The sequence below is a fragment of the Juglans regia genome, chromosome 7 (genome assembly GCF_001411555.2).
Source record: "Juglans regia cultivar Chandler chromosome 7, Walnut 2.0, whole genome shotgun sequence".
NCBI classification, from domain to species: Eukaryota; Viridiplantae; Streptophyta; class Magnoliopsida; order Fagales; family Juglandaceae; genus Juglans; species Juglans regia.
The window spans coordinates 36,707,695-36,779,783 of record NC_049907.1 but is presented as its reverse complement, the minus strand read 5'-3'; the positions used below and the strand labels follow the sequence as shown (position 1 = coordinate 36,779,783).

Sequence of the window (72,089 nt, the reverse complement as noted above, 5' to 3'; positions counted from 1 at the left end):
GAATATTTCTGTTCTTTGTGATGTTTAATTGCTTCTTTTGTTAATAGTTGTAACGATTCATAATCATTATTTAAACTAGTAATTTTTCTGCTGTTTTAATTGTATAATTTGTAAGAAATGATAATTTAGAAGAAAAAGTAGAATGTTTGTATATTTAGTTGTTTGGAACATTAGGAATTGTCCAGTCTTATAAATTTATTTCTATATTTATTATACTGTAATCTTCTTTGTTAATGTTATTAGGTTCTATGAGGATATTAGTAGTGAATTCATTAGATTTGAATAAAGAATTCATTGAGACATATTTTTAAACAAAAATTTCCTATATTCAAAGAGAAATATGTAAACTAAGAACTTGAGGGAACACCATCTTTCATCATTTGATAACCGTTTGTTTTAATATTTAATGTTAAAACATGTAAAATATTAGCATCGAATAATGAAAAAGAATAATTGGGATAACAATTAAAATAAATTGATCATTCGAATATGCTTGATTCTACCATTTCAAGTAATGAATCATGAAATTTATAGTGTCTTCCGTCTCTTAAATAGAGTAATACTGAGGTATTTAATCCACTTCTAGTGAGTGGTTTTATAGCTACTTGTACTAGTCCAATATGAATGAAAGAATATTTCTGTTCTTTGTGATGTTTAATTGCTTCTTTTGTTAATAGTTGTAACGATTCATAATCATTATTTAAACTAGTAATTTTTCTACTGTTTTAATTGTATAATTTGTAAGAAATGATAATTTAGAAGAAAAAGTAGAATGTTTGTATATTTAGTTGTTTGGAACATTAGGAATTGTCCAGTCTTGTAGATTTATTTCTATATTTATTATACTGTAATCTTTTTTGTTGATGTTATTAGGTTCTATGAGGATACTAGTAGTGGATTCATTAGATTTGAATAAATAATTCATTGAGACATATTTTTAAACAAAGATTTCCTATATCCAAAGAGAAATATGTAAACTAAGAACTTGAGGGAACGCCATCTTTCATCATTTGATAACCTTTTGTTTTAATATTTAATGTTAAAGCATGTAAAATATTAGCATCATATAATGAAATGGAATAATTGAGATAACAATTAAAATAAACTGGTCTTTCGAACATGCTTGGTTTTATCATTCCAAATAATTAATCATGAAAATTATAGTGTCTTTCATCTCTTAAATAGAGTAATACTGAGGTGTTTAATCCACTTCTAGTAAATGGTTTTATGGCTACTTGTACTAGTCCAATATGTATGAAAGAATATTTATCTTCTTTGTGATGTTTAATTGCTTCTTTTGTTAATAGTTGTAATGATTCATAATCATTATTTAAACTAATGGTTTTTTTTACTGTTTTAATTGTATAATTTGTAAGAAATGATAATTTAGAAGAAAAAGTAGAATGTTTGTATATTTGGTTTTTTGGCTCACCCTACCATCTAGTACATCTGATAGATTCCCAAGACCTGTTTGAACTGGAATTAGCAAATTATGACCTTTAGATTATGTGATTCCAAAATATTACTACTTTCTCAATAAGTCAGCATGACAGATGGAAGTTGTCAGCAATATTATCTCTCTAGAAGATTATTATTCATATCAGATTATTGTCCAGAAAAATAACAAATGACTTTATACATACTAGTTTACGTGTCTTGTACTGTGTTAGTTTGTTTTTAGTGACCGTTGATATTGTTATTATAATATATAGTATAGTATAGTTAGTTTAGTAGTTATATTATGAGTATATAATAAAAATACTATATTAATACTAATATTATATAATACTATATATATTATCATAGTATATGACCCTCAGAATATGTGATTCTAGAATATTATTGCCTTCTCAATTATTCAACATGACAGATGAAAATTGTCAGAAGTGTTACCTTGAATATTATTGATTTATCAAATTATTCAACATGACAGATGGAAGCTGTCAGAAGTATTATCTCTTCAAAAAATAAAGACGAATAATTTCGTTCATTATCAGATTATTGTGTATTGTTCAAGGTCAAGACAAAAGTTACTATTCAAGGTCAAGATTATTGTCGTTCAAGATTGTTGTCTACGTCTTATAAAAAAAAAAGATTATTGTCTACTAGAAGACAAACAACTTTGTATATACTATTGAACTCCATTTATTATTAGTTGACGTAGGAAGATAAAATGTCAGGCATGTATTATTGATAGTTACTGTTTTAATATCTATAAAAAAGAGTCTGTAAACAAAGGAAAACATTAAAAAACTTTCATTTGAAGCCAATCCTTCTCTTCTCTCGTCCTTCTCACTTCCTAAAAGCTATCTTTTGTAAACCTTCATTCATGTATTTTGCTTTCAATCATTCTGAGAATTAATCTCCTTATAAATGTTATATTTTTATGAAGTTAATTTTATCATATATCTTTTCTATCTTTTACATTTATTTATGCATATAATCAATTATATTGTCTGTCTATATTATATCATACATATGACTGCTTATACCGCCTATTACTATATTATAAATTAAATAATTAATATATATCTAATATATATATATATATATATTACCTGGGATACGTGATTGGTATAAGAGTCATTGGCTATTGATATTAGTAATTATTTATATTATTGTTGTTATGATATTTATTGTTTCTATGGAATAATATTTTGCTCATAGTGTTGGTTATCGAGATTTATATGAATTAAGATGTATAGATTATAATGCAAGACTTGAATTAAAAGTAATGATGGATAATATAAAAGATCTTAAGAGAAAACAATAAGTAATGAAATAATAATTTACATTAATGATGACTAAATATCATGTATTTTAGAGTATACAAGCGGCAATAGAGGAATGGAAAAATCATTGCGAATTCTTAAGAAAAGAGATTAAAAGTACAAGATACCATCTGAGTATCCTTGCTTCATAAAAAAAAAAAAAAAATCATTGATATAGATTTTTAACAAAGATAACCTATAGAAAAAGAAAATGAAGTATATTGAGAGGCTTGTGTTGGTAAGCCACGAAAATCCGTTGGTCAGCCCATTTATGCTGGAGAGCTTTAAGGGTGGTCCCGGTGGTGTTATCTCTAGATCTTAATCTACTTATTTCTTTTTGAATATAGAAAATCTTTGCCTTAAAAACCTGTCAAAATGAATTCTTTATTTAAATCTGATGAATCCACCACTAGTATTCCCATAGAATCCGATAACATCAAACAATAAAATTCTAGTATAATAGATATATGACTCACTCAAAAATGAGCAGCACACATGCTATCTCAAGTGAATGAGAGTATCGTGTAATAATTAGGAATAAATTCTTAAATTGTCTCCTCAAGGAAAGTGCTTAAAAATCAAACTCGTGTAAAGAAAGGTATATTAATTTGTACTCCTTCTAAGTATTCATAATATTTTTCTTGAATATAATCTCTCTCTATTTTTTTAAAAGTTGAGACAAATACTAATCTTTATTGATTATTTTCTTATTTCATATAATCTTGTTTGAGATATTCTTTATTAATTTTAAACTCTTCTTTAGTCAGGTAAATATTTGGACATAATCTCTAACTTGTGAATATGTTGGAGAAAATATTTTTTTTACTTGTTCGGGATTATGAGAGGTGGATGTTATACAGGATAATTAACAATATATATTGGTATATTAATAATATTTTCAGGAATAACTCCCCGGATCTGAGTGTCTAGATTCTAGGATCTGGTATCAAAAGTTTGAAATCTATTCCGAGAAATTGAAGTAAATACAAATCTGAGTGTATAATAACTAGAAGGTGTTGGAGAAGAATACTGTGAGTGTGATAAAGTATATATAGTGAAATATATATATATATATAGGATAATTTAGTAATATATAGTATAGTATAGCTTAGTTTAGTATATATATTATGAGTATATATTATAAACACTATATTAATAATAATATAGTATAATACCATAATATATATTATCATAGTATATTTTATAATACATACACTATCAATATATTATAATATATACACTATCATATATCATGATACATATATATACTATATATGATATATATCAATGATATTATAGTATAGTGATAAAGTGATATAACATGTACTATATAGTACTATAATATATATAGTACTATATTATAGTGATATATGATATATTATAATATGGTATACATTATATGATATATGATATTATAATACCATATCATATAGTATATTATCATATAGTATATACTAATACTATATATTATAGTATTTATATATGAAATCACTATATGATATTATAATTAGCATATACTAATACCATATATTATAGTATTTATATATGAAATCACTATATGATATATCATACAAATAATATCATATAGTGATATATACTATATGATATATTAAATATAAAAAATCAATTAATTTACTAAATTTGAAATAAACACAATTCAAATGGTATATACTATTGCTCAAACGGTAAGATAGTCTAAAAACCGTTCTTATAAGGTATTAGGGGAGGCTTTTAAACTCCATCTTCGTCGCTGTCATCACCACCATTGTTGAAGACTCAGTCATTTCAAGAGGTACAATCCTTACATTCAAATAATGGTTGATTTATATAGGTTTGATTAGATTATTTGTAAAAAAATAGGAAAACTTGATTTTTTTTGTTGATGGCCACGATAGGTGGTCGGGAATCCACTTTAGGCTATTAAATGAGTGTTGTGTATTTGTTATTTGTGGAAAAACGAAAGTAATCGATGGATTCCTTTTGTTTTCATGGCGACTGAGTTGACTCAGTCATGGTTGAGTTCGATCGAATGAGTTTGTATGCGATCGAATGGTAGGAACTCAAACGTCGAACGGTTGATCGGTTCACCATGCGTTTGAATTTAATTTAATTTTAGCGTTCGAACATATATGTTTTACATTCGAACGATACTGTAAAAACTATAACGTTCGAACGGTTAGAGATTCGATCGAACGGTATAATAGAAAACAATTTCTCATTATTTTATAATTTTGTGAATATTCATGTATTATATTGTATAACTAATGTTGCATATATATTTTATTTTTTAAATTTCAGGTTGATAATGTTTTATAGGGGACGTAGTAACGTAAGCATGATAGACGATGGCAACCTTCCATCGAAACAGTTTGAGAGAGGACTATTTTATTAGAGCGTCAGATGAAGATTTCTAACTTTCTGACTCTTATATGAGAGGGTCATTCCTTGACATCAGTCTTCATTAATCATGGTTGCCGGTTGGACATCAATCCTCAACTAGAATAACGAAGCATGGGACCTCGTTTCTTATATTGACATCATCTCCGAGTTCTATAAAGATCCCAGTGGTGCTAGACTAGATAACGAAGGGGCGTACACGATCTCGATTCGACTACCTTCGGTTATATTTTCAGCAGACAGACTCACTGATTTTATTGGCATTCCACGATTGCACACTACATATCCGAATGTGGTGTCTAGAGAGTCAGCTTCAAGTGATGAGGAGACGGCTGAGGATGAGCCATGAGGGATCTTATACAAATGAACTCGATGGTCTTTCTGATCATGAGATGAGGCAATTGGTTGTTGGTCTAGATGCTCTTCCCTATGATGGGACGAAGAGCATCAAATAGGCAGATTTATCTGGTTTCTTTAAGATCATGAACTTGATCATTGTCAACAACATTGATCCTCGGCAGTACAAGACAAAGGTTGGTCTGGATCGGACAAAATTTATTATATGTGTCGCTCGTGCGGCTCCTAACGACCTATTGGATTATATATTCGATAGGATTCGATTAGAGGCTCAGTGTATTACGACATATATATATTGTCATTCGAAATCCTGATCACACAATTTCTGCTACATGTCAAGGTCCTGCCAAATATTGCTGACCATGCTCGGGAGCCAATGAGACTGATCAACTCCTCCACCCTATCACGAAACATGAGACACTTGAGACTTCATCTCCGTGGTCCTATTCTAGACCCAGTAAACACTTAGAGAGATGCACACCCAGGAGATCGTGGAGTATCAGCCGGTGAGACATCCACGCAGGCCAAGACATCACACACAACTACTCGTGAGGAGATGGTAGATATAGTGCGTGCAAATATCATCGAACAGGCATCAGCGATGATTGATGCAGTGCTTTCGGAGATCCATACTACCATGTCTTACTTATGTACATATATTAATGATAACATATCTGACTTACGTATAGAGATTAATGCTCACACACCTTTAAGTTACGTACATAGATTGATTTCATGTCTACGACTCAGGTCACGATCAGTACTTGACTGACACAGCTAGAGACATGCCTAGCTGCAGTTGAGGATGTGTGTAGAGAGTTGATTATTCCTATTATTTATTTGCTAATTTTTATATAAATTAAATATTTATCCATAATTAAGTAAGGTATTTTGTTTCCATCAATAATTGTAAAAATTATGTAACCATTCGAACGGAATAAATCACGTTCGAATATTTCTCCATTCCCTCTAGATATTTATGCAATAAATATCCGTTCGAACTCTTTATTTTACATTCGAACATTGATTAACAAATTCGTTCCAACGGTAAGTCAATGTTCCTCTAAATTTATTGACTTAATTCGCCAATTTTCCATTTGATCATATATAATATTTGTTCGAACATTGATTAACTTTGACGTTCGAACATTGTTGTATGTTGTTCGAACGATAATTCAATATCCTAACGCACTAAATTCTCGTTCGACCATATATAATATCCATTCAAATGTTTATTTTATTTTATTCGAATATTTTTTGTCGATGTACGAACAATTATTTTATTAGGGATGAAATTTTTCGTCCCTACATATACATTTTGAACGGTAAACACCTTTCGCTATTTTTTAGGAATGAAATTTGAATTTCGTTCATATATCTCATTTTTGGGATGATTTTCATTTCATCCCAAACAAAAATCGACTCAAAAATGATTTTTTTTGCAGTGTGATATCGTGTCAAAGGACTCGATTTCGACTAACAGCTAGTGTGAGAACATATACACTTATAAATTAAACATTATACAATAATAAAGAAAATTATCTTAACTTCAAAAATTGTACTGAGATAATTATTATCACAACTTTATTTTGAATGGAGAGCATTTTAATAAAATAATAATATTTTTAAAATAATTTTAAAATTTATTTTATAAGAAAATATATATTTGTATGTTAAGACTAGGTGAAGAAACAAATGTCTTAATATCTTTTTGCAAATGTCTTAATATCTTTTTCCTTTGAGATAAATGCGTTAATATCTGAAGCAGCCTGTTTCAAAATTAAGTTGTAAATTAGAAGATCGAAGAAATGTGACAATATACCGAAGTATTCATTTACTATCTATTTTTTGTGATTCACTGTAGAACTCTACAATAAATGTATAAACTTGCCCGTTTACTCGGCCACTCCAGTCGTCTTCTATGAAGAAATATATATATATATATATATATATATATATATATAGACATATACACTAGTTGATGGTGCAATGTGCAAGGCACGTTTTCCTAGTTATGTGAAAAAATCTTGAAAATAACATTTATATATAGTAAATAAAATGTGGTTGAAAATAAGATAATGTAGAGTAGCATAAAAAGTTGGTATAAAGAAATTTTCCTCCCTCTGTCTAAGCAGGCCTAAGAAGGGCAACTAAGGTCTTGTTTGGATTCAAAAAATGTCTCATCTTATTATTATAATTTTTCTAAATTCTCATACAAAATATAATAAATAATTTAATTTTTTCAAATCTTAATTCAAGTTTTTCAAATTCCAAAACAATAATAATATTAAAAAATAATATTCTAACAATATTTTTTTCAACTTTCATCTTTCATCTGAAACCATCTCATCTCATCTCATCTCTAAATCCAAACTAGCCAGGAACAAACCAAAGGCCTAGCCCAGAACAAGTAGAATTTTTGACCTGGCCCATGGGTAGGCTCCTCTGGACGCTACTTGCATGAGGAAATGTGTTACAGGGGATGAGACTAGCAGACCTGAAGACCCTATAAATAGTGTCCAGCTATTGTGTGCTTGTCCGCATAATGGGCGAAAAATATGGGGACCTTCGATCCTCTGACAGGAGAGGTATCAAAGGATCACAAAGGACGCTAGCACGATGAGGCAAATCGGAAAACTGTGCCGCATTAATGACACTATTACTAGAGCTACACGTCACATTAATGACGTCGTCGCAGAACCACACCATATTAAAGGACTCTGACAAAAGGAATTGTACGAAGACACATACTCTATAGGGGCAGACACGATCTGTCCCCTAAACTCTTGATATAAATAGCAAGTCTCAGGTACGAGAAACTCTATCTGATCCATAGACTCTTTCACTTATTTACAAACTTTCAAGAGAATTTACTGAGTTTGGCATCGGAAACTCCCCGGCCCCAAGGCCACCCTCTCTTAACTGTCTTTTTCTCTATTTTCATAGGCCCAAGTCCTGAAAATCTGAGTTGCTGGAACCTTGCCGAAATGCGTGCAAAACATGACGTTAATACTTTGTATAAAACTCTAAAATTGGTTCAATTATATAACAATGGGTTAATGAATAAGGTGGGTGAAGAGTAGCATTCAAAAATATGTTTTTATTTCTTGGCAAAAGTCTTTAATTCAAAAGAATGAAAATGTGACACCCAAATGCTAAAAACTAACTATGTCTACCTTTGGAACGTAGATAATGGAATAATAATCTTATCTTCTAGAATAAAAATTAAATTCTATCATTTGAAATCCTAAAATTCTATGCGCTGAAAGTAATCCATTCTAGCAAATCCAAAAAAATATGCCAAAATCAGTGGCCATTACATTTAATAGCCAATGATTCATAAAAAGTGTCACATCTTGTCTAGCATCATTCCTAAAATGCATGGGTTGGGCGAGGCTTCGTGCCGCAAATGCGGGGTCTGGTGGCCTCGCCCACATCTGAGGCCTCTAACGGAGGCGGGGGACGGAGGGAGCCCAGCCCCGCTCCAAGTTTCTCCCACCTTGCATATATTATGTATAATAAAATTAAATTAAATTAAAAAAAAGCTTAGGCATAAAACGACGTCGTTTTATTTATGTTTTATGTCTAGGAGTTTTTATAAAACAACTTAATAACATATGACCAAACGACGTTGTTTTGGTATGGATGACGTGGTGATAGGGCTGTAAATGAACCAGTTTATTCGATAGCTCACTCGGTACTCACTCAGTTAAACTCGAATCGAACTTGGCTAGTGAAAAAAAAAAACTCTTTCGTGAAAGCAGATACCCGCTTGATTTGTAAATGATACATACCCGACAAAACTCGACTCGACTCGGCTAAGGCTCGTTAAGGCCCACTCGTTTATGCTCGAGTCGACTCGTTAACTCGACTCGATTAAAACTCATTCATATATTGATAAATATATATATACACCTATGTATACATACATATATATATATGTATTAGCTAATAATATAAGCATATCACTTTTATAATTAAATATATAATATATAATCTAATTAGTTATGTCTATATAATGAATATGTTTCATATGTATATTTTATAATTTGTATAATAATTAGTCGATAAAATTTGATAATTTCATATACTAGTATGTGAGAATCATATATGAAATAGATATATGCTATCATATTAAGTGTATGTATTAATAATATATGTAGATATATAATATATTGTTATTTTGGATAAATATCAACTAGTTAGATATTAATTATTTATAATTTTTTTAAAATTTTATAATTCAATAGAGGTTCTACTTGTTAGTTGTATAAATTTAATATTAGATTTTTTATTTTTTTAATTTAATTTATTAATTATTAAATCTTATTCCAAAAATAAAAAAATAAACAATTCGAACTCGAACTCGTTTGTGAGACGAGTTTGAGTTGAGAGTTAAACTTATCGAATTGAGCTTGAACAAAAGTAAATAAGAGAAACATTCATGGACAGATACGGAAAGCAAAAATTTCCTAAAGTCTACTATTCATAAGCGGATGGACGCTTGTATAATAGTAGTAGATATAACTATAAAAAATAATTGTGTCTGTAGTATTACTATTATTCATCTACACATATTTTGAAAGAAATTACCAATGTGATTGTATTAAGTTTCGCAAAGTGTGAAGCGTGTTGACCCCAAAAGAGCGCCTTCGTGGTTATGATATTTTTTTACTTATTTATTTTTCTACTAAAAATCATCACGCCTTTCACATGCCTAGAAATTCTCGAAGTTTCTAATTAGGTCGGTGCTTATGCATGTTTTCACGTGCTTCCAACACGAATTTACTTGAATGCCCTCAATCAATGTGATAAAATTATAATTGTGTTGCTTCCAATGTATCCTTGCAAAGGAAGAAAGTACAAACGTCAGATTTCTTTATCTAGACGAAAATACGAATTTAATTCTTATTATTGAGGCTGCTAACCGCCCTTATTAGCGCTGGTATTTGTCCTCCCTCGCTTTCGCGTCCATTAAGGCTTCGTTTGGTTACTAAACATCTCTCAACTCATCTCAACTCATCATTACAATTTTTTCAAATCTCAACATAAAATATAATAAATAATTTAACTTTTTCAAATCTCAAAATAATAATAATATTAAAAAATAATATTCTAACAATATTTTATCAACTCAACTCAACTCAACTCAACTCACTTCAACATCCAAACGCAACCTTAATCTTTGATACGCTTCACTCCACTCTCGTTGATCGGGTGAACGGATTTCCCACCCTATAATTTTTATAGAAAAATGCTATTGTGTGTCTCAAATTCTCCCGCTCACTTTGTTATATTCATGATTTATTACAAAAAAAAAAAAATTAAATCACAAACATAACATAAATTGAAGAAATATAAGATTTCAGTCTTTCATTCTTTATATTTTTATAAACCATTTTATTTTAAATAAAACACGAGATACTATACCATGTCAATGAAATAAAATGAGCGATATAACTAAAGTCACATAACAGCAATTTCATTTATACATCCGTCCAAAAGTAACATTAAAGTACAAAAAACTCAAAAACCTTCAACTTTTTTAAAAAAAACTAACATGTTGTTAAAAACTCAATCATTAATTTAAAAGTCTTAAGATTGTTTAATACTAATTTGGTTAAATTTTTAATTCTCAAGATTATAACATTCTACCACGCTTTCGAATTCAACGTCTACAGTGGCCCACTCTATCGACACTGACCCAGTGATAACCCTTTCTTTTTTGACAGTTTCACTCATCTATCAATATTCAATGACTTAACACTATACACATAAAAAATATTAATATATTTTAATCCAGCCTATAAGTCGCCTCTTCTGTGACTTAAACTCGTGACGTGGTACTTACTTTGATATTAATTGTTAAAGATCCCAACTATTAGTCTAAAAGATTTAAAACTGCTAGATATTAATTTAGTTAAAACTTTAACCTTTAGGATCATAGTACATGCAAAGACCTTTGTTCATATGCTTGAGATTCTAATTCTAATAAAATCAAAAGAAAAATGAATTAAAACCAATAAAAAAAATAAAAAAACCTAACAGATTGCGTAGATGAACCTAAAAAATAGATCAATCACTTTCGCTGAAAAGAAGAAGAATGAGATTAGGTTTTGTTAAATCGAGACCGAGAATGAAAAAGAAAAAGAAAAAGAAAAGAATGATAAAGATGAAGAAAAAGTCGGAACGGCACGGCACGTAGCTGAGTGATTAGTCGGTGGACACGGTAATATTTTCTCTTTTTAATCTTTTATGCATGAGAAAATTCTAATTGACTAAGAACAATGTGTTTGGTCAATCGGTATAAAGCAATTAATTTTGAATTAATAAATCAATTAAAAAAAGAGTACATATTCGAATATTTAGTTTATATTTCCTTAAATAACACCACTTTCAAAGAAAATCATACCAAAACTAAGGTTGGTAAAACTTAAATTGATCTTCATTTTTTTAATTGCAATAGAAAACACGGTTACTTCTAACTGTCATCTTATTAACCTAACTTGAGACCTGAAACTTGTTAAAAGTACATCTTTAGGCATTGTGGAAAGTCACAGTTAATTATATCACAAGTGTTATAATTATAAAAAAATGTGATTTTATATAATTTATTAAATTTATTTTATGATAAAAATAAATATATAATTTAACATACTACAAAATAGTACGTGAGTTTATAAATTTATCTTAATAAAATCTCTAGATAAAGAGTAATTATATTTTTATAAAGGAGAAGGGTATTATCGACAATGAGAATAATTCTGACTGGGTATTGCGTGTGGACCCGACAATCTACTCGGCTAACAAATCCACTCTTTAGAACGACTTGTCTGAGTCAGCTACGTCCCTATCCGTCCATGTCTATTGCCTTTACCTCCCTTATAAAATATAAATACCTCTCTTCTCCACCTTTCTCCGAGTCCATCTCTGCTCAACTTTCTTAGCTAACCTCCATTCCTGCTCAACTTTCTTTGTTTTCTTCGCTTCCGGTTTCACAGCACCCTTAGCTTCTCTACCTTCTCTTAAGCCATGGATTCTAGCTCTCCTTTTGACTGCCTTATCTTCGGTAATTCTCTCTCTCTGTGTCCATGAAATTTCTTTTTCCTTTGAAATGTCTGGTTATTTATTGTGTTGAACTTTTCTCTGAGACAGATTTGGATGACACTCTATACTCTTCCAAGATTGGACTTGCCGAGTCTCTCAGGAAAAATATTGACGGTGCGAAATCTTATATCCGTCTTCTACTATATTTCACTGCTATTTCGTTTCTTAAAAAAAAACAGAGATTGAAAATTTCTTGTGTCTGATTGTTTCTGCAGATTATCTTGTTGAGAAATGCGGATTTCCAGAGAGCAAGGCCTCAAATCTCCGATATGAGCTTTTCAAAACATACGGCAGCTCCCTTGCTGGCTTGCGGGTAATTCATCCCCCTTTAGACTCTCGCCCCCAAAAAAACTGAGAAATACTAAACAAAGAAACCTTGTTTTATCTTTCTTTGTGACAATTTGCTCTTCCTAAAATTTACTTCTTGTGTACTTTTTTATTTGTCCAAGGTTTTGGGGTATGACATTGACGCCGATGATTACCATGGGTTAGTACTGCTTTATCCCACTAATTACCCTTTTGAACATTCAAAAAATTTTCACTTTTTAGAAACTTCTGGCTGCTAACTTTAGACTGTTTCACAACAGCTTTGTACACGGAAGATTGCCATATGATTTGATCAAACCGGATTCTCAGTTGCGAAACCTCCTACGTAACATTACTCAACGAAAAATCGTATGCGCCGAAAACCTTGATTCTCACACATTCAATATTTTGATTTTGACTATAACTTTATCCTAATTTGTATTTTAAATCTATTTTAGATTTTCACGAACTCGGATAGGAATCACGCGGTTAAGGTCTTGGATCGGCTCGGATTAAAAGACTGCTTTGAGCAAATCATATGCTTCGAGACAATGAACCCGAATCTCTCTAAGTCGACCCGGCCCGACGAGTTCCCTGTGCTTCTCAAGCCATCTATGGACGCCATGAAGATCGCGCTGGATGTTGCCGATGTTGATCCCCGTCGAACGGTACGCCCGCGAAACAGACTACGGTTTTCTCATTAACGAAGTCCTTGTCGTTCAATGGTTGTGAGGCGAACGTGTTTTTAACGAAACGCAACGCGTGCCGTTCTTTTTTGTTCTTCTTTATTGCAGTTGTTTCTCGACGACAACGTTCGCAACGTCGCTGCCGGGAAAGCCTTGGGTCTCCGTACCGTTCTGGTAATTACACGTTGTTTGACATTTTAACTAAATTAGCTTTATATCAAATCAGTAGTTGTTAGAGTACACGGACACGGACACGCTACGATGGTCTACATTGTCTCGTTCCACCTGTACGCTCTCTCTTCCAATAAAATATGTCGTTTTCTTAATAATGCATGAAAGCCTTTGGAGATTCAGCTATAAACAATTTGTGGACCGGCATTTCTCTAAACAATTAAGAAAATAGAAGAAGTATTTTATTTTATTTCATTTTAACATTATAGTTTTTTTAATATAAAATATAATAAATAATTTGATTTTTTTAATTTAAAAATAATAATAATATAAAAAATAATATTTTATTTAATTTTCATTTTATCTCAATTTATTATTTAAATATATTTTAATAATATTTTATTTAAATTTCATTTCATTGATGTTGAAATGCACCTGGAACGTGTGCTTTTCATCCTTACATTTAAAGCCTCATTTTGGAGCCGAAAGATAGGGAATAGTGGCTGTCTAATCCTTGCAACCAAAGTCTCACACGAAGCCAAAACATATGAAAGGGTTGCAATAAATACGAAGAGGGTCCTTCAGCATAAACACAATGAGTACGCCATCACCAAACAAGTTTAATATTAGAATAATCCCAGATTGATTATAAAGTTGACAAATGCTTGGTATCCCGATAATGGTCCGACATTTTTCTTGTTAGTTTTTTTTTTTTTTTGGTTTAGTGATTAAGTAAATATTTTTTTATTGATGTTGTAAATATTTTTTTAATTTTTTTTAAATGTAAAAAAAAATATATATATATTTATATATATAAAAAAAGACAGATTGCCTTGTCGGAGAATCCCTCTCGGTGGCTGTAGTGCCACCCAATAAAGTTATGAATTGAGTTTCATTCGATTTATACTTTTTTGTTTGCGTGAAGGTCGGAAAGACCGTGCAAAGCAATGAAGCCGATTATGCAGTTGAGAATGTCATAGACCTGGCGCATGCAATTCCTGAGATTTGGGTAAGCGGAATGGATGGTGGTGATGAAAGGATCAGCCGGACGAAAAGCGAAATCGATTCCATTCTTGCAATCATGGCCGTTGGTGCTTAATTGATTCACGTTCAAGACCTTGTTCAAGTGTTGGGTTGGATCCTGTTGTCCTCCACAACTATATATTGTAATCATGTGTAGATATATACATGTATGTATGTAAATGCGCATTAGTGTTCATAATATATGCAAATGGGTTGTCCAAATAATGAAGCGTATTCACCCAATTGTAGAGATGTAATACACCAATAATGCTGCTGCTTTCCTTTCTTAATAATAATAATAATATTTTGGGTTTCAAGTTTCAACCGCAAAAAACCAAAGAATGATTTGGCCATTTCAACTATTAAACTATTGTTCTTTTATTCCACGCGTTAGCATGATGTGTTGGAGGAAGAGTATTAAATTAAGCTATGATCATGATCTTATCTTGGATGTTGCATAAAAGGGCATCAGGAAAAGATGTGCACCACCAACTTGTAGTGTGAAATGTGAATTAAAAAAATATGGGTTTGGAGACGTGCCTTGTTGTCTTGAAAAGATGGCTAATATGTGTGTGATACCTCTGGCTTATTTTATTTATATGCATATGTCGCAAATGATGGTGGTTGGGAAAAACATCGATGTTCCTTTTTCCTTCCTTAAATATATATATATATATATATATATACACATTATACACTGGACGATCTTTTATATGCTTAAATATCGATGGGCTTTGATTTTTTTTTTTTTTAATTTTCTAATCATATTCCAGTGAAAGGGAAACATTAATACACGGTTTGATATGATCATGTCATGTGCTTTGGCATTTTAAAAATTATTTTAACCGAGAGCATTAGGAAGGATTTGTAGTAACAATTATTTGGGATCAGGATTAGAGGCTTAGGGGATTTGAATCGGCCCAAAAGCCCAATCCTCAACGTATCTCAGTTGTTAAAGAGAATCATAAGCCCAACTGCTTAACAATTATTTTTCTGCATTTTGCGTCAACTATCGGAAGACACAGTTCCTCCATATTTTTTAGTCCATTTCCTCTGTTTTCGTCTTTCACGTCTTCCGCTACGCCAGAATCACTCTAAAATAGTCTTGGGGAATGCAATATCACATGACTAGAAGATTTGAGTGTCTCTTCTAATAATATTGGTTTTAAATCTGTTGATAGCTGGTATTAGAATCAGGGTCATGAATTTCAATCGTGGGAGCATATCGTACAAGAATGAGTTTTCGAGATTTATCCACAATTAATGATCATTTGAGGATCCATGTAAGTTACAGCTCTTGGTTAAAGAGTTTCCAATACTCTCTCTCTCTCTCTCTCTGGCGTTTTCTAGAGGATGAATTGAGTGTTGGGAAAATCAACACAGCGGAAGGGATAAAAGCGGTAATAAAAGAGTACACTCATACACTCAGTGACACCAAAAAATTTAACATAGTTCGGCAACTGCCTACATCCACAGAAAAGAGTTTCACTAATAAATAGTGGAATACAAGAAAATATTACAGAGGAGGAGGATTACACTCCACTCAACTCAACTCTCTTCTTTTCTCTCAGAGCTCTCTCGGCTCTCTCTCTTTTCTTTTCTCTTTAGGGTGTATCTGAAACTCTCGCATGGAACTTCAATTTATAGGCGAGGATCAATATCGTTTATATGTATGAATGCATTTATTGTTGCATTCAATAGGTAGTTGGGCGTTGAGGGTTGAGCAGCAAGCAGCCATTATGGACTGCTTGCTTGGGCAGAGATTTCAACAATTCTCCCCCTCCATGCCCATTTACCTATATGCTATCCATTCCAGCTATGTCTCTGCATACCTCAAGCTTCTCACTTGTAACCACCTTCGTCAGCATGTCCGCTGGATTCTCTTTCGTATGGATCTTCATAAGCTTCAACACCTGTTGTTTCATCGCTTCGCGTATCCAATGATAGCGGATATCAATATGCTTGGTGCGGGAGTGGTACATTGAATTCTTGCTCAAGTCTAGAGCACTTTGACTATCACAATGTACCTTGTAGTCTTCTTGACTAACCCCTAGTTTTTGGAGAAAACGCTTCATCCACAACATCTCTTTCCCAGCTTCTGCTGCGGCAATGTACTCTGCCTCTGTTGTAGATAAAGCAACACACTTCTGCAACTTGGACTGCCAAGAGACAGCTCCTCCTGCAAAGGTGAAGAGAAATCCCGAAGTAGATTTCCTGCTATCCAGATCTCCTGCCATATCTGAATCTGTATAGCCTTCCAAAACTGGTTTAGCTCCCCCAAAACACAAGCACATCTTCGATGTACCTTTCAGGTACCTGAGAATCCACTTGACTGCTTCCCAAAGATCCTTTCCTGGATTTGAAAGGAATCTGCTCAACATGCCTACAGCATGAGCAATATCTGGTCTGGTACAAACCATTGCATACATCAAGCTTCCTACTGCTGAAGAGTAGGGGACTGCTTCCATTTCTTCAATCTCTTTCTTTGAAGAAGGACACGAGCCCTTGCTCAACTTGAAGTGGTTTGCAAGTGGAGTTTTGACTGGCTTAGCATCTCCCATGTTGAAACGTCTAATGACCTGTTCAACATATTTTTGTTATGATAGCCACACCCTTTTGACTTTCCTATCACGAACAATCTTCATGCCCAAAATTTGCTGTGCTGGGCCTAAGTCCTTCATGTCAAAGGACTTGGATAGTTCATTCTTTAGTTTGTTAATCATGGACCTATCCTCACCAACGATTAACATATCATCAACGTAAAGAAGGAGTATAACAAACTTGTCGTCCTGGAACCTTCGAACATAGACACACTGATCTGCGACAAGTCTCTTGTAACCATGACTCATCATGAATGAGTCGAACTTCTAGTACCATTGCCTCGGCGCTTGCTTGAGGCCATAGAGACTCTTCTTCAGCTTGCAAACTAAGTGATCTTTCCCTGGAGTTTCAAACCCTTCTGGTTGCTCCATATATATCTCCTCCTCCAAATCTCCATGGAGAAAGGCTGTCTTCACATCCATCTGTTCGAGTTCCAAATTCAAGCTGGCTACCAATCCGAGTATGACTCGGATCAACATCATTTTCACCACTGGAGAAAATATCTCATCAAAGTCGATTCCCTTCTTCTGCTGGAATCCTTTGACAACCAATCTGGCCTTGTGCTTCATCAGCTTTCCTTGGCCATCTTTCTTCAGCTTGAACACCCATTTGTTCTTTAGGGCTTTCTTTCCTTCAGGAAGTTTCACCAACTCATAGGTCTGATTTTTCTGCAAAGAACTCATCTCTTCTTGCATTGCCTGCACCCATAGGCTTCTATCAGCATGAGTTTGAACTTCTTGAAAGCTCTCTGGCTCCCCCTCATCAATAAGCAGAATATAGTCTGATTTCGGATATCTCTTCGACGGAATCAGTAGGCGACCTCTTGCCGATCTTCTTGGTTCATCAACCAAAGGAGGTTCGTCACCATCTAACCCTTGTGGTGGTACACCAGTTTCTGGTGGAAAGGATTCTTGCTCCCCCTGCTCGACACCCTGAGCTTCTTCTTCTGCTTCTGGATCTCGATCTTGCATATCTTCATTATCTGTGGCAGGCTGTAATGGTGCAGGATTTGGAGTATCGGAACTAAGCTCTCTTGATGAAGCTTTAGTTCCTATGTTCTGGTTTTCATGAAACACAACGTCCCTACTTCTGAAAATTCTCTGTCACTGGATCCCATAACTTGTATCCGAATTCTTCATCTCCATATCCAACAAAGATACATGGAGTTGACTTGACATAGAGCTTCTGTCTCAGCTCCTTGGATACGTGTGCAAAGGCTTTGCACCCAAACACTCTCAGGTGAGAGTAAGAGACATCTTTTCCAGACCAAACCTTCTGAGGAATTTCAAATTCCAGTGGTGCAGAAGGTGATCTGTTGATCAAGTAACAGGCAGCTAGAACAACTTCACCCCAGAATAGCTTTGGTAACTTGGCCATACTGAGCATGCATCTTGTTCTTTCAATGATGGTCTGGTTCATTCTTTCGGCTACACCATTGTGCTGAGGGGTATATGGGACCGTCTTCTCATGTCGAATACCGTGATCAGCGCAGTATGCAGCGAACCTTTTGGAGACATATTCTCCTCCGTTGTCCGTTCGCAGGCACTTCAACTTCTTTCCCGTCTCTCTTTCCACTAGAGTGTGGAAATTCTTAAAGTGCTCGAAGACCTAATCCTTTGACTTCAAAACATATACCTAGACTTTTCGTGAAGCATCATCAATGAATGTCACGAAATATCTGTTACCTCCCAATGACTCTTCTTCCATGGGACCACATACATCAGAGTGTACCAGACTCAACAACTCTGATCTTCTCTTCGTAGAGGATTTAAACGAGACTCTGCATTGTTTGCCAAACAAACAGTACTCACAAGGGTTTAACGCTGTTCCTTTGGCAACTTTGATGAGTGCCTTCTTCGCAAGTGTATCCAACCCTTTCTCACCCATGTGTCCGAGTCTCTTGTGCCACAGATTCGGTGATGTCTCGTCTTCCACTGCATTGAGGCTATCAGAACCGATCTTCACATGGGTCTTGTACAACGTACCGCAAATATGTCCTCGGGCGACAACCATGGCACCTTGTGACAGCTTTCAAGTGCCTTTGCTGAAGTAGCTGTCATAGTCCTGTCGATCAAGGGCTGTCCCGGAAATCAGGTTGAGCAGAAGGTCAGGAATGTGTCGAACATCTTTCAACACCATGGTGCAACCAACGTTGGTTTTTATCTGCACTTCGCCAACTCCCACGATTTCGAGAAACTGACATTCCCCATCCTTACCGTACCAAAGTCTCCTGCTTTGTACGTAGTGAAAAATTCACTGTGGGAAGTGGCGTGGTATGATGCTGTTGTGTCTACCATCCACTTAACATCATAGCTTGTAACGTACAGACACGTCTCGTCACTAGTGGAGAGTATTGCCACATCTCCCGAAAGAGTGACAAGGGTTTCACCATCTTCTTTTTTCAGCTTACTGCTTTGACCTTGCTCCCTTAAAAACTTGCGGCAGTGTTTCCTCATGTGGCCTTCTTTGCCACAATGGTAACATTTGATGTTACCCGTCTGCTGGTTCTTGCTACTGCTGGACCTTCCACGTGGTTGAGGCTTCCCTCTGTTTCTGCCTCCACTTTTCCCTCTATCATTACCTTGAGGCCTTTCTCTACTCTCGGTGACAAGGACATGAGTTTGATTCATGCTTGTCTCTTTACGTCTGGCCTCCTCATTAAACAGGGCATCCTTAACCATCGTCATGGTAAGTTTGTCATCTGGAGTAAAGTTACTTAGGGAGACCACCAGCGTCTCCCAACTGTCTGGTAATGAACTGAGAAATAGCTGGGCTTGTTCTTTATCGCCAAGATTCAGGTTGACGGACCCGAGCTGGTTAACTAGGTTTTGAAACTCGCTAGTATGCTCAGCAACAGAGGTATCGCTTTTCAATTTCAAGTTAACAAGCCGTCTCATCAAGAGGGCCTTGTTTCAAGCAATTTTAGCCTGATACATATCCTCTAACTTTTTCCAGAGGTTATATGCATCCGTCTCTTGGGCCACGTGGTGAAAAACACTATGGTCAATCCATTGCCTGATCTGACCAATAGTCTTCTTGTGCATCTTTTTCCACACTTGATCCGTAACTTCATCTGACTTTTTTCCTTCATCTTCCAAAGGGTCAAACAGATCTCTACAGTTCAAGAGATCCTCCATTCGAGGTCTCCAAAGACTGTAGTTTGAGGCAGTCAGCTTTATCATGGCGCCTGATGCTGAATCCTCCATGGATTTAGACTGTTCTAAATACAAAATACAAGTACAGGATCTTTGAGGTGGAATATCGTCAAACGGATGGTACAGTTGTGTCCGAAACGCTTGATTTTGTTGGAAACGGGTCTTGTTTCGTCAAAATCGGACTCAGATAGCACAAGGAATGAGCAAACGAACCAAAACAGGAGCTTTGTCGCTCGTGCAGTGCGTGGCGCGACTAACAGCGCGTAGGCGCGTGTACGTCACGTGCATAAACTCCTCTGGTGCGCGTGGAACGCGTAGGCGCGTGTAATTCACGAGCGTTATGGAGTCAGGGGCACGTCAGGCGTGTGAACTTCACGCGCAGTGGCTTCTCTGTAGCGCGTGCGCGCGTGTATGAGCGTGGGATTCACGTGCTAGATACTCACCTTGGCGCGTGTGACGCGTGTCGAGAGTGGGTCTCACTCTCTGATCTTCAGACGGCGCGTGAAGGAGTGTGCGGATTCCGTTCGGCCTTTGGTTTTCACCACTTTTCTTGTCTCGATGAGACGAACACAGTGGTATGCTCAAATTTGAAAACTGAGCTACGCACTAAAACCGAGTTTTCCGTAAAAAAAAAACTCCGTCCAACAAACTCTATGATACCATTTGTTGGAAAAATCAACACAGCGGAAGGGATAAAAGCGGTAATAAAAGAGTACACTCATGCACTCAGTGACACCAAAAAATTTAACTTGGTTCGGCAACTGCCTACATCCACAGAAAAGAGCTTCACTAATAAATAGTGGAATACAAGAAAATATTACAGAGGAGGAGGATTACACTCCACTCAACTCAACTCAACTCTCTTCTTTTCTCTCAGAACTCTCTCGACTCTCTCTCTTTTCTTTTCTCTTTGGGGTGTATCTGAAACTCTCGCATGGAACTTCAATTTATAGGCGAGGATCAATATCGTCTATATGTATGAATGCATTTATTGTTACATTCAATAGGTAGTTGGGCGCTGAGGGTTGAGCAGCAAGCAGCCATTGTGGATTGCTTGCTTGGGCAGGGATTTCAACATTGAGTTCATCGATCTGGTCCTATTTTTTCAAAGGAAAATCTCATTTCAATTCAATTTTCATTAGAGTCTTCAGATGTCACATTAATTCTAGGTTGTTTTTCAGGTACTGATATATCTAAGCTAATTAACAGCATAAACAAACAATAATACAACATATACCCTTTTGATGTAGCAACTTGGGAAAAACAAAATGAAGGTGGTTCAAACATTAACAACGTACAGTCACGTAAATAATAAATACATAACAAACAACATAAGAATCCAACACCTCACAAGTCATACACTTGCTTGCCGGTGAACTTGACCTCGATCGGGTTCACATTCTTTCCAATTGACCTGAAGTTCACTCCGACACCTTGACGGCCGGGGTTCACCTTCTCAGGGTAGACACCGTCCTTTGGGTGCAAATATTGGACCTCTCCATTTGGGAACACCCTGTAAAACTGGTACTTGATCTTGTACTTAGACCTCAGCCTAGTCCCCAGAGCCAAGCACTGCTCCTTCCTGGCCAGTTTGAGCAGGTTAGGACCCTGCCTCATAATGGCTGCACCTCCGGTGGGCATCTCAAAGATTTGTTCTTTGGGAGAGTCCCAAGTGATCACATAAAACTCTTCAACTTGAGCCTTCCGCAGCAGGCCACCAGTGCTGCCGGCGAAAATCGGCGAGGGAGTGCTTGGGTCCAACTCAGGTGGAGTGAATCCCACCGGAGCTTCCTTGGTGGGTGCCTCGGCGGCTTCCCCAGCAGCTGCCTTGATTGTGCGCTGGGAGACAGAGAATTTAAGTTGCTTGGGACTGGTGAAGGAGAGGGTTGAGGATTGTTTCCATGGCACGGTGACACGGTCCCCGGACTTTGAGGCCGAGAGGGGAGGGGTGAAGAGGGAGGCTTGGGTTGCCATGGCCATGAAGGGCTAGAGATAAGGGGATGATGGTTGGTGCAAGCTGCTTGATAACGGGGATGATGGTTGTGTGGGATCAATAAGGTTGGGGATGTTAGTATGGGGGGAGTTTGTAGGATTTTGGATGGGTGGTGGGAATTTGGTGTTGGATAAGGTGATATGCCTTGGACCAATTAGGATGTCTGCTTTTGATACGTACCGATCGGTCCTCAGCAATATCTCAGCACTTCACGACAAAGGAAAGAGCCTGCACTCTTCCTTTCATTTTTTTTTTTTTTTTTTTTTTTTTGTCACTACTTAACAAATCCTTTCTGATTTGATAGTGAAGATTGAAGAAGTAATCGACTTCAAGGGTTTTTTTAAACCTTTTTGATAAAAATAAAATCTTGATTTCTAGTTTGGTTTATATATAGAGGACATCTTTCCTCTAATTGAATAATTCAATTTTAAAAGAGAAAAGACGCAAATAGTACTTGGCAAAAGATGAAATGTGATCAATTATGAGTGCTATGTTCTAATTCGAAGAAAACCGAGATTTCTCCACATTGGAGTAGTCAATAGTCCAAAGCTTAAGATTTGATGAATAGTAAATCTTAAATCCTCTCCAAATATGGCTAGCTACTATTCATAATAGAAAGTAATATTTAATTATTTCATCACTTTCATCTCTCTTTGAATGGTAAAACATGCATGGCATGCACATTATTTCTATTGATTGATAGAGTAGACACATTATTTCTACAAAGTATGAAGATCTAAGAAATATATAAATTGTATTTGCAAATAAAAAAATAAAAAAAAAGTAAAAAATATAATATTATATTATTATTTTAACTTTATAATAGTTAGTCCAATGTGAACTCACCTAATCAAAAATTGATATTATAGCTAAAAATTAAGATTCTAGCCAAACTTTAGACTTGACAATGACTAAATCATTGCCAATGCTCTTTAGGGGTGGGGGGCACCTTCCCCACTCTTTAGATTAGCTCCGTTAAAAGTGAGAGGTTCCACATTCTTATTTGGCACAAGGCCATTCATGCAAAAGATGTTAGTATCAAGACACAGAATTTAGTTTCGAGTATTAATACGTTCACCGAAAATGCATCATCCCGAATAAATATTTTGAATAGGCTATTTTACTTTTTTATTATTATTTTTTCATGTATTTTTTTAATAATCATAAACATTTAAAAAAATTTACAACATCATTAAAATATTCTTACTTAATCATTAAGTAAAAAAAAAAAATCATTCGGAACACAAATTCGGTATCCATTTTCGGGACAAGAAGTATTTCTCTTTAGTTTCAGGCTTTGTACCGTTCAGCTCATGCAAAGGGGAGGCCAGGCGTGAATGGGGTAATTAGATGCAACCGAAAGCCTAGTAGTATCACAGAATTTGGTAATGACATGACTGTTTTTGATCGATTAAAATAAGGTAATGATACCCTATAAGGTAATTATACCCTAATTAAGCATAGTTTGGATTAAAAAATTATCTTAATTCATCTAATTTTATCTTATCTAATTATTATAATTTTTTTAAATAAAATATAATAAATAATTTAACTTTTTTAAATTATAAAATAAAAATAATATTTTAATAATGTTTTATTCAGATCTCAACTGTCATTTCAATTCAATTCAGAATGTAAACTTCCCTTTAATACTTCCCATTACTCCTTACTACCCAACCCTACATGGCTTTCTTTTTTGTTCCTTTATCCTCTACTTCTCCCTTATGCTCGTCTCTGCCTCTTGCTTTGCTTTGTCCGAGATTTGATTGAGCTTCGGACAGTCTTACCTCAAAAAGTATTTCGTTTTTTCCTTTGGAAATTCAAAACCACAATCTCAATCGCAGACTCGATTTCGGCCCTCTCCTCTCAATTTTGGCCCAATTTCTTTAGTGCATTCTGTAGTGTAATGTTGACTTGTTATTTGTTTATCTCTTTGAGAGATTTTTGGAATGGGTTATCAATATTGGCAAGAGTGTGAATGGGTTAAACTTGCGTGTAGAAAGAAAGATTTTGAGATGAAAAATGCTCATTTTGACTGACATAATCATGAATTACAAACAAGAACCCAACACCATAAATCATAAAGATATATGGAGGACCAAAGTTTTACCTTTATGTCGGTAAGCCACCAGTGCTTCTTTTCACTAGTAGTGTGGCATGAAAAACTTTTCCTCGGGCCGTGCTTAGATAGACAATCTTGATTACTAATTTTGGTCCTTCATACATTATGGCGTTATTGGCGATGATCACTTAGGCCACACAAAGAAGAAAGCGACGCAAAGGGGGCTTCACAGAGAGAGAGAGAGAGTAGAGGGCGCTGTTTATAATAGGTCACCATCGGCGGGGAGGGAGTTCGCACTCAGCTAAGGCGCGAGAGAAAAATGTGGGGCTTGTTGTTGAAGCTTTGATTTCAATCTCAAACTGAGAAAACTTCTTACATGCAACTTCATGTCAAATTTCGAATAGAGCAAAGTTGAGAAGGTAGAAGAAAAAATAAATAAAGCCATGTAGGCTTGGATGGTAAAGAGGTAGTGGGAAGTTAAAAATATTGGAAAAATAACTTCGATCTTCGGTGAGCAATATCGTCGACAAACCTGGTTTCTAGTAGGCATCTCTATTATATGAAATGGTCTCATGGGTACTATGGTCCTATGTTAGTATGGCGTCCAAACTTTTGCTTGCTCCTGCATAACCGTTGGAGCACTTTACCCGTATGAATTTCGACCATTATATGGTTCAAAATATATACATTTGGGGATAATTTCTGCAAATCTGCACATATATTCCACACAATACAATCACGACATTGTTAAATGTTAACACAATGCACAACTACTTGACTGCATTAATGCTAGATGAAGAGAGAGAGAGAGAGAGAGAGAGAATTGAGGATACAGAAACATTTCCGACAATCTCTTACTTTAACACAACTTACTAGAAAGTAAACGCTTCAAAAATAGCCATTTTTACTTTCAAACCAAAAGATTTCTAGATTGAGATGCTGTTGGGAATTCCCTTGCCAGTGAGGCCGCCTTCTCTAGAGTAATCTGAGGTATTAGGATAGAGCAAGGTGTAAGGTACCTTGACTGGCCCAACCCTATTCTTCCATCTACTGTCATTGTTCATTTCTATAATCCTGTTTTCGATTTCCATCAGCTTGTTTCGAAAACTCTCTAATGCTGCCAGTGGTTCGGCATCCGAAGTCCACTCAGGAGTATCTCTCTGCCCAAGATAAATCTCATCAGATGAATGCCGGGACAGAATTTCTATCAGTGATACACCCAGGAGGGTTTGGAACTGGGCTGTTATTGTTTTCAGGTAGGCTACGTCAGGGTTTGACTGAAGCTCGGTATACTCAGGTGTGCCTGGCTCAGGCATGAAGCGGCGGCTTACCGTTGGGCGATTAGGGAGGTAGCCAGCATAAGGGTATTGCCCGAAATTGACAGCAGCATGGAGGGCCGAAGCCACCCATATAATTATGGTGCAGGAGTGGACAAGCTCCGCCCGTGTCTGAATCTCAGGCCACCATGGCTCATCTTTCTTGTCACCATGACCCTCATTACGGATCTCCATCCACCATAATTGGAGTTCAGAATCTTCTTGGACCATTTCATCTGTTGGGTAGTAGAAAGAGCAATATTCACTCACCCAATTCTCAATTGCTGACCAGATCTCCAGCCCATCAACAGCGAAGGGATAATCCTCTATAAGAAGTCTCAGGCCATGTGGGCAGCTTGAGTCTGGAACTGCAATTCCTCTAAAGAGAAGCAAAAAATGGATTAAAATTATTTCTGTTAAAGAATAGAGATCAAGATTCAAGACTATTGAAATTATTATTTAATAACAAAGCATGCTGACCTCTTGAGCAGATCAGCAGGTAATGCCTGTTTAGTGAACACCCAGTCCTTGTATAAAACAGCGGACATTTCCAGGGCGTATTTAGCCGGGAAGACTGTCCTCTCAACCACGCCACCAGCATTGATGAGGATCTGCCGTGCCAAGGCATTTATGTTCATTGTGTCTCGGAAATGGGGTTGCAAAAGCTTGTGAATCGGGTGAAGCACACTCAGCTGTCTGTTTGTCGCAATCACGAAAGGCTCTATGATGGCATGGGTATTCAACCTGAAAATATAATCAGAAGCAGTTTGGTATGTATTTTAGGTTAGAACCAAATCTTCTACTTTTTGGTACCATTCAGTATTATTCTTACGCATCGTACCAGTGGCTAATAAGCTGATGGTAGCCAGAATCATTTACAGCTGCGTAGGCTTTGGCGAGCTGCCACACCGTACCTTCAACACCTTCTTCTGCAGGAGTGAAAACTTTGCTAACTGCACCGTGATTCTCCCCTTGTGAATGTGGCAAGCTTAACTCAATTGCCAGTGGCTTCAAGGTCCCATCATCTTGAAGTAAAAGGAGCGTTCTCGTGGCATAGGTCTTTGTGGTCGTTGAGTTTATTTTCGTCAGGTATGGCATCAATGCATCATGATGATCTAATATAAACAGCCTGTTGTTTTTTATTGCCTGTAACAAGAGAATAGAAAATTAGTTGTCATATTGGTTTGATACGTAGATATAGTCAGGAAATATACAAAGTATGATTAATACTTGATCTACAGTGAGCCCATTGAGGTTCTTCTCTATGTCTTCTTCTCTTATTGTACTGTTCTGATTCCCAAACATTTTAGGGTCCAGCTCGCTGGTTGGGGGAAATTCCTGTGGACAGGCATTTCAGTATGCTAGTTGAAGCCAAAAAAAAGAAAGAAAGAAAATGCATTTGACATTATTCATCATCTTTGATAGCTAGTCAGTGTCTTATTTTACCTGGAGGCGGCTGATGATGACAGGGTTCACTCCAGCGAGCATTTCTCGTCCAAACTCTTCATCTGTCCTCCAAGCAGACCTGTCCTCTGCAATTATACCATAAAAACTTGGTAATTTATACTGGAAAAGTCAAGAAACAATGAAGTGTCTATGATTTTGAAGTATTAAATGCAAAGAGAAACAGGGAGGAACTTTACGCATACCTTTGATCACGTCGGGAATTGGGAATTTGAGGAATCGCTCACCGTCATTACGTACGAGTTCCCTCAAAAGCTCCCAAGGAATGCGCTCCCTTATTTTACTCAGTGTAGGTCCATTGGGCAGCTTGACACCCCCCTCATAGAGATTAAGTACATCTTCAAAGGTGTCAAACTCGTTAATGGTTTTGTCACAGAGAGATTTAAGCTCTGGGAGCAATATCTGAACAAGGGACTTGAGAGCATAGGCTAGAAAATCTGAGAATTTCACGTGGCCAAACCGCTCATCTCTTGGAACATAAATGTCAAGGCTTAGCAGTGGCAATCTGCTCTCATAATTGGGATCTGTTACGATGAGAAACAGATCATCGTTACCATGATCAATCATAATATGCTTTGTGCCATTGAAATTCTGAAAGCATTAATGAGCAATCACCAATTTTGATATGTCATAGCAGCTTTTTAACACCTGAAAATTGACTACATTTAAAATTCTAACCAGTTTTTGTTGGTTTTCGACCAGTTCTTCCTCTTCTGGGATAGGGATAATCCTTTGATCCACCAAGAACAGGGCGTACATAGTCTGGTCCTTTGTCTGGACTTCCCAAATCATTATAGTAAGCATAGTCATAAACTCTGTCCCACTCCTTGAGCTCCCCTGATCCATTTCCTCGCAGATTTACTAGCTCTTCTTCCCTGTACTTCCTTAACAGCTCAGGTGTTTGACATGGAAGGTAGGTCTAGCAAAAAAGTAGTATAGTTGTTGTTACAGCATTTTAATTTGACATAAGTCCTCTTAGAGAAAAACAAAAATCCGAAAGTTCATTTCTATATTTATTTGGTCCGACCTTTTGGCAAAGCTTCCATTAGGCCTTTTGGTACGAATATTAACTTTTAAGCCTATTTGATTAAAAAAAAAAAAGGATTGAAACAAGCTGTTGATCTAGCTGTAGAATCAGCGGATAGGAATTTTTGGCAAACATGATGTTTCAAGAATGATGAGCAGTAAACTTGCAATAATTGGGGCCCGAAGGGACAATCCCCGGAGAAAAGACCCCACATGGCCAAATCTGATGACACCAACTCGAAACACCCATAATATCATGATGGCAACTTTCAAAATTACCCTAATTACAGAGTTCTCTCTACGTTTAGGTAACGAGAATACTTGAAAGATGTTTAAAATATTTATGAATAGTAGTGAAAAATAATAAAAAATAAATAATAAAATATTAAAAAGTAATGGATAATAGTTTTGAAAAGTAATAATAAAATAATGAATAGTAGTGGAGAATATTAAGAATATTTAAGGTACTTTTAGTACTCAAACTTAGATCGGTCGCCCAGGTAGAGACTGTTGAAAAATCCCACACGATTTAGGAACAAATTCATACAGGTCTTTATAAGGAGTTATCTCACTCCTATTAAGCCTTTTATGGGGAGAAAATTTGTGTCTCTATATGGTATCTATATGGTATCAGAGTCAATTTAACCTATAACTCATGAATGACTACTGCTACTTATCCACGATGATGGTATCGGAAATACCAGCCCACACATGAGGAGACGTGTCGAAAAGTCTCATACAGCTTAAGAACAAACTCATCTAGATCTTTATAAGAAGATATCCAACTCCTCCTGTTAGGTCTTTTACAGAGGAGAAAATGTGTGTCTATAGGGATAAAGTCACTGTCATTCACCTTCTTTTTTTAACGTTAAATCCAAACTCAAAAATTACGTACCTTGTTTGAGAAGAAGACGCGGTGGTATTTGTAACGATGTGCAGGGTAAACCCAAGAATTGCAGACGAAATGCACACGACCGTGCCCACGAACATCTTCCAAGGTGATCGTCTTAAGGTAAAACTGGCTGTGGTGGTGGTTTTTGACGATTAAAGCCCCAGGAACACCCATGGACTCGTCCCAGTCAAATGTAACAGTGAATGCAGTTTCTCCTGCTGTTAATGGAGTAATTGTTGTGATCCATTTCTCCAAGTAGGCCGCCTTGCCATGCTTCCCTCTCAATCCATTCGCTAAACAATTACCCAACAATAAATGTTAGATCCTAATTAGCTCTTTCCGTCTCTATCGTTGCATCTTAATTACTCAGAAACAATGCTAGAAAGTTGTTCAAAAGATTGAAATTTCTCAGTAATATTACAGTTGATACATATATATGATCAGTCTACCTAATAGTTTCATCAAATTAGACGTATTAATATAAAATGAGACTATAATCCAAGAACATAAAATTAATGTTTCCAAGTAAACTTAATTGGTTTTGATGTTGATATTTTTTTTATATAATAATAAAACCCACACTTTCTTTATATTAAAGCTGATGGTTATCCAGAAACAAGTGGATGAGGAAGGATACTTGGAGAAGAAGGCATCTGATGTCTGAAGGTTCGATTTAAAAGTGCTTTTGTCTTCCTTCATAGACGAACCTTGATAAATACACTCAGTACCCAAAAAAGACAATTTTAAGAGAGAGAGAGAGAGGAGTGATCGACCTGGGTCGGGATGAATGGAACTGATGAGCTGTAGGGAGACGCCCTTGCCAAACAACTCGTGAATCCGATCAAGCAATGAAGCTTTAACATCATGGAAGTCCAACACGTTTTTCTTCATTAACACAACTGTACCTTTGATCTTCTTGCTCTCAACTACCTGGGGACCACCTTGCTTCTTTTTACTCTTCCCACAGAACTTCTCCATTATTTGCTTTATGATCTCTGAACTGGAACAGATTGCCATCAACCAAAAAGGACCGAGAGCTCGAGACTTGAATCGGAAGCTTAATGTGATCTAGAAAGGGAGTGGACTATATCTATATATAGACAAGATCTTGAGGAAGATTTGGCTAGGAGCTAGGGAAAGCTTCAGTACTGCATCCTATGGTTTTTTCAGTACAAGTAGTATTATTCCCTTCTCTCTCTCTCTAGTTCTTGACTTGTAGAAACTAGAAAGAAGGCTTCCTTCCGTATTCCTGAAATTGTAACTCAGGTTACGCTGTTTTATAAAAATTGATGACGCCGACTGTAGCATGGGGGTCCTAAAAGTAATTTTCAATCTTTATCTCTTTTTTATTGAATAATTAAAGGACCTGATTCCACATTCGAAACCTCGTTAAGAGCATTCCCATCCGATTCTCTAAATTTTTCTCTAAATTTTAGTTAAAAAGGACACTTCCTATAATTTTATCTTAAATTTTACTCATTTTTAAAAAACATTCTACATCTCATTCCCTATCCTTTCTCTATTCTATTAAAATAATATTCTTCTATTATTTCTTTATTACTTTTTTCTCTCACTTTTATTTTCAAACTTCACTACTTAATATTTTTTCTTATGTTTTGAACTATTATTATAGTGAATATTTTAAATAAAAATTTAAATTATTTTTTTAAGGGTTTAATAATATTTTTAAAATTATTATTTTTATATTTTAGTAATTATTTAAATTATTTTTAAAAATATTATTTAAAAGTATAATAAATATGAGTATAAGAGAAAATGTAGTTGATTGAAAAAAGAATTTATTTTATTTATTTAAATAAAATATTAATAAAAAATGATTTAGGGGATGAATAGTGGTTTCCTATATTTAGGGAACTACTGTTCATTTCCTAAATCAAAATCCTAAAATAGGGAATGGGATGGGAGGGGTTTTTGAGCTTTTCCCTATAATTTTTCCTATAATTTAGAGAAAATAGTATTTTAGGCATCCGGATGGAGATGCTCTTAAGAACTCAAAAACAAAACAAAAAACAAAAAAACGGAGAGAGAGAGGAAAAAAAAATGTCGTACGACCGACCTGTTATCCTATACTTTGTTTTATACAAAGAAATAAAATATAGCTCGGATTCGAAATATTATATTTTATAGGTGTATGTATGAATATATATATTTTTTTTATAGGTGGGTGTATGATTCACACTTGCCTTTGAGTTTGTTAGATGACCATTTATTAATAGTAGGAAGTTCGAAATTTAATTATAAATTATTATAGTCACAAAAAAATTATATAAAAATAAATTTATAAGTCCATAAGAATAAATAATAAATACAAAAATCAGGGTCTCCAAAGAATCCAAACCACGTTCTGTGCGTGTTCCATCGGGTGTATAATATAAAAATCAGTTTATTAGATAAGGGTGGGGGCCATATTTATATATACTGCAACATGTATGATTAAAATATCTGAGTCAATGACAGAGAAATCATTGGTCTATAAGGGCTTACAATTTGACAAATAAAATATAACTTAAAATTAAAATATTAGAAAATATTTAATCATTAGTAGTTTATAGATTTTGCTGCATGTATCAATTAATTATGTATATGGCAAGTCATGTTGTAGTAGTTGTACATATACATCAAGCTGGCCTGATCACCTGTTAATTGAAAAATGCAATCTAAAGCAACTTCCGTTTTCTAAACATACGATAAATTAACATTCAAGAAGGTCGGGTTATGTCTTTAAGTCTAATGGAAAGGTATGATGTACGTAAAATAATTACATTAATTAGTGGGATTATATATGCTAAGCATGATATACATTGCATTAATCTAGAATTTCTTTGTTGCAAAGTTAAAAGTTCACAAAAGTGAAATTAATTTTCAAAAGAGAAGTGATATTTACATTTCTAAGACGTGAAGTCTAACTCTCTTTTTAAAAAAATAGGTAAATTTGTGATTGTATGGTAAAACTTATTTTTTAATAATAGATTATACATTTTTTTAAGAGATTGTGCAAAATTTGTACATTCTAAAACTTTATTTAACATTTTTATTGGAAATCATGTTGGGGTATATGTGGAGACTGGTTTTGGAACTGAAAAAGTGTTTGTTGAAGTTGGCTCGAGCCAAGGTTCGCTTGACAGACCGCTCGAGCAAAGACAAGTCAGAAAGAGTTCACTCGAGTCTCGCTCGACACTCTCCTCGAGCAAGATGCAAACCTTAGTATTCGCTCGACACTCCGCTCGAGCCAATGTTCATTTGACTGTTCGCTCGAGTCGCACTCGACACTATGCTCGAGCTAAGTATGCAGTTTTTGTCAGATTAGAGTTTTCAGCGCCACTCACTATAAATACATCATATTAGACTTGTGTTAGACGACTTTTAAATATTTTTAAGAGAGAACGATTGTCTTGTGAGTGCATATTGTGTGAGAGAACAAAAAGCCCTAGAGAGTGTAAGTTGTGATTGAGTGATTGTAATCTCCTCTGGTCAATAAAGATTTCTGCAGCTCCTGTGGACGTAGTCAATTTGTCGAACTACGTAAATACTATATCGTGTTCTTGATTGTATTGCTTTCATTTTATTTATCATTATTGATGTGTACGCTTTGTATAGTATTTCACAACAAATCATACATTTAATATTTTAGTAGGAAGAGAATCGCACAGTTTAAATTTTGAAATGGACCTTTCTTTCTCTTAAGAGAATTTAATTAAGTGGCAGATGACTTTTGCCCAACTCTCTGAAAAGTGAGAGATGAGAGATATATTCCACATTCCTATTTGACATAAGGCCATTAACACAGAATTTGTTAGTACGAATAGTTCTGATCCCTTTGTTTATGGTGTAGCACAAATTTAAACACACAGAATTTAGTTGGAGCCGAAGTTCGATCAGATAGCAAGGGGTGGTGGGGGGCTTGGATAATCAGAGAGAGGCACGTACCGAAAGATATCACAGAAAGTGGATGGTAATGAGATGACTGTTCTTGATCAATAAATTAAAAAGGAAATGGTGTAATAAAATAACATGCATCGATCTTTCGGTGAGCAAAATCTTCTCAATTTTCTCGTTGGGCATATGTGTGCTACAAGAATTTAGAAAAAGGGCCAAACACAGCTAGTTTTGTTATGCCCTAAAAGGTGGGGGGAAATATAAATAAAAAGACCTTTCATGTCAGCTAGCTTGTTCTGAAAGAGATCCATTGCTTCGACTTTGGAGCTTCCATGCATATGGAATAATTACTTTATCCTAAACCGAAAAATATGTTGTTTTCACATAATTTAATTCACCACCTTCCTCATGATCTTCGAGTGGTTTTTCTTTCTTTCATGCCGGGCCGATGCTTTTGTTTTTTAACTTTTTACCCGTTTGATTTGCAAAGAATGCAATTGGTTCGGTACTTTCTTCTTTGCTCGGAATTGATTTTGCCGGCCATGTTTCCTGACATTTTTTCAATTCTTTTCTTTTCCTTTTCTTGAAGGTAAATATTGGGTAATATCGCATTAGAATCTACACCCACTTAGGCCTCATTCGAACATTGAGATGAAATGAAATGAGATAAAAAATCTATAAATAAATATTGTAAAATAATTTGTAAATAACACTAGTGAAATAGTTTAAATTAAGATAATTATGGGATTTTAAGAAATAAGAAACAAAAAGTTCAATAAAATATTATAAAAATATAATATTGTCATAATATTATTTTTATTTTGATATTTAAAAAAGTTTAATTGTTTTTAATGTTTTATTTGTAAGTTTAAAAAAATTGTAATTATTAAGTAATGATTAAATGAAAAAAATTAAAAATTAAAAATTAAAAAATATTTAAAATTGAGTAATATTTAAATGTTGAGATGAGATGTCACATTATTTCTTCTTATTTTACTTCATTTTTTCTTAACATACAAAGGGTACCTGCTTAGAAATGGAACTGATCCATATTTCTACTTTTATTACACTCAGATACTTGAGTCCGAAATCGCCTCAAGTTTCTATTTTTCGTTTTATTATTTATTTAAGTTCTCTTATTGTAATATGGAAGAAAACAGATTTCTTGTCAGATTATAAATTTTTTAAAGATAAATATTTTATTTACAAAATAATATTACAAAAGTAAATTTATAAACTGACTTGTGTTGATATATCAAATTTTAAAATAATTTTTATTATAAAATAAATTTAATAAATCAATTAATGAATCTATGTTAATTGATAAATTTACTTATATAAAATCTCTAAATAGAGCGATAAAAGTCTTTGGTCAAAATGATGTAATATCATGATAATTGTAAGGATTATAATTCATGACCCAAGTAATATTATTGGTATGTAAAATTATCATTTGTCTTAAAATTTTAAGGTAATGGAAAGAGGTAGATTTTATTATTTTATATCTTAACACTCTTCCTCACTTGTGGACCAGACTTTTTCTTAATGAGTAAGCTGCCCAACAAGGAAATATTTAATTAAATATGATAGAGTATAGAATCATGGTTCAAACTCAAGATGTCTGTTTTGATACCATATGAAATCATCACTTGTTCTAAAAGTTTAAATTGATAGAAAAATGTAAATTTTATTATTTTATATCTTAATCGTTTATCATTTGAATGTGAGGGCACTAATATTGGTGTATTGAGGTTTCAAGCATTTTAATTGGCATGTTTTCTAAATGTAGAGAGAAAGAGAGACGATCGGGGATTGAATACTAATGTTATTAATTTGTCATGGGAATGTTTTGTTTTTTATATGAAAATGCTTTTTAACTTCCAACTACTGATAATTATTTAGCATATTATATAAAGCTGATCTACTGCTTTCCCATAACATATACTTCTGTCCTAGGAAAAGATCGATCAAGAGTTAGCATATATACGTACGTACGTGGGTTGCCTTTCTTTCGTTAGGAGACAAACAATTCAAATGGAATTACTATTGCTCCACACGCACTGCATAACCAAAAGTAACTCTTTTTTTTATATGATGCGAGTGACTCGTCCCCACCAATATGTCCCAATGTCATACAAAAGCTATTCGCAAAAATGAGAAGACGACAGACAACCTTTTCAAGTTAAAACGCAAGGAAATTTACACCCATTTAGCTAGTAATAAAGCTCGCTTTGAGGACTCTTAAACCCATGCATTTACTGTCATCCTTGTTAATCTTCACATGATCTCCCCTTCCATCATTCGGATTAAGAGGCCTTTCCTTTTTAAATGGTTGCCCCTGGCCTCCCATAGAGTCAGTCTCTTAAGCTCAACATTGATGGTTGGTTGTGGGGGCGGTGCTATAATTGCTCAAGTATTATTGATGTTTCGTCCTATCTTTGGTTTGGATATTAATATTTTTGCAGAATTATCAGCTTTAAGGACATGACTTACTTGATGCTACAGGCAGTACTTGGGAATTTATTGTAGAAACAGATTCTTTTCTTATTCTTATTGTGAATTGGTTTAATAATTATAATTCTCAATCCCTTTGATTTATGCTAATATTTGGAATGATCATTTTAAAAATAATAATGTCCTTTTTAGAATTAATGATATCTACAGAAAAGGAAATGCTTTAGCAGACAATCTTGCTACTTATGGAGCTTAGGGCTGCACGGTAAGTTTTTCCTCCATTTTTGAGCTCCCAAAACATACGATTGGCCTTTCTACTTTGAATCGTGCAGGTACTCCTAGCTTCCGATATTAATTTATAATGTTTTTAGCTTTAAGTAGTATTATATTGTATTTTCTGATGGATATTTTTCAATAATATTTTTCATAGAGAAGTGTTAGAGAGCATCCACTGTATTGGTACACACAAAGCACATATTACGTGGATGCCTCTCATCCACTTATTTTTTTTTTTATTCCTTCAAACGCAGCGGCGTCTCTCTCTCATCTCTCTCTCACCAGCGTCTCTCTCCTGTCTCTCTCTCTCATCAACTCTCTCTCATCATCTCCGCTTTCTCTCATCTTGATCTCTATCTCTCTCGTCTCGGCTCTCTCTCGTCTCGCTCTCTCTCATCTCTCCCCTCTCTCTCTCTCTCTCGCTCTCTCTCATCTCTGCTCTCTCGCTCTCTCTCTCTCTCCTCTATGCTCTCTCTCTCGTTTCTGCTCTCTCTCTCGTTTCCACTCTCTCTCATCTATCTATCTCTAATTTTAAATTTAACAAACGTGTGGTGCAAATTTTGATACATAATATATGCAAAAATGATTGCTATAAATAGTGACTTCTACCAATAATATTTCTTTTTCATAAGAGCCCGATTTTGGGATTTCTTTCGTAACCCATGCTCTCTTTTATTTCTTCACAATAAATAATGCTTATCAATAAAATTAGATAACGGTATTAAAAAAAAAAAATCCTCCAATATATAGACATTTGGGTAACCCTTTTAAATGCTACCAAGTACGTACGATCCATTTTTTTTTTTTTTTTTTTGAAGGCACGTACGATCGATTTTGATCCATAGAAAGAATGAATATTTAAAAAATAAATAAATAAATAAAGGTTGTGCAATCAATGAGGGTTGCATAAGGTGGTGTCAGTAATGAACATCCACTTCAAATTCCTCATAAAAATAATGATTTGCTTTTATTACTAAAACTTTCAATAATTTTGTGATAAAACTTTTTTTTTTTCTGGTTATAAAATTTTTATTTTTTCACCCAAATAAAAACTATAATAATCACAAAGATCACAGATTGATGCCAATCACAATAAGAAAAATACCAATATTACAAGATTTGATCATATTACAATTATCGAACAGTATAGAACAATATGAAGCACAAAACTTATCAAGAACATAAACAGAAATCAAAAAAAGAAAATGAAATATAGCCTGTAAAAGAAAATAAAAGAAATAAAGGAAAGAACACACCAATATACGTGGTTCGACCTTAATGGTCTACATCTACGGCAGGAATGACCTCAGAGAAGCCTCATAGATCTTTTATTGATGAACAATATTTCACAGAGAAGGCTCAGTACACTAGAGTTACAAAGCCCTCACCGAAATCACAAGAAATCACACATATTTCTTCTTTCTAAGAGCAAACCCTAGCAAATCCTAGATAACCCTAGTATCGCCCCTTTCTTTGCTCTCTCTCTCAAACAGCCGTAATTATAGAAAATGAAAGCACTCTGCTAGGGTTACAACGCATAAGGATGTATATATAGTTTGTAACAGATGCCACCACGTGTAAAGATCCAACGGTTCAGCACATAACCCTTCAGATTAAAGCCACAGGCTTCTCATGTGTCCTTTTTAACTCTGCCTTATTAGTTTCAAGAGGTCAAATCGAGCCAAAAACACCACCCACTTAATCACAGAATAAAACACATTAGTAATTAAAAGTAACAAACATAATGTATTGACATACATATTACAATTCTTCACCTTGGCAAAACATTTATTTGCCAAAAATTCATTTAACACTCATCATTGGCACATTTCTGCATTGTTCCCCTAATGAGAATTGACTCTAGACTCCGTATCAATTAAGTTCAAATAGTGTCTGAACTTAGACCAATGGACAGACTTGGTCATCATATCTGAGAAGTTATCCTTAGTTGAAACATTTTTCACACCTAATACTTTAGACTCTATAACATCCGTACAAAATGAAGCCTTATATCAATATGTTTGGACCTTTCATGAAAAACTTGGTTTTTAGCTAAATGCAATGTGCTTTGATTGTCAGTGTATTGTGATGTTACCATTGAAAATATTTAACTCACTTGCAATGCCTTTTAACCATATGGCCTCTTTAATGGCTTTTGTCAATGCTATATATTCAGCTTCTGTGGTGGACAATCCACCACAGATTGTAAGTGTGATTTCCAGCTAATAGCTCCCCCAAAAGCAGTAAACACATAACCAGTTAATGACTTCCTAGTGTCTACACTCCCTGCAAAGTCAGAGTCTACAAAACCAATAATTTCATAACCTTTTTTTACTTTGTTTCCAAAACTAAGACCTAAATTGGTAGTGCCTGCAAGGTATCTTAATAACCATTTAATGGCCTGCCAATGGGGTTTTCCTGAGTTTCCCATAAATCTGCTAACTACACTCACTGCATAAGTCAGATCAGGCCTAGAACAAACCATTGCATACATTATACTTCCCACCATGCTAGCATAAGGAATTTGTTGCATAAAACTAATATTTGAGTTTGTTTTAGGGCCTGATCTATAGACAGTTTAAAATGCTGACCTAAGGGTGTATTTACGGGGTTTTACATGTTCCATACCAAATCCATTGAGAATTTTTGAAATGTAGTGTCTTTGAGACAAGTATATCATTCCAGCACTTCTGTTTCTTTCAATTTTCATTCCTAAAATTTTCTTAACAAGACCCAATTCCTTTATTTCAAATTCTGATTTCAGCATGCATTTAACTTGTTCAATTAAATCAGTGTCTTTACGAGCTACCAGCATGTCATCAACATATAAGAGAAGATAAACAAATATTATTTTTTCTTCTTTGTAATAAACACAACTATCATAACAGCTTCTTTTAAAATTGTTACTAATCATATATGTATCAAATCTTTTATACCATTGTCTAGGTGATTGTTTAAGACCATACAAAGATTTCTTAAGAAGACACACTTGATTATTATTAATTTTATTAGGAAAACCTTCAGGAGGCTGCATATAAATTTCTTTTTCAAGTTCTCAATGCAGAAAAGCAGTTTTAACATCTAATTGTTCTATATGCAACTTTTCAAAGGCTGTATAAACTAACAATAGCCTAATTGAGCTATGTTTAATCACAGGTGAGAAGATTTCATTAAAATCAATTCCTTCTCTCTGTGTAAACCCTTTTACTACAAGTCTAGTTTTATACTTGGTCCCTTCTACCCCTGGTATGCTTTCATTTTTCTTATAGATCCACTTCGATCGAACAAGTTTAACCCCTTTAGGTTTAGGCACTAAAACCCAGGTCTTATTCTTATTAAGAGATTTCATTTCCTCATGCATGGCAAGAATCCATTTAGAGGAATCCTTGCTAGTTATTGCCTCTTTATAACTTTTTGGTTCCTGATAAATCACCTCATCAGCTACTGTTAGAGCAAACATTATGAGTTCTGCTTAACCATACCTTATAGGTGGTTTGATAACTCTCTTTTGCCTATCTCTAACTAGCTTATAAGAGTTAGCTCCACTTTGATCAATGTCACCTGAGTCTCCTCCATCAGGGTTACTACTTTCCCTAATTTCAGGATCAAATTGGGCATTAACTTGCTCCACCTCAATCTGAGATCCCCTTGGAGACTTGTCAATTTCTTGGTCTACTTTTTCCTCCTATACCCAAGTCATTTATGACTCATTAAAGGTCACATCTCTGCTCACAATGCACTTATACCTTCCAGGTCCATCTAACCAAAGTTTGTAGCCCTTTATTCCTTTAGAATACCTTATAAAAGTACACTTAAGTGCCCTAGGTTCCAGCTTGTCAGTTTTTGAGTGTGCGTAGACAACACACCCAAAAACTCTTAGGTAGTCATAGTTGGGAGGTTTCCCAGACCATAACTCATGTGAAGTTTTAAACCTTATAGCAGATGAAGCACATTTATTTATAAGGTGGGTGGCAGCTTCTGCCCAGAAGGTTTTGGGCAACCCTAAATTTGACAGCATACACCTTACCCTTTCTAAGATGGTACTGTTCATTCTTTCATCTAAGTCATTCTATTGAGGGGCTTCCCTTAATGTCTTATGCCTAAGAATTCCTTCTTTTTGACAGTACATATTAAACTCATTGGACAGAAACTCTAGACCATTGTCTGTCGTTAGGGTCTTGAGTTTTCTACCTACTTGGTTTTTTACTAGAGTCTTCCACTCCTTGAATTTTTCAAAGGTGTCACTCTTGTTCTTAAGTATGTATATCCAGACCTTCCTAGAGTAATCATCCACTAATGAGAGGAAATAACTCCCTCCACTATGTGAATTCACTCTTGCAGGTCCTCATAGGTCAAAATTGACATAATCTAGGATTTGTTTAGTGTTGTGGGTTGCTGACTTAAAACTAACCCTCTTTGCCTTTCCATAGATACAATTTTCACATAAAGGTAAGTTCCCTAGGTTCTGGTCACTCTGCAGCCCTTGTTTTTGTAATTCTAGGAGACCCCCTTAACTTACATGCCCAAACCTCCTATGCCATAACACATCTTTATTTTCTACCATGTTCTGAGTTGGGGATGCTTCTTCAACTACTGTTTTTCCAAGTAGTGTATACATCCCATTTTTAATTACCCATTTCATAATAACTAAGGAGCCTTTAATAACTCTAAGAACCATTGTCTCAGATTTGAAGGTGTAGCCTGCCAAATCAAGCATACCAAGAGAAATTAATTTTCTCTTTAATTCAGGTATAAACCTGACCTCCTTAAAAAAAATTTCAATCTCATCATGCATTTTAAGTCTAACTGACCATATTTCCATGACTTTACAGGACTTATTGTTTCCTAGGATTACATATCCCCCATCTAACTTAGAGAATGTCTCAAACCAATCTCTAATTGGACACATATGAAAAGAGCAACCAAAGTCCATTATCCACTCTGTTTTTGAACCAACCTCACTCACTGTAAGTACCTCAACACTTTCATACCCCTCTAAAACTACAAAAGCATCCCCTGCCTCTTTAGTCTTATTCCCAAGGTTTGTTTCCTATCAAGGCAATCTTTCTTAAAGTGTCATTCCTTGTGACAGTGAAAATATTTAAACTGTTTTCTCTTTGACTTAGACCTGAAGTTCTTGTTTTCATTCTTGCCCATTTTTTCTCTTTTTTCTGTTCTACCCCTAATAGACAAGCCTTCCCCATGATTCTATTTGGCTTCTCCTCTGCTCTGTAGTTCCCTAGTATGAAGTACAAATTTTACTTCATCAAGAGTCAGTGAATCTCTACCATACATCATAGTTTCTTTTAGGCTTAGGTATAATGAATCCAAAGAACTCATCAAGAGGATGGTCTGATCCTCATCCTCCACCTTAATGTCTATATTAGCTAGATCTAGAATAATTTTGTTGAACTTATCAAGGTGCTGCCCTATTTGAGTTCCAGGGGTCATCTTGAAATTATATAGTTTGGTTTTCTTGTGTAGTCTGTTTGATAGGGATTTGGTCATGTACAAGTTCTCTAATTTTAGCCATATACCTGTAGCAGTGTCTTCACTAGCCACCTCTCTCAGGACTTTATCCCCAAGAGAGAGAATTAGGGCACTATGGGCTTTCTGGAGGGTGTCCTTATGGACAGCCCCCTTTTCTTCGTCTTTCGAGGAAGAGCCCTTTTGTTTCTCACCAATGAGGGCATCCTACAGTCCATGTTGGACTAGCAGTGCCCTCATCTTGATTCTCCATAAGTCAAAATCATTATCCCCAGTAAACTTCTCTATATCAAACCTCATGGTCCTTATGAACCTCTCTCTAGATACCAATTGTTATAAAAATAGTGATTTGTTTTTATTATGAAAAATTTCAATAATTTTGTGATAAAACCTTTTTGTTTCTTTGTTCTAGAACTTTTAGTTTTTCACCCAAACAAAAACTACAATAATCACAAGGATCGCAATTTGATACCAACCACAACCAAAGAAATACCAATATTACAAGATTTGATCAGATTACAATTATCGAACATTATAGAACAATATGAACCATGAAACTTATCAAGAACATAAATAGAAATCAAATAAAGAAAAGGAAATATAACCTGTAAAAGGAAATAAAAGAAATAAAGGAAAGAATACACTGATATACATGGTTCGACCCTAACGATCTACATCCATGGCAGAAATGGCCTCAGAGAAGCCTCGGAGATCTTTTATTGATGAACAATACTTCATAGAGAAGCCTCAGTACCGTAGAGTTAGAAAGCCCTCACCGAAATCATAAGAAATCGCACAGATTTCTTCTCTCTAAAAGCAATCCCTAACAAACCCTAGAAAACCTTAGAATCGCCCCTTCTCTGCTCTATCTCTCAAACAACCGTAATTACAGAAAATAAAAACACTCTGCTAGGATTACAACATATAAGGATGTATATATAGATTACAACAGATGCCACCACGTGTAGAGATCCAACGGTTCAGCACATAACCCTTTAGATTAAAGCCACGAGCTTCTCACATGTCCCTTTTAACTCTGCCTTATTAGCTTCAAGAGGTCAAATCGAGCCAAAAACATCACCCACTTAATCATATAATAAAACACATTAGTAATTAAAAGTAACAAATACAATGTATTGACATATATATTATACTTGATCATTCTATTAGGTAGCGACAAGGCAACCAAAGAGTGCTTTCGATTTCAAACAGAAGGTTAAAACAAACATCAATATTTTCGACACGTTAAAATTGTTCTATGAATAATTAATGGGTCAATCAAACACGACAAAACTCGATCAAAAAATGGGGTCTGCTTGGGTGTATGTCATGTGTGTATGACCTTCTGTCTAGTCAATCAGTGACTCAATTGCATGCCAGCTTCTAAAGTGGATGTCTTAGTACAATTTATAAGAGAGTATGAAAAAACATTAACAAATATTTACTAATTTTCAATTTTTGCTTTACCAGATCAAGCTGGTTTATTGATAAATTTACGTACAAATTAGGAACTTATATGACCTAATTGATGGAATTAACCATGTTGACAATCTCCTTTCTTATTTGCAATGGAAAGGAATCAAAATAAAGAGGGGGAATATATGATGAGCAATGATATCGAAAAAAGAAGATCAACTCACCATTTTTTTCACGTACAAATTAAAGGGCCATATCCATCCACCACCCCCGATGAAAATAAATTAATATAAAGTAAAGATCATGAGAATATTTTATTAGAAGTGGAATTACAAGGAAATTAAGGTGACCAAAGCGTTTCCAAATAACGATTAGAAAATTTTTCAAGGCATATTCCTTGCTTTGGTCATGTAAATAATGATGCATTTAAATTTTAAAATGACAAATAAACAGTCGTAACGTCTTAGATCATCAAACTTACATTTGAGAGGCAGTAATGAGCAAATACACTATAAAAAAAATTATTTAATTGTGACTAATTTTTTTTATAAAAATGATTATTTCTTGTCAAAATAAATCTATTTTCGTCGTAAATAATCATTCTCGTTATAAATATTCATTTTTCTTGTAGTGATAGTACTTGATATTTATGCATACAAGAACACTTATTCAAATTTTAAGGTCTTACAAGAAAAAGCTATTTTTGCATCCAATTAATTTGTGCAAAAAGCTTTGTATCTTGTAGTGGGAACTTGACTTACACTAGGGAGATTGAGCAACATTTATTAAATATATATTGTTGTCCGGAGATTTACTTGAAGAACAATAATTCTTGTTTAGATAGTAAAATTATTTTATCTCATTTAATCATTATAATTTTTTTAATTTTTTACATAAAATATAATAAATAATTTAATTTTTTTAAAATCTTAAAATAATAATAATATTAAAAAATAATAATTTAATAATATTTTTTTTAATTTTCAACTTTTATCACAATTTAGTATTCAAACAGCACCCAACTATATGGAGTGTCGTGCAGGCTATGGCAAATAAAACATTTCAAGCTACAATTTTTGTAACTTTTGTTGGCAAAGGTTTTTGCCACAACTGAAAGTATTATAGATCTTTTGTCGTGGCCTGAAGATATATATTTAAGACATAATAAAGTAGTTGCAGTAGCATTAATTCTACATGATATATATCTATATATATATATATACATCATGACACAAATATATGTATGCATGTATGTATGTATGTTATACAATTTGTTTTAGGCATGTTATATGAGACAGATTTGTCATTAGGTAGAATGGGACATGATCATGAGGCCTGAAATAATAATAAAAAAAAAGGGGGTTTTATTTGAAAGTGGGAATTAGTCAATAAAGAAATAGGTGTAAGCTGGACACAGATCATGGGATCGAGCCAAATCAAAGCACATGGAGATAAACAAATCAAATAAATAGGTGTATAGATTGGTTTAATAATGATAGATATTAGTTCTAAAACGTTTAAATCATTTTTTTTTTTTTTTTGTCCTTTCATTTTACTTGTTAAACCAATCTTTAAAAATTGTCCTTTTGTCCCACGCGAAACACACCAATTGCTTTAATAATCACCACGAGGCCAAGATAATTAAGTGAAGTACGTTTTCAGTGTTGGGTTAGTCATGGGCTCTAAAATTAGGTAGATGAAGTGGATGTATGCGCGACCATTTCCGAGCCCGACGTTGGCTCAAGACATTACAAATTACTTAGCAAATTGCTAATATTTGTTTTTCTATAAGTATATATAAAACCACATTTTTCAGAGATTGATTTTACATATAAAAAAAAAACTTTCACATTATATTATACATATTTGAACCAAATAATAAAAAAATATTATTTTTTTATATGCTTCAAATAAGCAAATATTAAATTAGTTTTTCTTGATATATGCTTCAAATAAGCAAATATCAATCTCGTTTGATCTTCTTTAGTATCTTTGTTTTTGTTGCTGTTGATAGAGAGATCAAAGGGTAGGAGAGAAAAAAATAGTAAAATAATATTTAGAGAGTGAATAGTATTTATTCAAATTCTGTTTATAGCTATGAAAAATTTTGAAAATACATAATCCAATACAGACCAATTTGAGAAGATATTATACAAATATGAAGATGCATAAGTCATTACCAATGCATAAATCGATATATAAGACGCTTGAGGGCTTGTTTGTTTAGAGAAACGATCTCATCTCATCATTGTAATTTTTTTAAATTTTTATATAAAATATAATAAACAATTCAATTTTTTTAAATTTTAAAATAATATTTTATTCAACTTATCTCATTTCGTTTCACTATCCAAATCAACTCTCAAGCCTCTTTCTTGTCCAATTATGTGTCTCCACTCTTTATCATTATGTTTATTGGCATCTCCTTTATCTCGTATTCAATACCGAAAAAATATTAAATAATTTTAAAATATAAATTATATGATATTTTCATTCTATCACGAGATGATTACGACATGTCATCATTTGACAGGCCCATACTCTTCCGCTTATTCTCGTGTCTTTAATCTTAAAAAAGTAATGATATACATACATTTTATAATAATATTATAAAATAAATATATTTTACAAAAATAATTCATATTTAAAATAAAATTATATAAAATGTTGTAAAAAATATTATGAGTAAATAATTTTTCTCTTAAAAATATGCTGGAGAAATACTTGGACCCATGGGCATATATATTCTCGTAATGTCTTTACATCTTATTGGATGTTGATGCCGTCGTCTCAAAATTGCTTACATTGGGCCTGTACGCTTACCCTTCAGGCCCATAAAAATTAGTGAAACTAGAAGTTCCAAGATACAGTATTATTATTGTAAAAAGGAATAATATTTCTTTTAATTGTTACTCGAATTTAAATATTTCAAGTGAGAAATATATTTGTATATAAAGTGAACTCTTTAATATTTATTGTTCGTATATTATTATCTAAAATATTTATACGGATAACAATAAATATTGTAGAACAGTAATAATACATCAATATCTGAACTACAAGTGCGTATTGGGGTGACCTTGACAATGACTTCCTTTCTTTCCTTATTTTTTCCTTCTTCTTTGCATATAATAATTAACCCCACACGCATCTGAAAACAAAACGTGTGAATTGGCAAAGCACCTTATCCAGCTTAGCCTCTTACCTGAAAATGACCCATCAAAAATATTATTTATTATCTTCTTAATTATCATTTTCTCATTTTTTCCTTGTATGATATTAAACTATTGAAATAAAAAAAGTAGATAACCATAAATAGTTTTCTAATTATTTAATATTTCTTTTTATAAGATAATATTAATTAAAAGAATAGTAGTCACAGTACTTCTGTATTTTCTAAATTTATTAACTCGTTCACATATAGATAATTAAAATTCGAGATCTTATCTTTTAAGATGATCTCTGCCTAAGTTCTCTCTGTTTTGGAAAAATACCATTAATAATTTTCTTTTAAGTCATATTTACATTATGCTTTCCAATAATTTAAAATCAATGACACTTTCTCATCTACTTTATATATGTTAGACGGGTTTTGCTATACATCAGCCACGATTCATCTCCATATCCATAATTTTTTTTTTATATAGTCTGAGGTGTTTTTAATAAGGTGTGAAGTATTGTTTACAATGTGTGGAGTAATGAATAGTAGTTGATGAGAAAAATAATAATTATTATTTTATGTTGGGAAACCTCTCCAAGGTAGTGCCTTCAAATCTACCTTTGCAAAGTAACCACAACATGGAAGTTTTTTTACAATGTGTGGGATAATGAATAGTAGCTGATGAGAAGAATAATTATTATTATTTTATGTTGGGAAACCTCTCCAAGGTAGGGCCTTCAAATCCACCTATGCAAAGTAACCACTACACGGAAGTTTTTTTACAATATGTGGGATAATGAATAGTAACTGATGAGAATAATAATTATTATTATTTTATGTTAGGAAACTTCTCTAAGGTAGGACCTTCAAATCCACCTCTGCAAAGTAACCATTACACGGAAGTTGTTAAATCGTTGACTTTTTATTAAGAAATGTGATCCTAAATGATTGTTTGCACTCATGAGATGTTAAACTTTGGACCTTAAAAGGAGTGATATGTCAAGATAAAAGCGTTCACCACTTGAGCCAATCCCTTAGGGTTAATATAAGCTGATGAGAAGAATTATTAATGTTAGACATGTATTTAGTGATGATTAACATGATAATTGGTTCATCTTATATCCTATATATTATATATATATATATATATATATATACACACGAAGGAAGGAAAGAAAAGAAAAGAAAAGGAAGTAGAAATTGTGATTGCAGTGGACCGACCAAAAAGAAAAGAAAACCAATGGAAGGAAAGAATGATGAATAGACATAAAGCGTGTCTTCAAATCAACCCTTGAGAGTGGAGCTTCGAACTTATACCTTACATATTCTGTCCCTTTTGGGATCGCATAAAAAGGCATATTATATTATATCTTATAATTAGATCTTACTTTCAAAAGCATAAAAAAAAAAAAAAAATGTTTCTAAAAATAAGTACAAGGAATCCATTTGTCCTTTAATTTACGATCGAGAAAAATAGAGACATAAGAAAATAATTCCTTTTTAAAATAGATTGCCAACAGCATTTTCGATTTTGTTATTTTTTAATTATTTAAACTAAAATAGAAACAGTTATTCATTCCCTTGAACAGATGGAAGTATAACGTCCAAAAAATCCTTGTAACTTATTATTAGAAAGACACGTTCTAGGAAGGTGACAACTGACAAGTATGTCTCCTCTACATTTTCTTTGACTGAAAATGATCGAATTGAATGCTATAAATCATGATTCAATGATAGTAATTATGATATATTTCTTAACAGAATAATAGTATTTCTTGAGTTCTAAAATTGTTCTCTCATACCCTAGCTAGTGAATATTATATATATCTTAAAAATATTTTTTTAATTATTAAATAAAAATAAATAAATAAATAAATCGGTGAAATCCTAGATAGCCCAAACATTATTCTATTATATATTGCTTTGCATGGTGAAGAATTTATTTATATTAAATTTAATATATCTATATAATCAATAATGTTAAACATTATTAACTCCAAATTATAGATATTAATTATTATGCATCTTTATGGAATATGTTATTAATATAATTGGAGGTATTGCTGCAATTTTTTTTCACTATTTCGAAGTGGAAAAATTCATAAATAAATCACTATTCTTCTGACGCGTTATTAAATTTTAATTTTTTAAGTCTCACATGAGTCGCTTTGCAAAAGAGGGGATAAAATCGACGCAGGCGGATCTCCCACCAAACTCCCTTCCAACTGTTCCAAGTCCTCGTATCTGTTTTTTTTTCCCCGTTTCGTAGATCTCTGCCAATTTTGTTCAAAACAAATTCAAATATGCGGAAAAAATCCAAAACAGAGATGTTTGTTATTTGACATTTAGGAAATTGATTCATGTCCTCCATTTTCTCCGACCAATCGGAGCGATAAACTTGCACCCACAGAAATTATTTCGTAATTTCTTCTAACAAAATAAATTAATATAGCTGAAAAAGGAGTTTCTGATTCTGGCATGTCCAGCGTAATGGGTTCGCGCAGAGGATCAACTTCTGCTGCTGCTGCTCCTGCTCCCTCCGCTCAACGTGGTGACGTTGCGATCTCAGGCAGGCGATTCTGATTCTTATTTTTTCATTGTTAATTGATATCTTTCATATTGTGTTTTCTCTAAAGTTTCGTTATTTAAAATTTAAAATTTGATTCACTTCGAAACTTTGCTTTCATATATTTTAGCCTTTCATTCATTCTGTTTATGGGTATTAGGTCGTAGATTGTGTGGTAAAACCTAGGCTTAAAAGTTTTTGTATCTGCACGAATTTTTGTTTGAACTTATTCCTGAATTAGCATGGGTAGTACTAGGTAATGCCCAGAACTATCTTCGAGCTGATTTCCGAAGCGAAAAGTGTATTGGGTTATTATTTGAACATATGAAATGTTCAGAATCTTTAAGCACTTGTATTTGTATATGATTTGGGCTATGTAATAGTGAACAAAAAGCAATTCTATCGCTTTGTAATGCACGATTCAGAGGGTTTCCCAAGCGTGTGATATGCAACAGGATTGTGCTAGGAATTGTTTTGCCGAACTGTATTGGAGGAATTATCTGCTAGAGGCTGTTTTTGAACAACAAAAGATCCCTTCTTATAGATCCACGTGTTGTATTTTTACCTTGCCTCTGCTAATGAAATGGCCTCCTTTCAGGAGTGTTGAAAATTAGTTGCTGGGATGGGTTTTAATCTCTCTCTCTCTCTTTTATTTTTTCCGTTGTTTTAGGGTAGAAACTACTTTTGCAAAGATACTGGGATTTTCTGTGTATAACTTATCAGAGAAATTTCGGTATGTTCTCATATCAATAGCGGTACTTATTATGAATGAATCTACGTTAGTACTAATGAAAAATAAGTAGAATATTTTATTCTTACTCATAAAGAAAAGGCAGAATATCCACCTCTGGTACAAGTTTAAGGGTCCTACCAAATCTTATCGGCTAATAGAGGTGTTGTATTTTGCAGAACTCCATGGGAGGCGGCATCAACAGGAAGTAGAAAATCTGACACTCAGAACACAACCCTTGAAAACTTTGAAGTTCTTCATTTTGGCTAGTCTTCAGTATGTTAAGCAGTTAATATTATATCTGCTAGCAAAGGGTGGATGGCTAATGCTTTTGAGCACAGTGGCAGCAGCTAGTGCAATTCTTGTTGTTGCCATTGATGGCCCTCATGAGAAGGTATTTGGCTTTGTGCATTGCCATTGCTGCTCCATTTTCAGTAGCATGTTCTTTTTTGTCAAGAGATGACAGAATCTACGTGAGACTATGTATGTTTGGCATAAAAGGTTTCTCTGAATAAATATTTTAAGTGGGAGCTTTTTTTTTCGGAGAATCGCTAAGTTTTGCCAAAATTCTGAAATGATGTCAAAAACACTTCTAGCTTTTCTATTGTACAGGAGATCATTCTCTACCACGTGCACTCCTGGCTTACCAAAAATTGAAAACTAACCAGAAGGAGATCTTGACCACTCACATCGTCCATGTTGGCATACAATCTTCTTCACCTCACAAATCATAAATCTTGCACAGAAAATATTTGCATAGTCTTTGGGTGTGTAAGCCACAGTCCATTTGAAAACAAGTGGGCAAAACTTGAGACTGACATGAAAAATCCCAATTTTTATGGTAGACCCCACTTGTTTTTTAAAGAACTACGCGGGGTTTGCACACTCTAGAACAGTATCTAGCATTACTCATTTTGCACCTCCCCTTCAGCTTACACGGTTGGTCTGCAAGTCTCCAACCAAGCCCCCTTGTAACCCATCCCTTGACCACCTCTTCTCCACATTCCCTACACGCTAAACCCCACCACTGAGCAATATTATCCTTGAACTCACCCTACACTTCTAGACTGCAAGCCTCCTTACCCTATTATTTCTTTGATGTCAAAACTCAACCAAAATAACAACAATAAAAATGAGGAGAGGATGAATCCTCTTAATCTCATAGCTAGTAAGCTACCAAGAAGGGGGACACCAACCAGAAGCTCCACCACCATCAGGAAGCTGCCTTGTCCTCTGTGCAATCACTCCCTATCAAGGATGAGCTGCTCTTTGCCAACTAAAGTGATATTTGGGACAGGGAGATCTTCTTTTTTTTTTTTTTCTTTTTTTTTCCCCTAATTGGCACCGGGTATCTAGGAACAAAGTCCTGACTAATTGAAGGGAGAAGTCCTTTGAGATGTTGTCGTTGATGTCTAAGGCTAGGGCCGATGTCATTGCACTGACCTAGAAGTTGAGATACTATTATGTCTTCTTGTGTGGGTGGATGGAGAGAATCCACTCAGACCTGAAGAACATGGCCTGCCCTGTTCTCAAAAGAGATCAAGTTCACCATCCAGTGCATCACGATAGCACAGAACAATATTGCAATTTGTTTTGGCGGATCAGGGGGTGGGCAAGGTCCACTGCCCCTGCTCTCCGAAAATATAAGTTTAAAACAATCCGTAGAATGCTTTTTAGCCCAAGCCTGTTTGTAAATCTCCCAAGAACTATTGACAAATGTCCAGGTCCGACAAAAAATTAAAATATATTTTACCCAACTGCCTCTCTCAGAAAATAAGTTTTATTAAAAAGCATCTGCTAGACGTATGATACATTCAATCTATGCCCCCTTTTAGCTTTTATTTTCTTTCTAGCTTGCTTTCCTCAGGCCTCACCCAATGAATTATGCGTTTATTTAGTACTCAATGTTTTTCCTCGTCCGTCACTTGGCTTGCTGAGGAGCAAGAATCAACCATTGTAGATACCCATTGAATTTGTGATTATTAATTTCAAATTGAGTATATATTTTTTTATTGGCATCCATATCCATGCCTTTGTGCAACAGTGAGTTTTGTTTTCTATATTATAACAAACATAGGCTCTAAATTAGCGTATTATTTTGTATGGTGTATTTGTGTGTGCGTGTGTTTTTTTTTAATTATGTTCTTGCTTTATATTGTACAAATCATTTGGATGGAAAGAAACAACCATAGTTTTGAAGATCAGGAACAATCTAGATGATCTTAAGGTTTCTTTCTTCAATACCTTATTTCTTTGGGTTATAGTGATAAACTTCAATGGGCTTAGTTTTCATGACTTCCTGGTATCTATCTCTAGCTCCTAATCAGGTGCATTTTTCTTGTATACATCCTATGTACTTTGGTTATGCCTATTTTCTGTATTAATAAAACTTTGTTTTGTCTATTAAAAGAAGTGCCCCCGCCCCCCTTTTTTTGCATTAATTCCTATAAGATAGACATGGAGCCTTTTTTTCATGCTTTTCCCCAAGGCCTGGAGAAACCTGCAATCAATAGGATTTTCCTATGATGGGTTCAATTTATTTGGAACCTACCCTAAATGGGCACCCGGACCGGATTGGACTGAACTTTGTGTTATTGTTCTCTTGTTTTGTAATCCATTAATCCACCACCCACCACCACCACCCTCCTTGAAATGGAGCAGAGGAAAGAATTTCTTGTTTCAGGAAGCGATTTTGCACCCACAAAGGGTTTACATGGAAAAATATTGCTTTTCGTTTGCCAATATTTTCTCTCTCACCAAGCATCTCAAAATGCTGGGAATATCTCGCTGGAAATGTTTTCAATCAAGTAGACAACATAAATTGGTTAAGGATTATTGTCCTCGATTTCCTTGCACATTCTAAGGTTGGACAACCTGTTATAAGCTTAAAGCTCTTTGCTTTTTATGACTTAGATGATAAAGTCCATGTGATGTGAGTTTTGTTTTAGCATCTTGTGGTGGATGTTTTTAGCCTTTATTTTGTTCTTGGTAGTTGTATTCATGTTGTTTTCACTCGGCCATAATGATGTTAATGCCATGTTTCCACAGCATGTTGAGGAGCTTTCAAGATATATCCAGTTTGGACTATGGTGGATTGCTCTTGGAGTTGCATCTTCGATCGGGCTTGGTAAGGAAAAATTTTGAGCATGGAGGCCATATGTTTTGGTGGTTGGATGAATTTTTGTGCTTATGTAAATAATGGATCACATAGATAATTGATCCCAGGAGGCAATTTTCTTAGTTATCATAGCTATTATATTTGGGGGTAGGAAAAGCATTAACTTTTTATGGTAGCTTGAAAATATGTAGATAGCATATAACTTGAATCTTGATTAAGCCTTTCTTCAACTTCTTTCTCGAAACATCTCATGTCTTGACCAGCCCTGTGTTACTGAAGTTCTAAGAAGTTCTAACATCAACTTTTTATTCCATTTATTTTTCTTCAGGATCTGGTTTGCATACTTTTGTCCTTTATCTTGGTCCCCACATCGCATTTTTCACCATAAAAGCAATGCAGTGTGGCCGTGTGGATTTAAAAAGTGCTCCATATGATACAACTCAGTTGAGAAGAGGTCCTTCATGGCTTGATAAGGACTGCTCTGAATTTGGGCCCCCATTATTCTCATCATTACATGGTTTGCGCGTTCCAATTAGCAGCATATTGCCACAGGTTCAGATTGAGGCCATTTTATGGGGTCTTGGGACTGCAATTGGAGAGCTTCCTCCATACTTTATCTCAAGAGCAGGTATGAGGAATATAGTTTTGGTAGTATTTTTTCCTACCAAACTGATATTTGTGAGACATATATTTTACTTTTAAAGTTATAATTCTGGGAGTAACTTTAATTTCTGTGGTCAGGGCCTCGTTTGTGTGTGTGTGTTTGTGTGAGAGAGAGAGTTATGCTTGTTTTGGAGGACTCCATTCTGCATTATTCTTCTTATTAAAACGAATACTTAGCATCTAATAGACAATCTGGAGCCAAAGTTAAAACCTTAATTGTGATTATTGAGCCAGCCTATGGGCTTTAATCCTTTTTTTTTTTCTCTTTTTTTGAGAAGAGGATGAGACCCTTACCTCGTCTTTTCCCATAAAAAAAGAAAAAGAAAAAAAAAAGGATGAAACCCTGCAATCTAATTAAAATGAGTGCATTGCCATGGGCTTTACTCATTTTCAAGCATGTCAGGTGGCGAATTGGAGGCTATGGAAGAATTGGATGCCTCCTCAACTGAAGGCGAAGGAGTCATTGCTACTCGACTAAATCAAATCAAACGCTGGCTGTTATCGCATGCGCAGCACTTGAACTTCTTTACAATTTTAGTTCTCGCTTCGGTTAGTTTGGAGTTTCTTTGGCTTTGTTGCTGGAACTCTTTATGAATAGGATTGTTGGAACCTTTTGATAAGTAACACTATATTTGCAATTATTTATTTCCCTTAGCCAAATAATCATGAAAAGAACATATATAGTGTACTTTACTTTTAATCCTTGTGAAATATCTATTAATAAATCCTTTAATATCTCTATATCACTGACTTTACTGTTTTAGAATTTACTTTTCTTGAAATTGTAAAACATCTTTTTACTGAAGTTTTCTTACTTGAAAAAAAATGACCTGAATCTGTGTGTTCTGTGTTGACATCTACTGTTCCATTCATAAATTTGGCTAGCTTCCAAGTTTAATTTGAAACTATGTTTTCCTGTATCACGTGGTATTTAATTGTTGTAATACTTATATTAATATTTCTCATGTCGAATTCTGAGAATTCAGGTTCTCTTGTAAACTTTTATATGATCCTTCAAGAGCAAAGTTGTCGTTTCTTATTATATAAGCTGCCAATTAAATGTAGTAATTTTCAGGTGCCAAATCCTCTATTTGACCTTGCTGGCATCATGTGTGGACAATTTGGGATTCCCTTTTGGAAATTTTTTTTTGCCACATTGATTGGAAAGGCAATCATCAAAACTCACATACAGGTTTGTGAATTCTCTAGTTATAGTTTGTAGCTTGTATAATGTTTCTTTTTCTATTTTCGTATGGCCTTGCCGAGTGTATTGTTCACATCTCTACAACAGTTGGATAATCATACTGCCATTTATAGCATACGTGTATAAATGTATATATGAAAGTGTGTGTGTGAATTTGTCAGTGGAGTAAAAATATAAGGCTTTCTTTATCTCTGCAAAGTAAGCTAGATGCCTGGTGTTAATTTCATTAGCCCTAATATGTTTTTTTTTGTGTGTGTGTGTGTGCAGACAGTTTTCATCATCTCTGTTTGCAATAATCAACTCCTTAACTGGATTGAAAACGAGTTGATATGGATGCTCAGCCTTATTCCGGGTTTTGCTTCTGTCTTGCCCGCCCTTGTTGTCAAACTCAATGGTGTCAAAGATAAGTATCTGACAGCACCTCCTCCCGGGGCATCGAGTATCAAGGTACAATCATGCCATACAAGGAATGGTTTTGACGATATAGGGTCATATTACTATCATTTACAGACTCATCTAACCATCTTCTTTTCTATATTTAATTATCTTTTAAAACCTTCTCAGGTGAAGAAGTGGGATCTCTCATTTGCTTCAATCTGGAATACTGTTGTGTGGCTCATGCTCATTAATTTCGCAATCAAATTTGTGACGAGCACTGCCCAAGCGTATCTTAAGGAACAACAGGAAAATGAGGTAAATGCATCGGCAACTGGATCATCTACATCTGCACATTCAAATTGAATCCAACCCTTTTAATTTAGGATGAAGTGTCAGCCTTACTGCCCCCAACAAGTAGAATTAATGGAATTTTAAACAAAGGCTCTCATCAGTGCCGACGAAGAACTCTGCGGCAGAAGTCCCTATGAGAAGCCTGTATAGAATTAGGAACACAATGGATAACAGGAAATAGTTCATTTTTCTGTCCAGTGCCTGGGGGAAAGCATTGTTTTGGGTAGTTTTTAGCTTATTGTTGACTACTTTGGAAATTAGAAACTGGAATCTTATTATTCTTTTGCAATGCAAACAGGATCCTATAAGCTCATAAACAAGTGAGCTTTCAACACATCTGAGTAAACAGAGTCTCTCTCTCTCTCTCTGTCTCTCCTGTTTAAAGATGCTGATGAAAGTAATCCCCAATGCAATAGCATGTATATTCAGACAAAAATCGCCTACCAAAAACTCATCCAACGAATCAGATCATGGTTTTTTTATATATCATTTTTAGAGATAAATGATGGTTTGTTTTCCATCTTTCGCTGGTAAAGGACATTTAAAAGTGAGTCACAGGCCCACGGTTTATGGTAACCTACATAGCTGTTGCTTTAAAAATAAAAAATAAAAAAATTAATTAATTAATACTGGAAATCAGGCGTTAAGTCAAAAAGGATTCTCCACTTAACAAGTTTTTAGTGGATGCGTAATGGCATCTGGAAATGAGTTTACCGAACCCTAACACTCTTTTATATAGAGAATCACAGTTTAATTATAAGAACTTAACTTAAAAAATCAGTTTTATATATAACTGATCGAGTCACTTCAGATTATAAAAGCCCCGACCCAAATGAGCTTTAATGATTAAATCATCAAATAATAATAATAATAATAATAATGAGGTGGCAACTGATTAAAGAAATGATTACGATCAAATCAATATAAATAATGAAGTGGTTTCAAAATAAAGTACCCTTTTAATAATTTATTAAACAAATAGAATAATTAATCATGTGAGTTAATGGGTATGCAGTGGCTATATATATAAATAATATGAGGTCGTTCTTGTTCTTCTGCTGGAGGTTTCTTTTTCTTTTTTATATTACATTTTAGTGATCTTAGTCATCATCATATATCCTTAAATATTGTTAGCACATTTTATTATTATTATTATATTACAAGATATATGAATTTATATAACCTGACCACTTCCTCATAATCATATGAACAGAGCATCCGTTTCTTCATAATTAATGACATTTTAACCCACATATAATTTTGGGTCAGAAATTTATACCCCATATTTATCTGATTTTACTATATTTCTCTTGCCAAAATATAGTTTCAACCCTTTGAACTGGAAGCCATTTAATTTAATTGGAACTCCAATTCATTAAAAATGACATTGTAATGTCCAATTACAAAAATGAATAAATAGTACTATGATTCAATTTTGGTAACTTTTTTTTTATTGAAAATAGACATCATTTCATTCATGAAATCGAAATTATAGTTGTGACTGGTCAATATAGAAAAAAATTTCAGATTACAAGCCAAATTACTCATCCGTGAGAGCTTTTCTACACACAAATTTTTTTGTGACGTGCATTATCTGAACTTCTATGAATTCTTTACTGAAAAAATTGATTTGTCCGAAAGTACCATTCTCTGTTAAAAAAATAAAATAGAGATAACTATCTCCTTTATTTGACCTGAACAAAACAAAACAAAACAAAATAGAAAAAACAAACATGGGAAGAGGAAGGGGGAGGAAATACTGTACTGGAAAGGAGGGGTTCTCTCTCTTTAGAAGAATGCTAGGGCCGGCTCCCTTAGTGATTTGATGTTGATAACGCATATCTTTACGTATCATCAATTTTGATACTTAGATTGATGAGATTATGTAAACATAAAGGGTTTTGTTATACATTAATTACTATTCACTCACACACTTCATACTTGATATTTTTTTAAAGTGTAAGATAGTGAATAGTAACTGATGAGAAGAAGTATTCAAAAATAAATGATTTGACAAATGGATCACAAAAAAATGTGCATTGTGTAATTATTTAGCAGTTTGAATCTTAATGCGTTGGTTCCAACAATTTAAGGTCTAAATTATAGAACACTTAAGATCTTGTTTGTTTTCAGAAAATATTTAATCTCATCTTATCTAATTATTACAACTTTCTCAACTTTCAATATAAAATAAAATAAATAATTTAACTTTTTTAAATTTTAAAATAAAAATAGTATTAAAAAATATATTATAACAATACTTTATTTAAATTTTTAACTTTAATTTCAATTCATCTCACATTCTCTGTAAAAACAAACTAGCCTAACTGAATTTAGTATCAATTCATATAAAAAGATTTAATGACATATCAAATGTATAATTGATGGAAAGCCTATAAGATTAATTTGAAAACAAAATATTAATACCGTAAATTTTTTAATAATTAATATAATTATAATAAATCACACAATAAACACAGAATGTGTTATTGTTAGCAATCAAAAACAGGAAAAAGGGAAAATTGGTTTGGACGTTTTCCGTTTTAAATAAGAAGTTAGTCAAAATGACAGTGCGCCAAGACCGACACTCATCATGTGCTAAAGCGACAGGGCAGTGACCGTGACAAAAACTTACTCCAATTACGTGGTACAATGGTGGACCCCACCGGCAAAAAAAAAAAAAAAAGAATCAAAGCATTTGTCCACGTAGTGAGGGGCCACATTTAAATGGTGGTGGGGCGGCGCCTATTTTTTAAAAAAGAAGAAAAATAGTAAAATGTAGGGATTGTAGACTTTGTTATGAGAGAGAGAGAGAGAGAGAAATAAAAACACAATGAATGTTAGAGACTGTTGAGCTAAGGGGATTGTGGAATTTTAGGGAAAGGCTGATACCACTGACAAGGGTGATGGGGTGGGTCCCACAACCCCCCTCCCCCCGATTTTCTGGTTGCGATCTAATATGTAACATTGTTGTCTGCTATCTGGACACGTTTCTGTGACATGGGCCCTACTACTGCCCTTTTCCTTCCTTCCTCCCCCCACCCTTTTGCCACATTTACAGACTTCTAGATACTGTTTGGATGGGGAGAAAAAGAAACCCCCCCTCTCTCTCTCTCTCTCTCTCTCATAATATGTAATATATATTGCATGTACCGACTAGGGTTGGAAGGCACTGACCCCGCCACCCCGCATCCAACTCCCCAGCTCACTTAGAGAGGCGCTGGGCAGTGGGGGGTTGGCCCGGGCCCAGTCTCGCCTCCTTTTGCACCCCATACTCTTGGGCTGAGTATAAATATATATATATATATATATATATATTTGTTATTAAAACGATGCCATTTTTGTGATTAAGTTAAACCTAATTTCCCTCTAAAATATCTCTCTCTTTTCCCTACGGTGATGCCTCTTAGGATGTTTGGATAGTGAGAATATTTGAGAAGTATTGAGAATATTTATAAATAGTCATAAGTAGAGATTGGAGTGAGTTTATAAGTCCTATTAAGAGTATTTTGAATTGTTTGGAAGTATAAAGTATGTTGAGTTGTTGAATTTTAGATAAGTAGTTAAAAAATATGTAGGTCTCATTAATATTATAGTGATTTTATTTTTACTAATAAATATTATAGTGATTTTTTAATATTAATAGATATTATAGTGATTTTATTTTATTTATATATATAATAATGATAAATATTATAATGATTTTATTTTTAATTTATACATAATAGAGATAAATATTATAATGATTTTATTTTCATATATAATAGTGATAAATATTATAGTAATGTTATTTTTTATTTATATATTATAGTGATTTTATTTTTTATTTATATATAATAGTGATAAATATTATAAAATGTTTGTGAATAGTTATGAGTAGAGATTAAAGTGGGTTTGTGGGTCCTATTAAGAATATTTTAAGTTGTTTGGCATATGGAGTATTTTCAATAGTATGAAAATACTTAAAAAGTACTGAGGTATATTGGCTATCCAAACGCAGTCTTAGACCTCTCTCCCTCTCGCAGTAAATGCGGCGGCACAGCCCACTTCCCCATCTCCTCCTCATTGGCTCCCTCCTCATGGGTTTGCTCCTAGTTTAGGTTTTTTCGTTGTTTCCGATTTTTGATGTATTGTGTCGTGAATTTAATTTTGTTGTGTATTTTCTATTTTCTTTGAAATCTTTTTTTCCAGTTCCGTGGATGGACTAGTGGTCTGCTCATGCATTCTGGCAAACAAACAAGGGACCTGGCCGGCGGGCAAAAACACCCCTCCTCCCATGCGTCCCGGGGGGAGGGTAGCACTCCTAGTATTGACACTACTGGGTAATGTTGCCATCTTTCATTTATTGACAACGTTATTTTTTCATTCATTTTTTTTTTTTTTGGTTTGAAAAATAGAATAGTTGGTTAAATAAAAAATCTAAAGGAATTGAAATATGAAAGAAATAAGTATGGCTAGATCCTTTAATTAATGGATAAAAAAAAATCTAAATTGATAGAATAAGTATCTAACGCCGTCTCTATCAAAAGAAAATTTGAATAAATACATTAATCAAAACAAAACCTTGGAAGCATTGTTTTATGGACCAAATTAGTTGAACTTAGCCCTAGCAATTAGCATAAAAGACACCAAAGTTTCTAGACGCGTATTATTAATCATATCAGAAATTCGAAACTTCATTTCATAAAACAGGGTCCGATTCATTAACCTCGTTTTATTTGAAGCGAATTAGGTGGCAGCAGGCAGATCATTGGGTTGCTTCTTAACTAGCTTTCATCACAAATATTTCAACTTGGTTGGCAATATTCAATGAAATCATGAAAAGATGTTTGCCCAGATCTTACTTATTTGATCTCACGAACACCAATAATAGTATGTAAGACAACTCCCCTTTATTTTTTGGGACATTTCCCCAGTAATCAATGCCCCAACTCCATAATTAAATTAATTCTCTTTCCCTACCTTCTTAGTTGGGAAATTAAATTCGTTTAATTTCTAAATTCAGTTTAATTTTAAATCGAGTTTAATATTTAAATATATATTTTTTAAATTATTAAATTTATTCTAACTCAAAACTTTCTTACACGTGAGATTCACAATATTTTTTAATTTAAAACATTTTTATATGTGAGACTTTCAATCTTTTTTAATTTTTTTAAAAAAAATACTAAATTCATCTTAATATTTAAAGACACTTTAAATTTAATTTAGATGTATTTCATATAATTCTTTTCACTATTCAACTCACTACTATTTATAAAAAATTTAACTAAATCCAACTAAACTTAACTCAGCACAGCATCAAAATAGAACCTTAGTTTAGTACATGAGAATATTGCAGACTTCGAGGAGGATGAATATTGCAATGAAATGGATGACAAATTACGATGGAATGGCTGGCTAGCTAGCAAAGATCGATAGCAAGTCGGGTACGTACGTTTTACTTGTGTTGGATTGACGTTGACGGAGAGTGACTGTGAGAGTGCTGGGAACGACCGTCGGAGATATGTCGTTTTGAGCTCTTGCTGGCTTTCTCATCCGTACTGTAAAGATGATGATTTCATGCTTCTTTGGCTCTGTGTATACACACCATACTACCATCACTATATATATATATATATATATATGAAAAATTTTATATACCATTCACTATATATATACATGTAAATATATATATATATATATAAATATATAGTTATATATACTAGTGAGAAGCTACGTGCAAGGCACGTATGCTCTTGCACATAACACTTGAAGCCCTTATATGCAGAGAAAAAAATTTAAAAAAATAAATGAATAGTAAATAGCTTTAAAGATTATTAAAAGAATAGTAAATAGTAAATATCACTACTTTTTAAGATTTTATCCAAATTTCACTTAACCCTAACTTTCTTTCTCTTCTCTCTTTTTCCTTTTTCTCTTTTGATGCCGACCCTCCATTTTCTCCAACATCTCTCTCTCTCCCTCCCTCCATCTCCATCTCCCTCTCCTTACCGAAAGCTTGAAGACCAAAATTATCCCGAGCCCATCTACTGTGTCACTCAGTTTTCGACGAATAACAACCGAAAGCCTACAGAAGATCAAAGAAAACAACATCTGATTTCAACGAAGACGATGAAAATGGCAACCATTGCGTCTAGGTCTAAGGATGTCTTAGATCTACACATATTACCGATGGTTTTTCAATTTAGTTTATTTTGGTGTACATTGGTATGTCAGTGTAAATGAGTATGATATATTTAGTGAGTTTATACAAATTTGAAGAAAACTATTGGGCTTTGGTGTTGGTATTTGGTGGTTTCTCGATAGGGTGCCTACAAAGGCAAAATGGAAAGTGAAGGAAGAAAGCAGATGAGAGATGAAAGAGAAAAGAAAAGCAGATGAGAGATGAAAGAGAAAAGACTGAGAGGAAAAAATAGATAAAACAGGACTCGGTTCTCATCTTCTTGTAGTAACAACTGGTGCTTTCACATTCTATCAAGATATTTATATCTTTGCAAAAACAAACACAAAAGAATAAAGTAACAGGATAAAAAAGATACAACACACACGGAACAAACACGGAAGCACAAGAAAATTATTGTTTATTACTGTTCATACGGAATAGCCTCTTATATAATAGAGATATATATATATATATATATATGTACGTGGGTTTGATTTTAGACTCGGTTTGCTGATGATCATGATCTGGGTGGGCTCAGCCTCCCATATCTTCCTTCAAACTGCTCGGGTCCGTACATCAAAGCGTTTGGTGAAGAGAATTGAATGAGATGTGGTTTATGTTTCTCAGAAAATTTTATTTGCTTTTATGATTATGGGAAGTTTGTATTTATGCAATACAGACGGAGTTTAATTTATGGTACAAAAAAAAAATTAATATTTTTTACACCATTTAATCAAAATGGGGATTAACCTGCCTAGCTGGCTAGCTAGGCTTTCATCTTAACTTCGTCCCTCACCATTAATGAAAAATCTGGAGGAAAATGTGATTTATTTTGTAAACACGATTTGTTCATAATTTAATTACTCGTCATAGGTGATAGTACGTCTTTATTAAATGTAAATTTCAAAAGAAGAAATTAAGGAGTTTGATTTGTCACATATATAGCCAAGGAAAAAAAAGAAGCTTTTGTCACCCAAATCAATCAATCGTGCAAGACTAATGATTAGATGATGAGATAAAATAAGATTTTTATGAATAATAATATAATAATTTATAAATAATAATAAAATAATTTTTGAAAAAGAAAAGATAAAAAATTTGAATAAAAATATCATAATGTTAAAAAATTAATTAAATATTATTTAATTAAATCGAGAACCATCTTATTATTATATTAAAATAAAAATATGACATATTTTCAGAGATGGAAAACACTTTATTCTTTAAAAAACCCGTTGCATCAATGTTTACTTATCCAATCGCATCTTTGAATAATCTACACCAGGGAACAATGTCATTGCAGTCTACGTTAACAGACTTACCTAAAAATAGATATTGAAAACCCCAGCTTGGCCCTCCAATTAGGTCACGACACATACTCCGCCTCCGTGCATTGCCAACATATAACATATTTGCGTCATCTTTTTCGTAATTTCCATCTACATATTTGCTTGTTATGCAGAATAATCTTCTGGTCTTTTTTTCTTTTCTTTTTCAAATTTGACAAATGAAATTTACAAGCATATTGTAACATGTTAAGGATGTACATTGTACTCATGTCTAGCACATCATATTTTGTTGTAGAACATGCGTGTTACCCGTAGTTGTTGGGAGTATAGTTAATATAGAGTTTTGTTATTCATTATTTTCACGTATCACTTTTTTTTTTTTAATTTTATTCTTCTTAAATTTATTAATTCTTCTACTCATCACCCATATAACACATATTTAATAAGAGAAAAAAAAATATAGTATGTGATGTGTGAAGATGATGAATATAATTTTTCTTAAATGCAAAGATGGAAGAAATAATAAGAGGAAAAAACAAGAGGAAAATATTCATCCGGGCGAAAGATACATGAACAGTGGAAATTATATTCGTTACATTTCATTATCTATCTTTTTTCTTTATCATAAAGAAAAGGAGATATAGATATTTGGGAGTCAAATGTAACACACAAAAATGTGTTCACTATGTCAAGCCAAACAGAAGTGTCGAAGATAATTTGAATGGTGCTAGCTGGAACAGTTCCAAGGTGTGGCTTGCAAGTAATGTTCAAACCCATCATCCAAAAGTGTCGATGTCAAACATTATCGGAGTGACCTGGACCACGACCTTCGTTAGTGTTTTTGGATTGGGGGAGGGAACTTGAGGACAAGGGACTTTTGAGTATCGGGGGCCGGGGTTTGCATGGTTTTGCCTTGTTGGGCGGTGGTTGTGAAAATAGCTTAGCTATAACTTGAGTTTTACAATTTAGGGTTTGAATTGCTGATACATACATACATACATTAGGCAAACCAAGCACATTTCGAAGATCGACATTCCCTCGTGGGGTCCCCTTTCGGTAAATACGAAAGGGAAAGTCAAAGAAAATAACTTTTGCCTTTCTGGGCATCAAAAGTGGAAGAGAAAAAAATGAAATTTCAAATATATTACCCACCTCCTCGTTCCAGGCATTGACGACGTACATACAGCCTAAACTTTTTCGTTTTAATTTAAAAAAAAAGCGTGGTTTAACTGAGGCTGCCCTTTTCCTTCTTTCTTCGTTCAAACATTGGACAAAAAATAAGAACAGGTGTAAACACGTGTGGTTAAAGATACAGCAAAAAAAGACATCCATACACGGATACCTGACTGCATAAATTCAATTATTTATGATGGATCAAAGGAACTCTACCGATTCAGGCAGGATGTCAGGAGGCTCAGAACTTCATGTCCTACTTTGGGTAGGGTTCTGGAAGGTCCAAGTCCAACTGCCATGAATTAGGGAGCTGATACCAGTTCTTTCATGGGGACCACAAAGGAAGGGCAAGATTGGAATCCGACCTTAGAAAAATTGTCATTTGATTTTAATATGATATCCTAAACATAATAATCATATAACAGAAGAAAGTCATGATATCAGTCTGCAAAATGGGTAACGAGCCACGTGTCAGATACTGACAATGAAGAGACGCGCCCTTCTGAACAACCTACAGAGCATTTTTTGTGGTATTAAATTTGGGCAAATCAGAGTGGTGGAGGTGGGGGCAGTGTATGGCCCACGCCAACCCTCCATATAAAGCCGAGCAAGAATCCAAAAATGGAGCTCATTCACGTACCAACTTCCCTAGGCTCTACTTATCCGTCCACCTCAACTTTCACTGTGCACAAAATCCCATCTTTTTCTTACTTACCCATCACTAAATATAAACATGACAAAGCCAACGCCAAGGCAACAAATCTCGTAGCATCTTCTTTTCATTTGTTTGACAGTTCCACAAATTGACCCCTCCCTCTCTCTCTCTCTGAACAAAATAGCATATGAACACATAAGAGAATAAAGACTTCAAGAAATAGGAGGCGGCACCATCACCACGCAAAGGCAGCAGAGATTTGCTCGCGAATTTTAAATAAAAAAATTTACTAACTCTTATATGTGCCAGACATGCATATACAACCTCCATTGCATAGCATATATATGATGCCAAAAAGATTACTGTTTTACTGATCTTCCTGGAAAACTAGAACCCAAAAAACAAACGGAAACAATTCAGCAAAGAGGAACCTCCATTACATCCCCAAAAGAAGAGAAAAGGTCTTGCTCTTCCCTCCTCCCTCCTTCTACACCATTCTTTCCTCTCTTTCTTACAAAATATCAATCTACTTCCTTTTCCATGGCATTGCCAACCTCCACCCCATCAGAATCAATAGAACTTCTTTAATTAGAATCCACGATCAACCCTGTCAGGATATCAACAGAAGTGTGTACAGATGAATAGACATCCCAATCACACTGAACGGAGGACTATCTTCCCCACTCAGCTCAACTTCCTTCCCAAAATTGTGTTGGACCAACACGGGCATGCGTCCACGGCCGTGACTTCTCGAATGTTAGCATCTCTTCCATTTCTTCTCAGGCTGCCAGAAGGTATGCAAATTGTCATTTTCTAGGCAAAAAGCCTCCTCACACAAACTAGCCTAAATTAATTCTTTTTACAATTTACACTCGTTTCCCATAATATTGGGGGGTGGGGGGGGTGGGGGTTTTGTAAAGCACCAAGGGGCGTTGTTTCACTCACCAGCAGGTTGTTTCTGCTCTGCCGGCTTCACCTGAACCGGAGTGGGGACAGCATGAACATAGGAGAAGCCAGCTGGCAAAAGCTGATGTGGATTCCCGGAGGACTGGGCACCACCAAACTGGGTAACATGTAGAATTCCCTGTGAGGGTAAGCTGCCACCTATCATGTTGCTAGCAGCAGTAACTGCCTTCGCAGAATCAGAAGTGCTGGTGTTAGCAAGTGTTACTGGAGGGCACAACGACAACATCCCAGTTGAGGATGCACCAGATGATCCCAGTGGCTGCTGCTGTTGCTCTCGACGGTTTCTTGGAGGATAATATCCACCAACACTGGCTCCAGAGGTAGTACCAGTTGGTGCTTGCATGAAGGGATTAGAGAAGAACAGCTGACCTTGCTGCATCGCTTGTTTTGATAAATGCTGTGGTGGTGGCTGCTGCTGCTGCGGCAATTGAGACTTTGTTGCAGTGCTTGAAGTAGAGGCGACATGAGGGTTTCCAAGGATTGACGTAACATTCCTTCCCCCAACTGGAGATGACTTCCTGCTGGGCACTGAAGGTGAGTTCTTCGCTGGCTGAGATGACATTGTAGAACCTTGGCCAGCTTTGTTGGCTGTGGAAGTGGAAGCAGTGGTCCTTGGGCTTCCACCAGCACTCTTTGACATCGAGGATGTTGTAGGCGAACCAACCATTACCGGAGGAGATGCAGACTGGTTACTGCTAGGAGGTTGTTGCCCTTGAACTGCTGTTGACGATTTTGCATTAGCTACAAAAGATATCTGCGTGTGGCTCTGTTGGGACCTACCTTGGTGTTGGGGAAGGTTTTTAAGGGATGAGGAGGATAGAGATGGAGAAGGAACTTGTGAAGTGGTCGTACGTCCAGAATTCTTCCACTGAGGAGACTGAGCTGGGCTGTTGCTGCTTGTTTGGACCAGGTTTTGGGGAAAAGTGGGTAGAGGATTAGTAAATTTTGCGGCAATAGAAGAAGATGAAGGAAGGTGATCCGAGTAAACACTTCCATTGCTCGTTGCAGGGGTCTTGCTTCGAGCTGCACTGGATGCAGCTGCCACAGCAAATTGATTCTGCTTCTGAAGTTGAATCATTGGGTGCTGCTGTTGATTCCGCAACAGTTGCTGCTGAGAACCAGGAGCATTGACATTGCTGATAGCAGCAGGGACAACAGAACCAGAATTCCGACCAGACCCAAGGTTAAGAGCTCGTGCAGAGCTATCAACAACATTGTTGCCTTTTATTGTGGTAACTGAGCTGTCAGCCAAATCTTGCCTAGAGAAGGTAATAGACTGTCCGACTGTTGCAGGAACCTTCCCTGGCATGGCCTTTCTTTCTTCTTCCATATTGGAAGAATCACCGCCTCCAGTTTTCCCTTCTTCAGAAACACGGAAATTTTTATTCTGCTGGGCCACTTGGGCCGCGGCAGCGGCCATAATCTGATGATAACTTTGCCTTGAACCCTCAGGAAAACTCTGGAGAACCGCGTTACTCTGAGAAATGTCAAGTCCAGAAGTTGTAGTAGCACCATTAATCGAAGCAAAAGATAATGCAAAAGGTTGAGATGGTAGAGGTTCCACTCCAGGCTTTGAGCCCGGCTGTTGTTGCTGTTGTTTTTTCTCACTATGATTACCACTGGCACTGCCCAATGCTGCAGGAGTCATCAAAGCAAAGTTTTGAGGGTGTATCGGCATTGCAAAATTCTGGCCATACATATTCGTGTTTGCGCGAGAAACACGGCTATCTGCTGTTGACGGACTATCTTCTCCTCCCATCTCAGACTCAAGTTGACGAGCCTGGTGAGGGAGGTGCTGCCGCTGGTGCTGCAGCTGTTGTGGCTGTGAAGACTGGTTTTTTAGAGCAGGGAACCCTTGCAATGTTCCACTGCTGCCGTTGACACCATTTCCATGTGCCCTCTGCTGATGATTCTGCAAGTGTTGCTTCTGAGACGATGAGGAACTGCTGGAAATGCTTGCATTTTGATGAGCTTGTAGACCTTGCTGCGACTGAGCAGGCGGCTGCTGCTGCTGCTGCTGCTGAATCTGTGAAGGATGGAGCATTTGAGAAGAATAGAAGGACCCATTGAAGAATGGCACTGCCTGAGCATGGTTTCCTCTATAAGCTGGTGGTGCTCCAACATGAGCAGGAATTGGGAACGGATATGCATTGTTCTGCAAAATTGCCAAATACGAAGTTTCGTTCCCAGGCATATTTGGGTAGTTGAAGCTCACTGCTGGGGTTGCTGAGGCACTCACAGCAGCAGGACTAGATGTACTTGATGAAGCAGCACCACCGGCAGCAGGAGGAGACTTTACAGAGCCAGATCGGACATGAGCAGCTGCTGCTGGTGGTGGTTGCTGGCTCAGAGGGAAGATGAAAGCAGGGGCATGCTGAAATTTAATGCACAACACAAACTCTCGGAAACCATCCACAAAAGTATCACAAATAATAATATAATGAAATACAAATTGAAAAAGAGAACGTACCAAGATATTACTAGGTGCTCCTGGAGGCAGAGCTGGCTGAAGCAAAATTTTCTTTCTCTGGGCGGCGTCCACAATGTTGGCTGCCGCCTGAGAACCTTTATCCTTCCCGGAATGACCATGAAACACAGTAAGCGCCTGCACCTTGTCCTGTGCAGAGTTCACCCCCCTACCTGGAAAGTTTCCGTGTAATTCTGTAGAAGGTGCCACATTGAGATTGCAGGGCTTAGCCCCGTACAGTGATGCAGATCCAGCTGCCGCAGGCCAGAAAGGATTCATCCTTGCGAGTTGCTGGTGATACAGTATATTCCGAGCAATGTAATAATGCGTTGCACACCTCTTTGGCCTTGGTTGAGCAAAAAGCAAATGGGGGGGCTGCAGGAATTGGAAACTTTGTTAGCAAATAAGGAGAATTGAAGAGCCTAACCATAACCCAGGAAAAACACAATTGGCATACTTGTATAGCAGCAGGAGATACTGTGCTCCCATCCACGGATACAACTCCTTGTAGAGGTGCCATATATCTGCCGAAGAGAAAAGTGTCACGTCCCCAGATAAGATTATCATAAACACCCGCATACAGGGGATAACCAAAAGAGTAAGGAACCCTTAACAAATTAACCCGACCATACCCCATGGGAGGAAGACCGCCTGGCCAGCCAGGAACGGGCATTGGCAAAGGTAGAGAGCTCGTTTGGGCTGCGAAAAAGAGGAAGACAAAATCAGGAACACAATTGAGCCAGAGGGATGTTGCGGAAGTAAAGATGAATTATTTAAGTTAAATTACCATTTCTATCGATGTTAGCATGCTGTGACTGCTGCTGGTGGTGCTTCTGAACATGGGGGTGTAACTTGTTGTTTCCGCTAACACTACAGGTGCCGCTATCCCTATCGGTCTTCTCCAAGTCAAGCTGGAGGTCGATGTTCCTCTCCTTGTGCGCAAGAACCGGCTTCTGGGACTCGGTTTCATCTGCCACAGTTTTCGTCCTCTCGTTTTCAACATTCACCGCCTCTACCTTGCCTATTTTAACTGCCTTTTCATCTTCCTTCACCTCAGGCTTAATTTCCTGCACATACAATCAGAACACAATGCTAATATATGAAAATCTACCCAGAACCCATTACATACCAGATAGAGGAAAATGAGAAAAAGCGACAGAGGCTGGCCCACTCACCGTATCCGCATCTGCGGTCACATATTCAATCTCACCATCTCTTTCTGGTGATGATCTTAAGGCAGGAGGAGGAGCCTGCAAAACCAAACCAAAGAAAAAACGTTAAATTTCAGTTGAAGATTTCGGTCGGTGAAGAAAGGGGTCTTTATAAGCTCATCACCATCAGATCTATCTGGTACTTTTCTTCTTTGTGACTCTCAGCCACCGAGATCGTTGAATTCCTGCTTAACATCCCCACCCACCAAAAAAACGAAAAAAAATCAGATATCAGTTCACAGCTTTAAAAGCTCTGGACAGGAAAGTTCAAAGATAAAAATCTAAAATGCTCACGCTTTTTTCGCTTTCGCATCGTCGTAATTATCATCCAATCTGAGCACAGACGATTCCTTCTTGGGCGATTGAGGAGGCTCCTCTTTACTTACTGCCACGTCCTCCTCCGATTCCTCGTTCAAAGCTTTGGAATCGGATATATGATTCCTTTCCGGTTTAATTGCTAATTCCGGTTGGGCCACAGACGACGCCAGTGCCGCTTGGGGGTTGGCCAAATCGTACGATGTTCCGCCATTTTCAGCAGCGGATCCCGAGCTCTTCTCCAAGTTACGGGATGAGGAAGTTTCAGTTTTTGCCGGCTGATCGGTCTCGGCTTTCGCGGTGGCCGAAATGGGAGCGTTCCTGACTGTGAAAATCGAAGCGTTCTCGTCGTCGTACTTAACCGCTCGCGGTTTTTTCCTCTTTGGTGCAACTGATTCCAAACAAAGACGCAAATTTTGATCAGTCACTCGAGGAAGAAAAGAATTTCAGCTCCGAGAAAAAGAAAGCAATGCAAAAGAGTACTAAAAAAATGCAGTAAGCCATCGAGGCCCAGACTACCCACCAACAGTGGATATAGGAGCGACAGAGGAGCTAGAATTCTGAGGCAAAATAGACGATGACTGGGGTACTGCAGACGGTGAGTTTGAGATTGGCGACGAGACCCTTGATTTGGCGTCACATGACGATTTATTGGCTTCTCGTGGGTCGAACTTCATGGAATCGGCGCCCAGGATCTCCTGCTTACAAGGGCCTTGGGGCTGCCTCCCCATCCCATACAACACCTCGGCTATCTCTATCTCGATCTCATCCTGAGCTGAGGAGGGCGACTTGGAAGACGATTTCGGCGGCCGTGGTTTGGGACCATTAAGCTTCTACAACGGCAGAGAACCTCGTTAATAAACCACAAAATGAATGAAAAAGCACATGGGAATCAAAGGGAAGACTGGAAACCAGGCCCACCATCTTCTTCCGCATCGAAGCATTGGAAGATGTCGGTGAGGCCGGAGCTGGCGAAGCGACCGCGGCCATCGAAACGAGGACCGGTCTCACCGGCGATGTCGACGCCTGCCGATTAATTAGCTCCCCACCAACTCCGCCACTAACCCAACATTCGTGCGACCTCTTCGTAGATGCTGAAAGGGAAGAAAAACAGAGCAAAAAAAGACCAAACATCAAAATCGGTTATCCGCCAAACTTGGGAAAAAAACGACAGAAAAGAAAAACTAAATCCTGAACGCTATCAGTCTCCTCCACCGCTCTACCTGACCGTGCTTTTCTGGGTACCGACACGCCAATCATCTCGTCTGCGGCCTTCCAAGTCGGCGCTGCCCTAAAAACTTTGGCCGGAGGAGGAAAACTCTTCCGATGATTGGACATCGACGTTGATGACGATATAGATGCCGGATTTGGGGGAATCATCCTCACCGAGGCGGCTCCGTCTTCATCCTCGTCTTCTTCTTCGTCATTCACGCTCTCCTCCGAGCTCTCGTCGCCACCATCTTCTCTGTTGTTGCCGTGCAATAATCTATCACCTCTCCTCTTGTTCCGGTTCAGCCGATCCCTATCACGGTCGCGGTCTCGGTCTCGGTCTCGGTCGCGGTCGCGATCCCGATCGCGATCTTTCTTTCCGCTCCCTCCTCGATCTCTTAGCCTCGCCGTCTCTTGCAGCTCCACCGGTCCATCTTCTTCTGCAACAAGTGCACCACAAGATAAGAAGAGTCGTGAAAAAATCAAAGGAAACAAAATTGTTTCCTTCCACTCGAAGAAGTGGGTACAGGTGAGAAGCGGTAGATCTGATAGAAATTCACACACCTGGGGAGTCTCTGAGACTGCTACTTCTATGTCTACGCCTGGATAAACCGTTCGTAGCCGCCATGGTTGCCCTTCTAACTTCTCTATTTCTATCCATCAGTGCGTCGATCTGTTTTCGCCAAATCAGCTACACCCAGAAGATTAATCACGCAACTCATCAAGCGAAACCAACCATAATTCGCTGAAAATGGCGTCACGACCGGTGAGAATTTGAGGTACGAAGCAATCTCCGGCTACAAACCGATTCACTATCTTCGAGTTCCTCGAAACTGTATTAACAGAGACAGAAAAAGATCCCAGTTTTCCTTTTTATCTAGTTCCTCCCATCTTTCTCTCACTCTTTTTTCTCTCCGCCTACTCTGCGTTGCTCTCTCTCTAGCCCTTTCTGCCCTCTCTCTTTGTGCGTTCAATCTCATCATCAATTCGCTAATACCCCACTTCAAAGTCTCGTGAACGGCCACGATTCAGACCCGACAGTACATTCTCCAATCTAAACCGTTGAATCCGTGACATATCCAGCGGTTCTAAATTGCGAAAACCAACATGGCAAAATCTGTAGCGTCGAACTAATTTATCTCGAGAGGTGTATAACCTTTTCCGGGCCTTACTGCCACGTGTCAGCGACATTTCTATTTCTTTTCTTTCTCCACAAGGTTCGATGTTTACTGCACCACCGATTTGGTAATAATAATTAAAAAATGAAATAAATAGTATTTCCTCTGATGAGGAAGCCATGCCCCCCTTGAATTACCCCTAAGAGATGTTGTGACCGGTTATCTCCGGTTGCAGAGAGACCTTGGTAAAAGCTACATGACGATCACAAGGGAATCTAGGTCACCGCAGATAATATCGTTCCCAAACTGGTCAAAATTCATTATTCATTCGGTTCCACGTTTATTATATTTATTTTTATTATTTATTATATATATTCACAATTATTACGGATGATATATTTCTAGAAATTTACTGGTGGGACCACCTGAAAGGATCCAAATTTTCCATCCGACGCACCAGGTCTTCCCGTTATCAGTCATTTGAACTTTACCG

General features: G+C 35.6%; 5 protein-coding genes across 7 annotated transcripts; 2 read left to right on the top strand and 3 right to left on the bottom strand.

Annotated features, from left to right (window-relative positions):
• The first annotated feature begins 12,422 nt into the window (after nucleotides 1–12,422).
• On the top strand, nucleotides 12,423–15,135 carry LOC108999078. The gene is made up of 8 exons (XM_018975879.2): nucleotides 12,423–12,594; nucleotides 12,681–12,746; nucleotides 12,848–12,945; nucleotides 13,082–13,119; nucleotides 13,220–13,307; nucleotides 13,397–13,606; nucleotides 13,733–13,798; nucleotides 14,721–15,135. The coding sequence occupies exons 1-8, from the start codon at nucleotides 12,558–12,560 to the stop codon at nucleotides 14,892–14,894; spliced, it is 777 nt and encodes a 258-aa protein (XP_018831424.1). The 5' UTR covers nucleotides 12,423–12,557; the 3' UTR covers nucleotides 14,895–15,135.
• Nucleotides 15,136–21,787: 6,652 nt separating this feature from the next.
• LOC109010445 (photosystem I reaction center subunit II, chloroplastic-like) lies at nucleotides 21,788–22,704 on the bottom strand. Its single transcript, XM_018991286.2, has one exon. It carries the CDS (start codon nucleotides 22,552–22,554, stop codon nucleotides 21,922–21,924), a length of 633 nt encoding a protein of 210 aa, XP_018846831.1. The 5' UTR covers nucleotides 22,555–22,704; the 3' UTR covers nucleotides 21,788–21,921.
• Nucleotides 22,705–25,328: 2,624 nt separating this feature from the next.
• On the bottom strand, nucleotides 25,329–30,568 carry LOC109010446 (probable linoleate 9S-lipoxygenase 5). Its single transcript, XM_018991287.2, has 9 exons — nucleotides 30,101–30,568; nucleotides 29,331–29,620; nucleotides 28,088–28,328; nucleotides 27,595–27,933; nucleotides 27,392–27,477; nucleotides 27,176–27,283; nucleotides 26,787–27,091; nucleotides 26,426–26,689; nucleotides 25,329–26,324 (listed from the first exon to the last, which is right to left on the bottom strand). The coding sequence occupies exons 1-9, from the start codon at nucleotides 30,342–30,344 to the stop codon at nucleotides 25,556–25,558; spliced, it is 2,646 nt and encodes an 881-aa protein (XP_018846832.1). The 5' UTR covers nucleotides 30,345–30,568; the 3' UTR covers nucleotides 25,329–25,555.
• A 17,580-nt stretch (nucleotides 30,569–48,148) lies between these two features.
• On the top strand, nucleotides 48,149–55,361 carry LOC109010447 (vacuole membrane protein KMS1-like). The gene is made up of 8 exons (XM_018991288.2): nucleotides 48,149–48,586; nucleotides 49,493–49,707; nucleotides 52,362–52,440; nucleotides 52,760–53,059; nucleotides 53,498–53,643; nucleotides 54,170–54,286; nucleotides 54,566–54,745; nucleotides 54,863–55,361. Exons 1-8 carry the CDS (start codon nucleotides 48,496–48,498, stop codon nucleotides 55,037–55,039), a joined length of 1,305 nt encoding a protein of 434 aa, XP_018846833.1. The 5' UTR covers nucleotides 48,149–48,495; the 3' UTR covers nucleotides 55,040–55,361.
• An 8,658-nt stretch (nucleotides 55,362–64,019) lies between these two features.
• LOC109010448 (protein TIME FOR COFFEE-like) lies at nucleotides 64,020–71,442 on the bottom strand. Of its 3 annotated transcripts, XM_018991290.2 has the most exons (13): nucleotides 71,043–71,442; nucleotides 70,493–70,918; nucleotides 70,191–70,363; nucleotides 69,793–70,102; nucleotides 69,249–69,660; nucleotides 69,079–69,139; nucleotides 68,919–68,993; nucleotides 68,531–68,810; nucleotides 68,376–68,442; nucleotides 68,201–68,267; nucleotides 67,747–68,118; nucleotides 65,256–67,650; nucleotides 64,020–65,094 (listed from the first exon to the last, which is right to left on the bottom strand). In XM_018991290.2, the coding sequence occupies exons 1-13, from the start codon at nucleotides 71,137–71,139 to the stop codon at nucleotides 65,090–65,092; spliced, it is 4,740 nt and encodes a 1,579-aa protein (XP_018846835.1). In that variant the 5' UTR covers nucleotides 71,140–71,442; the 3' UTR covers nucleotides 64,020–65,089. The 3 variants fall into 3 exon arrangements, with proteins under 3 accessions (XP_018846835.1, XP_018846834.1, XP_018846836.1); XM_018991289.2 differs by having other exon boundaries at nucleotides 64,408–67,650; XM_018991291.2 differs by having other exon boundaries at nucleotides 64,408–67,650; nucleotides 69,793–70,099.
• Between the last annotated feature and the right edge of the window lie 647 nt (nucleotides 71,443–72,089).

Excerpts from the sequence above, each read along its gene's own strand:
- LOC108999078 (XM_018975879.2), top strand. The coding sequence starts at position 12,558 with ATGGATTCTAGCTCTCCTTTTGACTGCCTTATCTTCG. Across the intron at positions 12,595-12,680 it reads TTTTGACTGCCTTATCTTCG|ATTTGGATGACACTCTATAC; the intron begins GTAATTCTCTCT and ends TCTCTGAGACAG. Across the intron at positions 13,607-13,732 it reads ATGTTGATCCCCGTCGAACG|TTGTTTCTCGACGACAACGT; the intron begins GTACGCCCGCGA and ends TCTTTATTGCAG.
- LOC109010445 (XM_018991286.2), bottom strand. The coding sequence starts at position 22,554 with ATGGCCATGGCAACCCAAGCCTCCCTCTTCACCCCTCCCCTCTCGGCC.
- LOC109010446 (XM_018991287.2), bottom strand. The coding sequence starts at position 30,344 with ATGGCAATCTGTTCCAGTTCAGAGATCATAAAGCAAATAATGGAGAAG. Across the intron at positions 27,478-27,594 it reads AATTCCCGACGTGATCAAAG|AGGACAGGTCTGCTTGGAGG; the intron begins GTATGCGTAAAG and ends GTATAATTGCAG. Across the intron at positions 27,092-27,175 it reads ATGGGCTCACTGTAGATCAA|GCAATAAAAAACAACAGGCT; the intron begins GTATTAATCATA and ends CTCTTGTTACAG.
- LOC109010447 (XM_018991288.2), top strand. The coding sequence starts at position 48,496 with ATGTCCAGCGTAATGGGTTCGCGCAGAGGATCAACTTCTGCTGCTGCT. Across the intron at positions 49,708-52,361 it reads TTGATGGCCCTCATGAGAAG|CATGTTGAGGAGCTTTCAAG; the intron begins GTATTTGGCTTT and ends ATGTTTCCACAG. Across the intron at positions 52,441-52,759 it reads TGCATCTTCGATCGGGCTTG|GATCTGGTTTGCATACTTTT; the intron begins GTAAGGAAAAAT and ends ATTTTTCTTCAG.
- LOC109010448 (XM_018991289.2), bottom strand. The coding sequence starts at position 71,139 with ATGGATAGAAATAGAGAAGTTAGAAGGGCAACCATGGCGGCTACGAAC. Across the intron at positions 70,364-70,492 it reads ACCCAGAAAAGCACGGTCAG|CATCTACGAAGAGGTCGCAC; the intron begins GTAGAGCGGTGG and ends CTTCCCTTTCAG. Across the intron at positions 68,443-68,530 it reads TGCTAACATCGATAGAAATG|CCCAAACGAGCTCTCTACCT; the intron begins GTAATTTAACTT and ends TCTTTTTCGCAG.